We start from the raw sequence: 72,089 nt of genomic DNA on the forward strand, positions 1-72,089 counted from the left end.
CGGGGTGGGACTGTCCTAAGCAATGCAGGATATATGGTACCTGAGACACCTGCCTCTGTAATGTCATTAGAGCATCTTACCTCACAGGTGCAGTGACAACCAAAAGGTTTCTTAACCTCCCCAGGTTGAGGAACAAACCTGGAATATCCTTTCAGCAAATATGCCTGTACACCAGCTACCTGGCCCACCACCTGACCTCAGCTCTATCACTCTCTGATCCCAGTCGCTTTCTTTTTTTTGAGATTTTATTTATATATTTGTCAGAGAGAGAGCAAGAAAGGGAATACAAGCAGAGGGAGAGGGAGAAGTAGGCTCCTCACTGAGCAAGGAGCTCGATGCGGGGCTCAATCCCAGGACCCTGGGATCGTGACCTGAACCGAAGGCAGACGCTTAACCAACGGAACCGCCCAGGTGTCCCTCCCTGATCCTGGTTCTGAAATGGGGGAAGGCTGGCACAGTAAATTCTCATAGTTGAACAAGGATTTAAAGATTGCAATTCCTGACTGTCCCCTTCTTGGAGATGACCGTCTCAGAAGGGGTTGTATTAGTCACACTTGTCCAGCCGTGCGGAAGTGTCCCGACTTATTACACACCACCAGCAGAGCAGGACTGAATCAAAGACTAATGGAGCTTAAGACTCGGAGCCTCTTCCAAGGCTCATGTGTGAAAGAAACTTGATAAGACTCTCAAATTTGAAACAATCCTAAAATTTTAGATGACATTACCAGTAACGCCTCACTTGAGAAGTCTGGCTGTGGAATGATATTAAGAATAGCTACAGATTATTATGTCTGTGTGTGTCAGGCACTCTACACCAGGTGCTTTCAACAGCTCTGTGTGTTCTTTTTTTTTTTTAAATTTTTTTATTACTCCTACATCATAATTGAGGAAATTAAGGTACAGAGAGGTTAAGTGCCTTGCTTAAGATCACACAGCTAACAGGTTTAAGAATCAGGATTCAAACCCCCAACTTTCCGATTCCAGGGTCCCACATGCTCTGCATTTGACTATGCTGCCTTTCAGGCAGGGGGGATATCTAACACCAGGAGGTGTGTGTCGAGTGAAGGGGTTTGTATATGTCTGAAGAGTGGGCATCCTGGCTTTGGCTGACAGCGGAGGGTCCCTGAGGAGATGGAGTGACAGCAGGTCAGGGTGGCAGCCACTCAGAGGGAACTTGAAGAGTCTGAGCAGGTCCAGCTCCATTTGGAAGTTACCCTTTTGGACAGAATAGCGGCATTGCCCTTCTCTCACTGATCAGAGGCCTCAAGTCCTCAGATTCCATGGCCCTGGAAGCAGACCCACGGGCCAGGTTGACAGGCTGGAGAATTGGTGGTGAGCTCTGGCTGAGGGAATCAGATATTTGACGAGATCTGTTGGCAAATATTTGGTGTTTGAAGTACATGTTGGGAAAGTATGGGTATCAAGAATGTACATTTTCAGAAAAGAGTAAATAAAGTCCCATACACCAGACAGACAACTCCATGTGGGCTCACATGGGGCAGGAGAGGGGCCCGCTGAGAGAATTCCAGAGAGGCCAGAAAGACACACATTCCACCCACAGCTAGAGAAGGCATTGCTCCAATGGTTTCTTAGTGAGAAAGAACTTGCCATGTCCACGAGGAACCCCTTTCATATCATTCATTCAGTGTCTATACGGTGCTTCGTTAAGCAATGTGTGATTCTCATTGCATAACCAAGCTTCATTCTCAACAACCCCCTTTGCCATTATAAAGTAAAGAATTAAAGACTCACTCAGTAATCCAACAATTAGCAAGATGAAAAATGTGCATGCTCTGTGAGCCGCTTGTTGGAATGTATCTTACACAACTACTAACACAGGTATATAAAGATATATGGATAAAGATATTTATTATAGGATAGTTGAATAAATTATGGGTCAGCAGACAGTGGATTTCTATGCAATCATTAAAAAAGGCTTGAATAGATGTTACGTGGGAAAAAGGCAATGTGCAGAATAATCTTGTGTAATTTGCAAACATTGACTTTATTATTATTTAAAAATTGCTGTATGTGTAGGTATATACCTATGCATATTTGTGTAAACATTAAAGAGAAAAGTCTGGAAGGACAGTGGATTTCTTTGTGAGCTAAAGCTAGAGATAAGAAGGAATTTTTAGTTTTTAGTTTATGCCATTCCCCAAAAGGTAGAAGTGTTGGGATTGTGGATGATTTTTATTTCCTTTTTGGACCTTTTCAGTATCTTTTGAAATTTCCCATAATGGACCTGTGTTGCTTTCATGAGCAAGCTTCGTTTCTGCTGGGGAAGCAGCAGGCCATATGTGGTAGCTCAACCATATGTGGAAACTAAGCCTCGGGCTGTGGGGTCACAACACCTGAGTTCACAGCCTCATTCTGCTGCTGTGCAGGGGCTGGTGGCTGAGGATAGATGACGTCACCTCTCTGTGTCATAGTCTCCTCATTTGTAACATCCAGCTAGTAACAGTTTGGACATCATGAGATTGTTGGGGGGATTCAGTGAGACCCTTAGTCCTGAGGGTCTGGTCAGGATTTAGGAATTACATTATTATTGGCATTATTGAGTGTGGACCTTCTTATGGGAGAGATCCAGCTCAGGGACACAGGTAGATAGGTTGATGCTGAACAAAGGACTATGCTTAGCTGACTCCGTCTAAGATTGGAGGGGCAGGACACCCCCCCGAGCCCCCCTTCCCCCGGAGGAAGAGACATGCCAGTGAGGACATAAGAACAGTGTCCGGACCCTGCTTCTGGTGAATTTCCTGTCTTGGTGGAGCCACAGGGAAAAGGTCTAGAATAACCCTTCAACTTGAGTCCTTCCCAACTTTCTTGTGTTGCAGCAAGGTTTTTCCTCTTCCTCTAGCCCTCACTTCTGCCTGACTTCCTGTGACTGAAGTCTGAATGTTTTAGGAGACCAGCCTCACCCTCTTCTGCTGGGAGGCAGGGAGAGAGGGATCCCACCCTTTCCACCAAGATCTATAATGCTCTTAGCAAATCTGGTCAGGCCTCACCCCTGACCCCGTCTTTCTTCAACTTTCTTCACTGTGGAGCTTGAACAAATGATCAGTCCCCGGGAGCAGGGCTCTGCCCATGGTGGAATTGGTTTCTCAGAATTTACTGTTGGGCCCTAAAATCATGGACACTGAAAATAACTTATGGCCACAGCTGAGACTCCTTTTCAGATAAATCATCAGCCAGAAACATCTAGTATGTTTGAAAGTCACAGTGGCCACTGCATACAGAGGCTCTCTGACTTGACTGGTTAATAGGACAGGCCTCCAGGTAACCGCAGATGGTCCCCTGGAGGCGATATAAGGCCAATGACACACTGAAAACCCCTGAGCACCGGGAAGCTCTGTGTCTGGGAGCACCCTGTTGGTAGGTGAGACAGCTGCTACGCCAGCTTGCCTCCTGAGATCCCTAACAGCTCTGAGAATACAGGGGAAAATACAGATGGCCAAGATGCCTCACAGTCTGGCCCCAGTCGTTAGGGCCAGCCTTCCCTCCTACCAATGTCCCTTCCCCTGACTCTGCCCCCTGCCTCCTAAGCTATCTTGAGAGACCTGCTCATCTCTGACAGCTAAGACATTTATCTCTCTCCAAGCCAGCTCACGGTCTCTCATCGATGGAGTTTTTGTGTTTCTTCTCTGATTGGCTAGTTCCAGGGCATTCTGAATGATGCAATTCTACTATAATATGCTCTAAATGCCTTTCTAGAGCCTTCTATATACAATTGATTGCCTCCACCTTAGTGTTTCCTAAGAGTTTGTTCATAGTTATCCATCTTCTTTTCTTTTTTATTTTAGTAATATTTTATTTAATTATTATCTGCTTTGATTATCTATACTTACTTCTTTTATCATAGTATGCTATATACTTAATCAGTAGTCCTCAAACCTCAATGGGCAGAAGGACTTAAAAGCAGCAGCAACAATAACAATTTTTTGAACATCTATAATGTACAGGCCCAGGACTGGTAAAACAGTAGAGTACTCAATAAAGTGGTCCCAGAATGTCTTTTGTGTTATTGTGTTTCCTCTTCCACATGGGACCTCTGATTCTGTAGCTCTACTGTAGGACCTGGGAGTCTGCATGTACTAATTACAACCACAGGTAGATTCTGATTCAAGTGCCTGGAGATCCACTCTTTGGGTAAGAGTGTATAAGCCTACAGCTTCTATGAATGTAATGAACACCATTTTTTAATATTGCTGTAGAATAAATTTGACTCCAAGTGCCTTGGGCCTGGTGTGTGACAACTAGCCCCTTAGTTAGTGAGCAAAGCTAATTAACCACCTACGACCCTCATCGCAATGATAGTTTTTGGTTTTCTTCCAGTCTTTGAGTAAATGGTGGAACATTTCCTAAACAAGTATTCTGGTGAACCTAATTCGGCAATACATGGGAAAATGTGCTAGGTGCTATAATTGCAGAATAAAGAAAGTGCTATTGGGCAACAGAAGAGGGAGAAATTAATTTTGACTGGGATAATTAATTTATAGCTAGCAGTTGAAATGCCAAAAGCAAACAAACACACACAGGTGTTCAGGATTGTTTTTCTGACACCATTTGCTATTCATTTGTGTGTTGCTTGCTATGAGCAGGAACATGGGTGTAACTGGAGATCTGTGAATGCCAATCTTCAAGACAAGGAGCTGCCAAGGAGGGCTTTGATATGGCCAAAGAATTTTATTTTGCATTTCAGAAATCTCATTACAATTATGCCTTAATAGACAGTGGTGAGATATATTCAATTCCCAGCCCAAGAAAATCATAACAGAGAGAAAAGTTTCTGTGGAGGTTACACAATAACTTACCTTCATGGAATTTTGACATTTCCCAGAGAAAGCATGTAATTATGCAATTTTTATATGATTGACCAATTCCAGAATAGTCTATTTGTCCAAGTAATGGACTTTTGGCAATTTCTCTCTCCCCCTGTAGTAGTGCTTTGTTGATTGGCTGAGGATTTAGTCAGAGAACTGGGGAAAGACCCTGGAATTTAGAAATAAACACCACATTACCATCACATGTTTAGGTATTCATTAATAACATCTAGAACTATTTGTTGAGCGCTTATTACATGCCAAGCATAGTGTTTAGCACTTGGAGCAATACGCCATGACACAGGCCCTGACCTTCCTCTCATGTAAACACAGTCTAGTGGGAGTTCCAGAGAAGTGAGCAGGTATTTATAACGCAATATGACAAACTCCACCTTGGAGTGGATACAGAGTGCTGTGGACACCCAAGAGGGATGTTAGCTTACATTTGAAGTGATTGGTTAAAGGAGTTTAAGACTTTGTTTCATGGTCTAAGAAGTAGGGGTAACAAGGAGTTCTTTGAGAGGGTCCATAAGCTGACTCATGGGACAAACAAAAAGTGCAGAATCCATTAATAGGGAGAGCAGAAAGGGCAATTAGAGGAGCATATGAAGGACTTTCCCAAGAATGATACTTTAATCTGGTGTAAGGTTGGAGGTGGGTTTGCTGCGTGGCACGGGGCCTTAAGGAGGCCGCCCAGGGACTAATACTCACAGATGGGAAGCTGCCTGTGCCCGGAACAAGGTCAAGTAGACTGAACAAGTCTGCTGGTGCTCTAGCTGCTTGCAGTCACTCTGAGCTTTGTATCGGCGAATTCAGCTTCTTACAACAGAAACCACTCTAGGGAATGTAAGCAAAAATATTACCAGATACTAATGTTACCAGATACTAGCTAGGAGAGCTGGTTCTAGGATGAGCTTCTAAGAACACTTCCAGGTTCCAAAGTCCTACAAATCTCAGCCACAATCCAAGCAGTTGTGTTTCTGCGGCAGGAGGCCACATAATTAGGGGGTAGTGGACTATAAAATTATGTTGCCTCTTCCTCAGTCCATGCCGGCAAATGGTGGGTGCTTTCTGTCTTCCTCCTTTCAAGTTATGTGGTGAAACTGAAGTCTTTCTGAAATCTTCATTGCAAGGGAGCTGGGGAAGTGTAGTTTTGGCTTTCTGGAGTCTTCAGGACAGGAAGGCACATGAGAAGGAGGTAGAATAAATTTGGAGTAAGCTAATTACGGTATATGCTACAGGTATGTATCCCTCCCAGGTCTAATCAGGTACAGTTGGGAGATTAAAGCCAAAGAACATACCCAACTCCCACCATTTTATTTAACAAGATGAGGGTCTTAAGGATGGAATATTGGATCCTTCTGGCCCTGCCGGGTCAGGGATTTGGGTACCATTTGAAAGTTTGTGGGACCTGGAGAAGGACAGCCGTGGAGTTGATGAGAATGTGATGGAGGGGCCAGCCACAGCCAACAGAGAATAGTCTGAAGGGCAGTGGGAAACGAAAGAAGAGTAATGGAGGTACAGAATTCAGAGGGGTCGCTGAGCCTCAGAGGCCAGAAAAAGCAGTTGAGATTTCAAGAGCAGGAACTCAGGAATGGCTCACCTCGTTATTCTAATTATGCTAGAAGTCACGATGTTGACCTATTACTGAGTTAATTAGGAGGGTGTATGTATAACACACAGTGTCTTCCTAACTTTCTGGTCACTCAGTGGTTGATGTTAGCCTCAAGATTTCCTGAGAGATGCAGATCACTCCATCTGATTACCTCAACGAGCAGCTTTCCTCTGAGATAGGCTTTGTCTTCCCCAGTGAGATTGGATCATGAAATCCACCTGCGGGCTCATTCTGACCCAGATCCCGAGTCAACTGTGGCAGAGGCAGGAGGTGAAAGAATTCCAGCATCATCATTCGGGAGGATTCAGAGTGAAAACCAGATGCCAAGAGACCTGACGTGTGGAACACCATGGCTCCATTCCATTTATTCACTCACTTAACCGTATCTGTTAAGCCCCCGTAATGCCCCAGGCATATGCACAGTCTGCGTGGTGATATAATGACAAGCAGTCTGAAGGATGAGTCAGATTCCCTTAGGTGGAGAAGTGATGGAGAGCATATCGTGGAAGAGAGAACAGGATGTGCACAAGGCTTGCCGCTGAAGTAGAAGTAACAAAAGACAGCGTGGCTGGGGAGAGGGCCAGGACCAGGACAGGCAGGGCTTTATTTGCTCCATTAGGGACTCTTGCTTTTTCCAAAGGGTATAGAGAAGCCATTGAAAAGGGTTTTAGGTGGGAAGATGGACATGATGTGATGATGCTTTTTTATCAGTCCCATGCTTGCATTCTTGTGGCATTGATAAGATGGGGAGAGGCCAAAGTGGGCACAGGGAGATCAAGTAGAAAGCCTTGCAGTAGTAGTGAAGGGAAGAAATGATAATCCGTCAGAGGTTGGTGGTAGTTAAGAAGAGGTATTTAGATATTTAGAAGAGGAAGAAAACAATGTAAGAAAGGAACGGTTTTGTTCTTTTCTCTCTAGTCACTTCAAACGCTATTTTCATTTTTAGACTTGGTTTTCTTTATTTGTATTTATCTTTTCAACTTATATACTAGCATAAGAAAATCAAAAGGAATAGTTATGTTTAAGAAAAGTCACATCACAATATGGATATGCTTACATATAACCCACGCCAAAGACTTTGAAGTGGTATAGAGTCTGTATTATATATAGCACCATGGTTAAGAGCACGGATTTTGCAGATAGGGTATTAGCTCTGTGACTCCAGATGAGTTATTTCACCTCTCCAAGCTTCAGATTCAGTGTCTATAAAATGAGGATTAATAGTATCAAACTCGGTGGGTTGCTCTGAGAATTAAAAGAGATAATCCATATAAAGGCATTAGCATAGAGCCTGGCATAGTGAAAATGCTCGATGTTAACTAGTATTGTTATTCATAGATATAAAACAATAAAGCATCATCACATCATGTCCATCTTCCCACCTAAAACCCTTTTCAATGGCTTCTGACCATCCTCTACATTGGCTGATGGTCCTAAAGGCCTTCAGAGCCACCAGAAAGCACAGTACAAAGCAGTTATTGCAAGACAAGCTTGTGCACAGATGGCAAGGACTCTAAAAAGGTGGCTTAGGATATTCTTTGATTCTGCCTTTTTCTTCTAAGGCAGGTTCTGTCTCTGAGACTGTAGAACTTGATGGACAAGCACCGCCTGGTAAGGAGGATAGGGAGGAGTGAGGGGAAAGGATTGATGAGGGGGGAGACTATGAGGTGGGACACAGGATTTCTGCTTGTGCTGGGTACTCTTGGTCATAAAATTTCACTGTAGCTCATTTGTTGTAAACCTCTGATCTGTTTTCTTATTCCTCGTTCATTGAACATTCACAGTGTGCCAAGCACTGTTAGAGGGATTGAGGATATTGCCACAAATGAAGTCTGAACTTTTGTAGAGCTTAAATTTTGATGGGGTTATCTTTCTTGTCAGCAAATTTTATTCTCCTAGAAGTTTTATTTCGCCCCAACTTCTTCCTCCATGATAGGAATGAAAGGATCCAGTAGGACACACTTCCTGTTCTAGATCCATATTGGAAAGAGCTTTATTGTGTGGAGCGTGGTGTCTACTCCTTTTGGGGGAATTCTGTTTGTATTTTGTAGGGGAGGGCAATAATAGAGACGTTAATCACTCCAAAGAACACTCCTCTTATCAGTCTTCAAAATACCCACTTGAGTATGTATCGTCACAGGGGAAGGCAATGAGGCTGAGGACTTAAGTGATTTTCCCAAGTGGAGGAGGGACTCAAGATTCAGACTTTACATCCCATGGTTTATTTCTGTTTTTCATAAACTGGGAGTTATTTGCTCAACTGCAAACAAATAAAGATGATGGCATTGGCTTGATATCAGTGGCTGGGATTTCCAGTTAGTAGATTTTACAGTGCATACAATTTCAGATAAAGTAGTCTTCATGGCATCTGATATAGCTTAGTGATTCCCAGTTGCTAAGTCTATGGACCAATGATGGTCTATGACAAAGTTGTCACCAATCTCACCAAAATGCAAAATAAATGTAAATTAAAGGCGTTTCTTTCATAATGTCTTCTCAACTTTTGGTTATGAGATGATGGTGAAAGTAAGAGGTAGTTAGGCATTTGTCTGTTTTTAGATTATTATTTTACAAAATAAAAAGCTGGCAAACTTATGTCTGTCAATTCGTTTTTTGTTATAATTTACTATTTGGTAAATTCAAAAGTTTGGGGGGACCTCCTGCAACTAATGAAATGAGAGTTAGAAGTTCTGTTTCTGGCAATATTGAATATTAGTGTTTAAAAAAAAAAAAAAGATCTTTCTAGTGCAAAATGCCTAAAAAGAAAAGTTGGAAAATAAGATTGGAAAAAGGGGCCAAAAATTATAAGAAATCACAAATTAGAGAAAACTACATTTGGGAAAGACAAGACAAATATCAAGGTGTGAGCAATGTGGGAGGTAGGATCAAAGACTTTTGCCTAAAGCTACTGCTCCCAAAAGGTGATATTCTTGGTGAAAAGAGGAAGTAGGAAAAAAAGTTTTTCTCAGAGGGAGCCCAGTAAATACAACTGCCTGTCTTACCCTTGGGATGCTAGGAAGGATAAGTTTCTCCTGAGAAATTCATTACCATGTGTCATTCTCATTGGATTTAAGGCTAGAATTCCCATTACTAATATGAACTGGAAAATCCCAAGCTGAGAATCCAAAAAATCTGGGTTGGGTAGTGTCTCTAGATGCCTGATAGGAACAAGTAAATTTTCTCTGAAGGAGTGCAACTTGATTTCAGGCCTTAAAGAATTCCTACAGATGTAGTTCCAATGAACATTAGCTCAAAATCAAACATCACAAAATGTATGAGGAAATAAGATGCCATGGCTTGAAATCAAGAGAAACCTCAAGAATCAAAATCAGAAGTTTAAAAATTTCAGGAATTAGAAATGTTGGATACAAAATATAAAAAGGAGTATTAAAAGTGTAAGAAATGGGGCACCTGGGTGGCTCAGTCAGTTAAGCGGCTGCCTTCGGCTCAGGTCACGGTCCTGGAGTTTTGGGATCAAGCCCCGCATTGGGCTCCCTGCTCAGCGGGAAGCCTGCTTCTCCCTCTTCCTCTTCCTGTGCTGTGTTCTCTCTCGGTGTATCCCTGTCAAATAAATAAATAAAATCTTAAAAAAAAATTTTTTTTAAAAAGTGTAAGAATTACCAAGTATATATTTTTAAAAAGAATCAATTAGGATCTGTATAAGTGAAAAATATAACCACTGGCATTTAAAAGTTTCACTTACACAGGTAAAGAGAGAGTTCATGAACTGGAAGTAAGATATGAAACAATTACTCTGAAAGCATAGAAGAAGGAGGTGGAAAATATAGGAGGTAAGGTAAAAGAAGGGAAACATGGAATGAGAAGGTACAACATACATTTAAGTAGAATTATGGAAAGTAATAACAGAGAAAATGAAGGAGATGCATGCCCAAAGTTATAATAGAGGAAAAATTTCTGGAATTGATGAAATGGAGGAATCTTTAGGTTCAGAAATCCTTATGAATACCAAACAATGATAAATTGGAAATCCACACCTAGATACAGTGTATTGAAGTTATACAATGTCAACAGATCTTGAAAAAGCTACAGAGAAAAGAAAAATAAGTCATGAAGAATGCTAATAAGTTGATAGCTGTCTTCTCAGCAGCTGCTATGGAAATTAAAGGACAGATACACATTAAAAATCCTTCATTGGGGGAATCTTGGAACATTGAAAAAATAGTATTTTAAAAAATCCTTCATTGAAAAATAGGTAACTAGCCAAATGTAATATCTAACGAATTAGTTCTTCAAAAAGTTTACATTGCATTAGTTTTAGAAAACACCTTTTTACCTATAACTGGAATGAACTGGCCCACAAACTTGAAGTACACAACTTTACCACATATATTTTCACATAGCCACTTACCTTTCATATGTTCCACATGCTTCGTTATTGTGAAGCTCAATGTCTTGCTTTGAGGGTTCCCATGTCACTTAAATTGAATTGTCTAAGAACACTCCAAAGTGGATTAGTTTTCCTTCTAATGCCAGATGTAGACGGAAATGAAATTTGGTCCGTTGATACCACCCCCTGCAGTTACTTTTTCACTACCCTATTGCAGTTGAATTTGGCCTTGAAGAGTTCTGTGGACATTTGTTCATTACAAGGACACTTTAATGAGTTCAGATCATTGCATAACCACTTTTACTTATAGCTTGAGTGACAGTCATAACCTCCTGGAGAACAGTGGGTCACATTGACTCTTAGACCACCAGCACCATTCTCAGATGCAAAATACTGTTCTTATTTCTGAGAACGGTCACCATCCTTCTTAGAGTGGAGGCAGAGTTTTAAAACTATAGGAAATACCAAAGATCTTGTATTCATCTCTCCCAGGACCATGATATCTGCTTAGTCTACACTTGTGTGAGCAGAAGAAAACTACTCAATGACCCTCATGGTATCTTCTCCGGTTGATATTTCTCCTCTGGTATAGACTGAACATTTGTGTCCCCTCGAAATCCATGTTGAACTTTAACCCCCACTGTGATGGTATTTGGAAGTGAGGACTTGGGAGGTAATTAGGTTACCAGGGCAGAAGCCTCGTGAATGGGATTGGTGCCCTTGTAAAAGATACCCAAGAGGGCTCCCTTGTTCCTTCCACCATGAGGGCACATTGAGAAGACAATTGTCTGTGAATTAGGAAGTGATTCTTACCAGACACCCAGTCTGTCAGGGCTTTGATCTTGGACTTTCCAGCCATCAGAACTGTGAGAAATAAATTTCTGTTGTTTATAAGCCTCCCAGTTTATAGTCCAGCAACCTGGACTAAGGCGTTCTTCTAATTTAAAAGGTCTTTCACAGTCCACTTTCAGCAACTGACTCCAAAATGGGCAGCATCTAGTTGTATGGTGACACAGCTGCCAATGTCTCCTCCTAAAGGAGAACAAAACTCACACAATCAATTTCTTGTGGGACCACTCTATCAGGCAAACTACTATAACTGAAATGCCTGAACAGACTTGCACCTGTGGGTTACAGGTGTGCTTACGTGAAAATCCCACTCCTTGCTTATTTCTATATATGGAAAGTATGTCTGATGGTACATAATTAAAGTATGATCAGTAGATATCAAACTTGTTTTCCTTTTTGGAAAATAGGTCTGATTGCTTAGCATGAATATTATGTTGGAAAGAAGCAAGTTGTTGTTTTTTTTTAAACTTAATTTAATTTTTTTTTCAGTGATCCTAAATTCATTGTTTATGCACCACACCCAGAGAAGTAGGTTTTAATTCCAAGGACGAAAAAACCTGACACATAAAATCTAACTACTTGCAAAAGGGCATTTATAAGTTACTAGGATTTTAAAGGAAAATGAATGTCCATTGAAGAGTAGTTTACGCAGAGCTCTCATTTTTCACATGTGTTATTCTACATATATTTTGGCTCAAAGTTTTGGATCCTTGATCTCAGGGATTTTTTGTTTGTTTGTTTGTTTAAGGCATAGTAACACCAGGATTTTGAGAAATCTTGGGAAATTCATGCCGTATAAGAAATATTAGGAGTCACTTTTTTCCAAGGTGCCATTTATATTAAAATATTTGAAACACTTATTACAAAAATAATGCATGCTCTTTACTTAAAATTTGCAAATAATATTCAAGTATATAAAGTAAAAACCGAAAGTTCCCTACGCCCCTGATCCATCTCACTTCTCATTGAGAGCCACTATTAACAGTGTTATGTATCTTCCTCCAGATCTAGTTTTATTTCCTGCATCTTGCTAACACTGTATCTGGGAGTTATTTTAACCTCAGTACACACAGATATTTTATCCTTCCATGATATTTCATAGAACAGGTGTGCCATAATTTATTTCTTTACCAATAGACATTTAGGTTGTTTTCACTGTGTCATATATAAAAACACATTTTTGGCAATTATTTTTGCACACATATCTCTGCTCTGCACATTTGTCAGAATATTTCTTTTGATTAGATTTCTAGAAACTGCTTTAATATGTCAAAGAATCTCCATATTTTGCATTTTAATACATTGTATTCATCTTTAAAAAATTTAAACTTTTCCCCCAGTTTTTCATTAGTTTAAGTTAGCTCTATTTTTTGTTTGATTGGTTTAGCTCCAGTTTAATCTCTAGAAAATTGTGGACATGGTTTTGGAGAAGCCCCTCTACGGGGAACTAAAGAAGCTGTGAAATCATCAGGGGAAGAATCCAAGCTCACCTTTGAAAGCCACACAGCTCCAGGACCATCCCTGTGTCCCTGAGAAAAAGAATCAAAACAGGTAAATGGAAGTCAAGAAAAATGGAGAGTGGTTAGTGTTCAAAACCACATGAAGGAAGATTTTTTAAAAAGTAAAACCTTCAATAGTCTTTTAAAAAAGATTATTTATTTTTGTGCAGGGAGCCTGATGTAGGACTTGATCTCCGGTCCCCGGGATCATGACCTGAGATGAAAGCAGGCATTTACCTGACTGAGTCACTCAGGCACCCAAAATCTTCAATAGTCTTAAATGACGCAGTGAGATGTGCCTATTCATACATAGATCCTTGTGTCCTTAAGTAGAAAATAATCTTATGTGGTAGTATTTTTAACATTTTAACTTGTTACAAACTTCCAGTATTTCATGACTTTAGCCTTCATATTTCTCACAAAGACTTCTGATCGTCAAGACTAGAGACAACATTTTGCCACAAAGAGGGCTTTCAACAACTCTTTATAGAGCTGTTCTCCACTGCCCAGCTCTCCTGTCACTGGACGTAAGTGAATACAGAGATAAAGGACAAAGGAAAGGGCAGGGCCCTGCTAGCTTTCAGACAGCCCCAAAGAAAGAAACAGATGCATATTTTCATATGCCTGGCTTTCAGAGAAGTATGAGGGAGGCTGTGCGCTCATTTTTTTTTTTCCTTTTCTCTTCTTCGGCTCCCTCCGCCCTGTTCTTTGAAATAATCCTGAAACAGCTTAGTGACACAGCCTGTGGGCGGAGGCGTGGCTGACTTTTCTTCAGTGCGTGATAACCCAGAGGTCTCTCCCCTACAGGAATTCTCAGATGCCGAGTACCATGTTTCCTGTGACCTCCTGATTTTCTGTAGTAGTAGTAGTCAAGAGGTCTTTTCCCTACAGAAGTTCTTGGATGTTGACTGAGGTGGGCAGGTGCAAAAGGTCTTCCCATGTATCTTACACTCAAGGAGTTTCTCTCTTGCATGAATTCTTTAATGTCGAGTGAGAGATGAGCCACATCTCAAGGCTTTCCTCTACTCACTGTGTTCAGAGCGTATCTCCCCAGCACCACTCCTCAAAGGTCAAGGGAAAGAAAAGCTGTTTCAAAGGCTTTCCCACACTATTTGCACTCACCGTTTCCTTTCATGTGAATCGTCCCTTGCTGGACAAAGCAGAATGTTAGACAAAGGCCTTTCCACACTCACTGCCCTCATAGGGCTTCTCTCCAGTGTGACTCCTGCTGTGTGAAGTGAGGGAGAAGCTGTAGGGAAAACCTTCCCCACGTTCTTTACACACATGGGGCTTTTGTGCTGTGAGGGTCTCACGGGGTCAAATAAAATCAGAAGGGGAAGGTCTTTGCCTAATCCCTGCACGTGTGGGGCTTGTCTCTAGTGTGAATCCCCTTGTGCTGCGTTAAGGGAAAGTTGCAGTGAAAGGCTTTCCCACACTCTTCGCATCCGAAGGGTTTTTTGCCATAGTGGGTCATGTTAGGCTGGATGAAAACAGAGTGATAGTTGACGGTCTTTCTGCATTCACTGCACTTATAGGGCTTCTTGCCGGTGTGGATATGGGGGTGGTGCATGACGTGTGACCTCCAGTTAAAGACCTTCCCACGCTCTATGCACTTACAGGGCTTCTCCCCAGTGTGAATCCTCATGTGTCGAGCAAAATCTACTTTTTCACGAGTGACATTCCTAAGGCTTCCCTCCAGTGTGAATCTGCTGACGTCGAACAAGGAGGGGGGTAATTCTTGTTGAATGCTTTCTCACATTCTTTGTGTTTGTAAAGGGTCTGTCCAGCAGGAACCACTGTCTTTACTGGCCCTTGTGCGGCCCCGCCGTGAATAGCATCTCTGGCAGCATCTTGCTTCTGGAAAACCCTTGAGTGTAGACTCTCATCGGTCCGCAATCTGTGTGTTCAAGGCTTATCTTCTCCAGGAGGATCTCCTTGTGAGAAACGGTAATTGGTCTCCCTTCCTGAATTTTCAGCAATCTTTCCTGATCTCTGGTTTGCCCCAACCGGGAGGACCTGCTGGCTTCCTGAGTCTTCCCTGGAGCAAGGCCTCCTAACACAAAGCAGACTGGTCTCGGGCTTACCTTGTCACCTGGACAGGTCCTTCAGCAACGATCTCTCTCCGTCTCTTACCGGTGCTTCAAGCTGTTAGGTCGACTCGGGTTTGGGAATTGCATGCTCCAGTGAGACCAGAGTCCTGAAGGTCTCCAGCAGTACTTCCCAGAATAGGGTCCTCTGGGCCTGGTCCAGCTGCCCTCAGTCTTTCCAAGTGAAGGTCATGGACAGGTTTAAACACTGATGCCTGGAATGTGGAATGCCACCACAATCTAACAAGACAAAAGGTGCACACCAGCACAGAGTGTGCCTACGACTAGAGACACCAGAGAGCACTGTACCCCACAACAGCATTGGGAACACAAGTCACAGGGGGCTTCAGTTTCACTTTTTTTACTTCTGGGAATTGAACCCTCAGTTACTCTGGAAGGAAGGTCATACATGTGGTAGGAAGTGCACCCTAGTTGGGTCAGGGAAACCCTCCAAACACGCACTCAAATATGCATGTGAGCATGCACTCCAGGAATTTGGTCAAACGGGGAGTGGGGCTGCTTTATTTAGTCTATGCATGGACCCACATAAAACCGTACACAGGTGTGGAGTGGTAAAGTCAGTCCAGTCCAAACGCCCAGTGTAGGAGAAGGCATGCAAATTCCAGATCTCTTTTATGTTGCGTTTGGTTCTGTCTTTATTAATCAAACTCCTTTGAAAAATTTAACCTTGCTTCCTACCAGTCTTCCCAAAGAGAAGCTTTTCCACGTGTGGCCTGGGAGACCTGTATGAGAATGTTTACAACAAACATCTGGAGGGAGTCCAGGAAAGAGGGTGGCGAAGCGGCTTCTGCACCGAGTGGAACATTACTCACCTGTCCCAGAGTGTTCTAGCTGAGGCTGTAGCAGGGAATCGGAAGCATCACAGTTGACAATGCAGAATGTGAAGTCCCTCTGGAACTGGTGAGGAGTGGAGGCCATCGTGGGGAAGAAGGTGAGAGCAGTTTGAGCAGGACCTTGATCCACTGTACTCCCCTGCCCAGGCTGAAACTGGTTATGCCCATGAAGAGAAGAACCTGAAACTAGAGAAGGAAAGGCTGATTTGAAGGTTCTGGTCAGCCATAGAAAGAAGAGGACCGATGGCCATTGACACTCTGAGTATTGGGACTTCTGTCCGTTGTTGTAGTTCTTCTTGTAGCTATTTTGAATGGTCTCTGAGAGTATGATCACCTCAAGACAAGAGAGCGAATGACACTACCATTACAGGACCCCCATTGAAATGGCTTGACAGGGTGATTTTCAGCCAATATTTAAGCTTTGTTTTATTTTTCTGTCTCCTGTGCTGGCCAGAACCTCCATCTACAACGTCAAAGAGAGGGGGTGAAGATGCTCTTTTCATTTTCCTGATATGAAAAAAATCCAATATTTCATAACTGAGATTGTATTTAGTATGGATTTTTGTTCCCATCACCTGCTTGATTGCTTTCATAACGTATGTAAATATTAGGGTCAGAGAAATGAAGGAGTAGACAAATACATTGCCTGGGAAAAGCCAAGAGAGTGTTCTCATCCATAGGATTTCTTGAATGTCAGTGCAGTGAAGATACAAGGTAGAGAGGTCAGCTGTATTTTCTAGACAGCAGAACTCTCCCCAGAATGGGAGGCACTAGTGGATGGCCATGATGAAGGCAGCTATGCTTGAGCTGGTCTGAAGAAGTGCTGGACTGTCTTGTGCAGGACAGGTGACCCCATTAGTCTCAGGATGCACACATTTGGGACAGACTCCTCTCCTGCAGTGATTCTCCAAGTGTGGTCCTTGGTCTCAATTGTATCCACTTTGAAGAGTTCAAAAAAGGCTGACCTCTAAAGACTGACATCAGCGCCATGATAGCTCAATTACAAAATGAGTTAGCTTTGCTTCTTGAAAATGTCTATTTTTTTTCTTTAGTGAATCTACCTTTCAGACCTGGTTTCAATGATATAGAGCAGTTTCTGAAATGATTACTACTTGCAGTCATTTGAGCCATCAGCAGCAACGCTTTTACGTAGCCTGAGTATCTTTGCTGGGAGTTGGTTCGAATTAGGTCACACCGGAAGCAACGCTGTACTCGGAGTCTGCTACTAGCTCTTCTTCCCGGCTTCTCCCGTGGCTCCAGTGCCAACTGGGGCCACACTAGGTGACAACCATTGTGAGTGCAGACTGTCACCTGCACATTTGGGTTCTTGGAGACCCCGTGGGGAGAGTGTCCACCACTATTCCTCTGCCTCCTTTCAGCACTGTAGTCGATGCATGAATATAGACTTTTCCTCTGATATTAGACCAGTCTGTGAGTTTAATAAGCCTTTGCCGAAGGCTGGGGGTGGCAAGGGGCTTCCTCACAAAGAATAACATACAATCGACTACTAGCTATCGTTGTTCTTAAAGCCCTCAGTTCCTAATCTGTCCTCCTGGGGCCTCCATAGGACTGCATTTCTGTTCAGAGTAGATTCTTCCCCCTTAAGGAAGAATCCAGATTTTCCTAACACCAGAAACACCTCAAACATGCCTTAACTCCCCACAGTCTAGGCCCAAGTCCCGGTGCAGGGCAAGGAAGGAGTTTCCTTCTCGGTGCCATCTCACGCCTGTCTTCCCCATTTTCTGTTCCTGTCTTGTAAGGAGGACCGATTGGTATAGTATCTATCCTTTCATGGAGACTCACTGCCCCCATTCACTGTCTGTCTCCTTTAGGACATCCCTTGAGGACAAAATGGAACAATATTTATATAAAATATACACACTTACTATTAGGGGTTGATGGCATCTCCTGCAAAAGATGTTGAAGTTCTAACCCCCAGTACATGTGAATGTGATTTATTTGGAAATAGGATCTTGGCAAATGATTAAGTAAAGATTGAGGTCATTAGGGTAAGTCCTAGCCTCATCTGACTTGTCCTTATAAAAAACTTTCAGAAAAAAGAGGTGCTTCCATTAAAAAGAACGATTATGATGGGAAAGAATAATGTTTTCAACAAATGGTCCTGGGGCAACTGGATCCATGTGCAAAAGAAAGAACTTGGATACTTACCACACATTTTACACAAAAATTTACTCAAAATAGACCACAGATCAAAATGTAAGAGCCAAACATATAAAACTCTTAGAAGAAAACATAGGTATAAATTTCTGTAATCTTGGTTTAGGTAATGGCTTCTCAGACATGATGCTGAAAGCATGAACAAAAAAAGAAAACATAGATAAACTGAGTTTCATTCAAATTAATTATGCTTCAAAGACACCACAGATAAAGTGAAAAGATGACCCACAGAACAGGGATAAATATTTACAAATTGTGTAGGAACAATTGTATAACTCTTATAACTTAATCATCGAAAGACAAAAAGCCTAATTAAAATGGGCAAGAATTTAAAAAGCTATTTCTTCACAAAGGATATACCAAGAGCTGATACCACATGAAGAGATGCTCAATGTCATTAACCATTAGGAAAATGAAAATGAAAACCACAGTGAAATACTATTTCACACTTAGTGGGATGACTCATTTGAAAAGACAATAACAAGTATTGGCGAGGACGTGGAGAAATTGGAAGTCTCACACGCTGCTGGTGGGAATGTGAAATGGTGCAGCCATTTTGGAAAGTAGTGTGGTTGTTCCTCAAATACTGAAACATGGAGTTACCGTTTCAACTTTCTTGAAGCCCAGGTTATTTTGTTTTGAATAACAGCTGTTAGGGGCACCTGGGTGGCTCAGTGGGTTAAGCCTCTGCCTTCGGTTCAGGTCATGATCTTGGGATCCTGGGACCAAGCCGCGCATCAGGCTTTCTGCTCAGCGGCGAGTCTGCTTCTCTCTCTCTCTGCTTGCCTCTCTGCCTACTTGTGATCACTTGTCTGTCAAATAAATAAATAAAATCTTAAAAAACAAAACACCCGATATAAGACATCCACAGTGTCATCCAGGCTGCATTTCCACAAGCTCCGTGAGGATGTCCTTCCAGAAGCTGGAGTGGGTGGAGATCATCTGCCTTGCAACTCTTTGAAGAGTCTAAATCTGTCCTCAGAAAGGACCCATTTCTGCGGACTGGGCCTGCTGAGGTCCACATTTGTCTGCTATGCAGATAAAGTTCCACAGGACCACACAGAGCATTTAGCTTCTTGGAACCACAGCAGTTTTGTGACCTCTACTCCGTGGTGTCTACTTCTTCTAGAAGGTGTTTCTGTATAATGAACTTTCCACTGGTGAACGCTGTGTTTCACCTATTCTAGAAAATACGTGTCTTATGTTCCAGATCTGTTCTGTTGCCAGTTAGCAGAAATAGAAATATTCCCATCATTTCAATTTGGAATCTGATTCCCGGGTCCAGCTATAGCAGCAAAGGATGTCGTTCCTTCCCTAAGAAGACCTGGAGCGGGTTATTTTCCAGCTCATTCCCTGAATGTGGCAGGATGCCCTTCTACTTCTTTCCTTAGTACCAGGTCCTTCACAGGTTCATCTGCGCTGCTTAGCCTAGTGTCTTCTCCAAATTTATCTTATTCAAATGTTCACATCAGAGGGACCATCCCTCACCTCCTCAGATCTGTCTACCATGGCTCTGCATAAAACTCAGAGGAGGAGAAGAAGAGGAACTCACAGTGTGAAAACCTCCAGGGCCTTGCTGGGGAGCCAAACTTCTTCTCCCCTTTTTACTCTGTGCTGGTAGAGAGGAGGGGAGCAGATGGGCCAGGAATAAGCCAGGCAGATGGAGGAGAACCAGAAGCTCCAAGCCCTGCTCAGATCTTCGCTTAGCTTCTGCTAACCCCACACCCCATTGCCCGGGGGGTTCCCGCCACCTGCCCTCTGGCACACCTACAGATTCTTTTTTTTTTTTTTTTTTTTAAGATTTTATTTATTTATTTGACAGACAAGAGATCACAAGCAGGCAGAAGGGCAGGCAGAGAGAGAGAGGAGGAAGCAGGCTCCCCGCTGAGCTGAGAGCCAGATGTGATGCAGGGCTCAATTCCAGGACCCTGCGATCATGACCTGAGTGGAAGGCAGAGGCTTAACCCACTGAGCCACCCAGGCACCCCATACCCACAGATTCTTGAATGCAGCACTGTCCCACCCCTCCCACCATGCTCCAATAAGGAGATGGGGAAGAACAACTCAAAAGCTGATGGGGCGGTGGGGAGGGGGGTGCTCTCAGCAGCAAGGTCTCCTGTCCCACAGGCAGGAAAATGAAAATCAAAACAGTGACTTTTAAAGAGACTGACATGAGTGATATATTTCACTGCTGGCACATAGTCTGCCTCCAGAAGAAAAGTCCAGGGGGGAAAGAAAGGTCTTTACATGTTTTCAGAGGTGAGTTCAAACACCTTTAAGCGCTGGGCGTCTTTTGATTGCTCCCCTCCCCCCAGCCCAGACTCCTGGAGGAGGGATGCCAGGGGAGCTTAAGACTCTATTTAAAGCAAAAGGAAACAAAGAAACAACTAAATCTCCCCAGGCACTTCTGGTGGCCAGCCAGATTCTGGAAACTTGTTAACTCAATTTTCCTCTTCCTCCTGTTAGAAAGTACTCATCCTTTCCTGACTCACGTGTGATTTCTTCCTTCACCTCTTTGCCTGTGCCTTGCCCTTGCCTGGCAAGTTTTTATTCCTTCTCTAAATATGCGAAGCCCGTCTGAAATGTCCTCTAAAAACATGGATTCTCCTCATTAGGAATAAACTCTCCTTTGTATCTCTCTGTGGTCCCTAGTCCTTTACCTTTTATCCTGTATCATTTTCGCCTTCTGCTTGGTGACGGGGCTGATGTTGTGCCCAGCCTGACTCTCCCCACACATCCCCCTCCACCCCACCCACCCCTTTACCCCCGCACCCCTCACAAGAGCCAGACTCTTGTGGAATTCATCTCTCTATCTCCCAGAGTAGGAAACACCGGGCCTTGCCTGAGGTCCTTGAACGAATACATGTCTTGTCAAATCTGATTCCTTTCGTAATTCAGAAAAAGATGCCTTATACCCCCATTTTTATTGAAGGATAATTGTCATACAATATCCTATTAGTCTCAGGTGTACAACACAGTGATCTGATACTTTTCTACATTATGAAGTGTCCCCCCACAAACGTCTAATGACCATCTGTCACTGTAGAAAGCTGTTACAGTATTGCGGACGACGTTCCCATGGCCCAAAGAGGAGAACGACTGGCCTACATAGAAGTCTTCTACCATGTTTACTGCTTCAGGCAAGATTCAGTCTAAGAGACAACAAAGAAGACGATCGAAATATAAAACTCAGTGATGCAGAGCCATTGGTTATTTGTTCGGGAGGCCAGCTTCCCTTTGCATGGGACAGCTTGGTTTCAGCCTCACCAGGGAGCAGCCTACTTCCCAGGCAGAAGCCAGTCTTTACTCCTGCCACAGTGAGGACCCGCTCCTCCTCCCTCCCTGCTGTGGGAGCTGTCTCTGGGCCCCTGAGCTGCTGCAGCGAGAGCAGAACACCTGCCTCTCACGTGCCCAGCGGATTCTGCAGTCCCTCCCCATAGTGGTTGCTGTAGGGAAGGAATGAGTTTCTGTTTTCCTCAGAAAATATTCTTTCTGACTGGAGGTTTCCCATGTGCTTCTTGTCTGTTCTACTTGAACACCATTTGCTGACAGGTGGCCCAACTCCTCAATTATTCATATATATATATATATATATATATATATATAAATGAAATTTATTTATTCTTCATTGGCATGTTTCCCCATCACCGGGCCAACGGTAAATCCGTCACAGGTTGTCATGAGATGTCAAGGTCTCACTCTGTTATATCCCACAACAAGATTCAGGACTGGGAAGCCAGAGGGAAAGCTCTACCGTTTCTTGCACTAGGAGGGTTTGACAACGCAAAATGGGGAGGTCTAGGTTGGAGATTGGATTGACTTGCTGCATAACCTCAGGAAATTCACTTCACTCTTCGGTTTCTTTGTTTGGAAACTGAGGGATTAGCTCACATTATCTGGATCTATGAATTTCCCCCTTATCAGTTTTGGGCTATCTTGGTCTTCAGTGAGACTTTGGGGTATGGGACGTAATAGATCCAAGGGGGGGCGGGGCAGGAAATGCATAAACCTCATAACAGGAAGGAGATATTAAAGAGAAAATGCCATCAGAAGCAGAATTCATGAATTCATAAAACCATCATTACATTTATAACTCCAGTTTGGGATTTAAAGAGCAAATATCACATGGACCACTGTATTCTCTTTTAATTCACTTTATCTCGGGATTCCCCACCTCAAAACCCTCAAAGTCCTTTGCCAAAAAGTCTGTCCAGTCTTGGTCATCTCTAAGTGTCTGGACGGTTGATCATTCCACCCCTAGGAACTCATTAACTAACTCTTCCCATTTCTATCTTTCCTACGCCTTCACTCCCAGCCGCAGAAGGGGTTAAGATAAGAAGGGAGGGATCCAAATACCGAATACATACGGTCATTGCTAATGCCTAAATGCGGGATCTCCCAAACCACGCTTTCCCAGTCTGGGCCGTCCTAGGCTTCTTCTTTTCTTATCCATTAAAGGTTGCTCCATATGACTTCCCAAAGCTGCCAACTTAAAGTCTCTTCTATCAGTAACTGGACAAGTGTGGCCATTACTTGTTGAGACCTTCAACCGTCCTGAAGATTTATTGACCACCCTTTCACAAGGGGAGTAAATGGAACTCACCTGGGAATGTCCTAATCTGTTTTGACCTTCCGTGGAGCTATGACTGATGACTGCGGTGCTGCTCCCTGAAATTAGCCTGATACAAGATAGCCTAACTTCCAGCCCACTGTCTCTCTAGATTCTTCATAAGACAGTGCTCGGGTTTTTTGAAAAAAAAAAAAAATAAATAAATAAATAAAAAAATAAATTTCTTTATTTAATTTGTCAGAGATAGAGCAAGCACAAGCAGCGAGAACAGCAGGCAGAGGGAGAGAGAGAAGCAGGTTCCCCGCTGAGCAGAGAGCCCGATGTGGGGCTTGATTCCAGGACCCTGGGATCATGACCTGAGCCCAAGGCAGATACTTAATGACTGAGCCACCCAGTTACCCGGACAGTGCTCAGTTTTACAGGTTTTTATTGTGCTCACAGTTTGAAATCCTTTCCTAGAAGCTGATAGAGAGTAGCTCGCTCCAACATTCACAGGACATCTCAGAACTCAGAGTAGCGCTTCCCTGGGGAAAACTCTTTTCAACATTTCCCGTAAGAGAAGAGTATAATCCTTCAAAATACCCAACTGGTGTGGTCCCCAAATCTTTCTCAAGAAGCCTCTTTGATTTATTCATTAAAGCTTAATTGATGGACTCTGATTATGGCCAAGATAGGATAGCTCCATTTCTCACCAGTTCTCCATCTTATAGTAAAAATTTTCTCACATAGCACAACAAACACAAAGAGACTTTGGGAGGTAAAAGGAAAAAATGTATTATTTTGAAACTCAAGACTTGAGAAATGACACAATGGTGCTCTCCCTGGGTTTGTTTGATTTTGCCTCCAGTATCTCCCAAACTGCAGGTGCTGAAGTCTTCAACCTGAAACCGGCAACAGGCAACCAGACCAAATCAAACCACACCAAACTAGACCAAACCAAAACAGACGAAATCAAAGCAAATCAGACCAAAACAATAAACAAACACAAAACCCAAGAAAATTCTTTTTTTTTAGCCAAAACAAAACAGAACAACATGGCCTAGGAGTATAGAAAATCTTTTTGATACCACCTGGCTTACTCCAGGTAATAAATAGCCAATATGCTGGAAAAAGAACAATCAATTTGAGGTAGTAGATGTGTCAAGCACAAGAGTGAATGAAAAGAGGTAGACTGCCAACGTAAGCAGGGCCTACACATGTGGGGGACTTTGAGTGCTAGATCGAGCACCATTGCTGAAAATCTTCAGACTCTTTTGTAGATTGAGAGGCACTGCAGACATGATTTAAGGCAATAACAACTCGTGTTTTAGGTGGGTCACAACAAGGGCTAACAGTAAGCAACTGAAGTATTCCAAGTGAGAGAGGATAAAAGCTTCCATTTTGGCAGCGACTTTGGAAATGTGGAAGTGAGGGAAGATTCCAAGAATTTAAGGACTTGTTAACTGGATGTTGGGTAGGGGTATAGAAAAACCAGGTGTCAAGATTGATTTCTAGGTTTCTAACTTAGATGACTGTTTAGATGGATGCCGCCAACAACTAAGATAGAGAACACAGTTATGAGTGTGTTGGGGATGGAAACGTTGCATTCAGCTTTGAACACGGGAAATTTTAGGTGTCTGTGTGTCACCCAGGTAGAGAATTCCCCCCATATCATCAGTTCTTCATGTCAGAAGGGAGTCTTAAAGTAGAAAGGGGAATAGATCTTTGTTTTTATTTAAAGTCTTTGCTCTTACCAGGATCCAGGATCCAGGATCCAGCTTATGTCTAAGGGTTGGGGGCTAGGAGGGATCCAAGTGACACATGTCATTCAAGAACTGATAGGAGTAGAGATTCTGAGAACTGAGTCTTTGTTCCTAAATCAGACTGCCAGTGCCTTATGTTGTCTTCTCATACAGAGTCTCATCTCCTGGGCATTCCAGTCTTTTCAGTAGATTTTCCAGTCTTTCTTGGAAGGCCTGTCCCACCTGGGTCAGACATACACAAATCCCAATTTTTACCATAAAAAGAAGGGGGCTGAGATGGGAGCAGGGCAAGTGGCATGCAAGACAGAAAATTGGTAGCTCTGAGATATAGGAGTGACACATCGGAGTCCAGTAAAATAGCTTAAAAAAAGGAAACAGTGGTCATCACCAAATATCTTCCAGGCATGGTGAAGAGAGGGGGTGGGGATGGAGACTATAGGAAGTCAGTACTTCTCATGACCCAGCACAGCAGTCAAGTTAGTGAACAAGGGTCCACTACCCCAGATTTGGAGTGTTTGGACTATGAGGAAAGATTCTGAAGACTTAATGAGGTCAGATGGCAGGTCGTGCCAGTAAGGAACCATTTGGCTCTTATAACCCCAAGCCACCTTCAACAGCCCTCAAGAAGCAGAGAAGAACCCACAAGACTGAGAATAACCATGGTGTTTATTGAACTCTTTTCATTTAGGTCAAGATGACTGAGTGTTTAAATGATATGGCTGAGCTATAAAAAGCTTACAGCAATTTAAAAAATGGCCCAACGTTCTTTGAGACTCTTTCCATTGAGAATTGGAGGGGTCTATGTCCCTTCCTCTCAAATCTGGGCAGGTTTGTGACTACTTTGACCAAAAGAGGTAGTGCTCTGTAACTTTTGAAGCTAGGTCATAAAAAGTCATGCCCTGTTCTCTTGAGATACTGGCATCCATGTAAAATATCTGACCACCCCAAGACGGCCAGGATAAATATGCTGTGTGATGGCTCTCTGGTCAACGGGCACAGCTGAGCTCAGCCTTCCACCCATCCTCACCAAGCCACCAGCCCTGCAACTGAAGCCACTTTGGACTCTCCAGACCATCCCATCTGCCAACCAGGTTCCAAAGAATGACATCAGTTAAGCAAAAAAAGTACTCTTATGGCCCAAATTGTATATGCCTGCCAAATTCAGATGTTGAAATCCTAACCATCGATACTTCAGAATGTGACTCTGTTTGGAGAGAGTCTTTAAAGTGGAAATAAGGTAAAATGAGTCTGTGTGAGTGGGCCACAATCCAATATGATTGGTGTCCTTCTGAGAAAGGGAGATGATGATGCAGGTGCATACAGAGGGAAGGCTCTATGAAGGCCTGTGGAGAAGATGGCCTCTGACAAGGCAGGAAGAGAAGCCTGTTATAAGATGATTTTCAACAGCCAATTTATTGGTCTAGTAGGCTTTTATTCAATGGCTTGTGAAACAGACAGCATCCAGTATAGAAGCTGGAAAGGAGCTCCAAAAAGTGGTGCAAAGCGAGAGGGTTTTTAAAGACCAGTGTAAGCTGGAACAAGGATGTTCTATGAGGCATTTGCTGACTGATTGAAGCAGACTTGCTTTCCTTACACGGAGCAAAGGTAAGTTTTAGGGTCAGGTCAGGTAACTTGTGCTGACTGGTTGGTCTAGGCCTTCCTTTTCTGGGAGAGCCCAACACAGAAACTCAGTGAGGTTTTGGTTTGCTGATGTGGGGCTTAACATGAGTGCCACCATCTTGGACCTAATCTAGTTGCTTTAATAGGCCTCAGGAGAAATGCACCTTGCCTGACAGTACCTTAGTCTTAGACTTCCAGCCTTCAGAATGGTGAGAAAATTAGTTTCTGTTTAAACCACCTACTCTGTGGGACTTTGTTACCAGCAAACTCATATACTCACCCAGCTACAAATTTCTCACCTTATAGGAAAGGCTGCTATTTTAAGTCACTGAGTTTTCAGGTAGTGTATCCCACAACAGGGGGAATAGGAGCAAGTTTGGACTTCTGAAGTTCCTCTTCCTCTGGGGATAGCTTCCTTCTCACCACATTGTTAGTTTAGGAATGATCACAGCGGGCAGCCTTCAAGAACGGCGGCTACCAGAGAGAGAGGGTGGGGGGAAAGGTCAGAGCTCAGACTTACAGCTTCGGCAGCATGTGAGAACCAGAAACTTCTAAATGGAGGTCTGAAAATATTTTTTTCATTAGTCTGAGAAGAACGAACAAACAAAAAAAAACGTGCATAAAACGCAACTTCATATAGTTATTCTATGGCTATGTCATCTGGTCAGGTGGGATTCCCTGGGAGAGAGAATTACAGTACCAGATTGCAGGCCGAGGGCCCTGTCTGACCTAGATTCTGATTTTTTAAAAGAGTGATTATAGCTCTGGAGGCAGGGGTTAAGTCTCATGGTCTCCACCAGGAAGCACTTTTCTTAGCCGTGGGGGATATTACATTACAGCTAATTAGAGGCTGTCTACTAAGATTTTCTAATTACTTCACTTACATTAGTCTTGCTTTCGTAAGGATCCTGTGAGCTTTCGGAAAGCGTCTTGAGGACAGGGGCACACTGCTCTGGGTTTTCTACCCCATGCAGCGCCCTCCTCAGTACCAGTACCAGTACCAAAGACACCAGATAACAGGGTTAGACAGTAGAATATGAGTCACTGCAAGCATGGGCTCTGGGGTCAGCCTGGTTGGGTTCAAATCCACATTTTATTTCTTACTGGCTTTGTAGCTTCATTCACATTAATAAGTTCTCACATTATAATTATTTTTGGGGGCACCTGGGTGGCTCAGTGGGTTAAGCCTCTGCCTTTGACTCAGGTCATGATCTCGAGGTCCTGGGATCAAGCCCTGCATCAGGCTCTCTGCTTAGTGGGGAGCTTGCTTCCCCTTCTCTCTGTGCCTGCCTACTTGTGATCTCTCTCTGTGTGTGTCAAATAAATCAATAAAAATAATTTAAAAAAATAATTACTTTTTTAAGGGGCACCTGGGTGGCTCAGTTGGTTAAGCTCCTGACTCTTCATTTTGGCTCAGGTCATGATCTCAGTGTGGGAGAATAGAGCCCAGGTAGGGCTCTGAGCTGGTCGTGGAGCCTGGAAGATGCTCTCTCTCTCTCTCTCTTCCTCTGCCCCTTCTCTATGTGCACATGTGCGCACAAGGGCTCATGTGTGAACGCTCTCTAAAAATTACAAAATTTTTACTTCCATTTGGTTCCAAAAGATCAAGAGCTCCTACCTACTCATTGCTGTCAGGTTTGGGGTTTGCACACAGCGAGGGGAACAGAGAGGCAGAAGCGATTGCTGTTAAAGAGCATGGGATTTGGAGAAGTCTAACTCCGAGCTTCCATCTCTATGGGCTGGGTGAATTCGCATAAGCCCGTGTTTTGACATAGGGCCACATGGCAAGGATTTCCACGGCCTGGCTCTCACCGTTTCTCTCACCCAGTGCTCTCACCCCCAAGAGGACAAATCCCAGGTGGCCACCGGCTCCTGTAACAGGTGTGGAAGCCCCCACCAGGGCCAGAAGGACTGGAGAGCTACCCCAGCCATAGCCAGGGCTTCGAGAAATTAAAAGGGAGCATGTTAATTAGAAAATGCTTAATTAGGAAACCAGTTCCCTAGAAAAAAGGGAATTAATTGAAAAATAGGCCTTAATCAAGAAGTTTTGGGCACACAATCCAGCACGGGGAGCTGGCTTGTACTGGCTTGTTGGAGACACTTGTGCATTTTTCAGACTTCACTTTCAGTGACATAGTGTTGGCAGCTTGAAATCACCCTCGTGGGAGAATTTACACCCTTACCATCGACAAAGGCTACTAACTTGGGACTTTTTTCTAGGAGCACTGTTGTTCACTATACATAGAGTACCACACAACCACAGAAATCTAACTCCTATTCCTAGTCAGAGAGCCCACGTGTCTCTGGGTCTAGAAACCTGTGGAAGCCCGGCCCTTGCAGTATCTCAATTTCTGCAAAGCTGATGTCTGCAACATAATTGGTACAAGATGAGTCACTGGGGAACATAAAGAAGATCTCAGAGTTATTATTGAAATGTTTTTATGTAATACCTATTTTTTTCTGTTCTCAGCTTTTGTTTTATAATGTATAAAATATATTGCTGGAGCCCTATGTCTACACACTTCCTATACATTTGGGAGGTTATTAGTTTTTTTTTTTTTTTTTTTAACTGATTAAAAGCAAAAACTGTGAAGACCATTGTGACGGAGTAAAAGAAAACAGAACCGGTTCTAAGCAATTCAGACGGGATGCTGTAGGAGTACTGTGTGTAACTTGGGGTGGTGGTGGTGGCATTAGAAGGTAGAGCTGAAGATAAAAAGTGGAAAAGGTGACCTCACTGCTGTTTGGGGTGGGATATGTTAATTAGCATGCAAGAAGGAAGGGGGGCCACTGCTGGTGATCAAGGCGGTGACACGGGCTGCTCTTGGATCTGGGAGGGGCGCGGTGCGGGAGGAGTGCATAACCCAGAAAGAGGACTGCTGGCCCCACCCCCAGAGACTGGGCTTCTGTGGGGCTGGGTGGGGGGCCTGAGAATGTGCATTTCTGACAACTTTTCAGCCATATGATGCTGCGGGACTAGGCTCACACTTGGAAAACAAGTGATTTAAAGAAGAATTTTATCTTCTGAAGATAAAAGGAATCTTGCTGATATCAATCCTTGAGACTCAGAGGGCAGAACAGAAGCATTTGGAGTTGGGTGGGCAGGAAGGGTGGGAAGTTGGTTCAGACGAAAGCCTTAAAGAAAGAAAATAAGCATTGACCTAGGGGCCTTGGACTTCTGATGCTGGTTCAGATAAGCAGCCATCTAAGCCACGTTAGCCGGGGTGTGTAATCTCCTTGTCAGCAATAATCTTGACAGCAGATCGTTCTGGTGAGGTAGGAGGTGGTTTAGCTTGAAAGCCAAATTGAGCTCTGCAGGCCACACCTCAGTTGTGACCATTCTCCCCCATCCGGCAGAATTCTACAAGCTCTTGGTTATTCATTCCCCAGATCATGTGTCTCTTTTCTTTTGAATGTCTTCTGGGACATTCTGGAAAGGTCATTTTGATTCTATAAGGCCAAGGGAACGCGTGCCTGTTCTGAGCCACAGTCTGACTCTTCCGCTCACTTTCCAGCCCCAGAGTAGGCACGGTGTACCCCGCTGCTTTTAAAGGAGCATCACGCATCTGTGTTTACCACTTGACCCGCTTTTCCAAGGGAGCAGGCTCTGGACATCAACCCCTGTGAGACCAGGTGGGGCCTTAATGATTCAGTAGTTCCCATTTGTTTTGAGACTTCGATCTTATCTTCCCTCCCGCCATGACAATCACCCACGTCCACAATGTTTTGCACCTCATAGTATATGTTTGTAAACATTCAGTCTAAGCATGCCCGAGTGTCCCATCATGTTTCTGAAGTGTTGCCTAGGAGCACACGAATCTGGGTATGTGAATTAACACTGTCATCGCAACGCTGTCCAGGCATTGGCCGCATGCCAACACTTGTTACTGCTTCCGCGTGTGTCTTTGTATCATTTAGATGTATCTCCTTGCTCTGAGATTAGATAGCCTTGCTTCAACCACACGACGACCTTTTTCGTTTTTAACCTCGTAGAAACGGCTGTCCTCTAAATCTACCTTTGCTGGTCTCTGCTCACCATTCGCACGGAGAGTCTCCTTTGTATTTTATGTTATGTTTGTTTGGGTCTAAGGCTTTCTACTTAGATTGTGAACTTCTTGAATAAACTTTTTCTTTTTTGTATCCACCATAATGCCTAGCAGAGCAGTTTTGCAAAGGAAGTGCTCAATATTTGTTGATTGATTGACATGAAGAAATGTGTTAGGGCTGCTAGATTTGTTATGACAGAGAATCAGGCAGCCTTAGCTCAGACTAGGAACTGCCTATCCCATATGAGGAATTTGGCTAAATACTGAAAAGCTCCTTTAGTTATTATGACATTTTAAATTAATTATATATTTCCAACTGTATTTTTCAGTTTTATGCATAATTATTATTATGCTAAATGGTGTTTATAGTTAAATGTGTGGTAGTTAATATAAGCGACTGAGATTAGGAATGTTTTGCAGCCAAACCAAATTCATTTTTAATTGTTCTCTTTTCCCAGCCTTCCTATTGGCAATCCCTCTGATGCAGGGCGCCGCTGAATTCTAATCACCCTCTATCACGTTTAGGTAGGTTAAAAGATGGGGACCCCAGAGGTCAATCCTAAATAGGTGGGGGCCTCCTTATAAGGGTTCTGGCCTCCCTCCCTCCCCAGCACCGGCTGGTGGTCCTTGTCCTTGGCTTCCCCATCCTGTCTGTGCCTCCTGTCTGATGTCCCCGCTATCCTGTCCCAGCCGTACCTGAATGTTTCCTGTCCTTCAATTTTGACATTTTACTATGAATTTTGAATTTATACAGAAGTAGAAAAATAATACTTAATACCCATACTCTTAACACCTATATTTAACAGTCAACACTGTGTACCTTTTTAAAAATTATTTTTTAAGGATTTAAGAATCATGGACATTACATTTCACACTTAAAAACTTCAGCAAAAAACTCTAAAAAATCTTCCTATGTCACCAAATGTCATTATCACCTGTATTACTTTGTTAGGGCTCATAAAACACCCACAGATACCACGACTGGGTAACTTAAACAACAGAAATTTATTTTCTCATGGCTTTGGAGGCTAGAAGTCCAAGATCAAGGTGGGGGGAAGGTTTGGCTTTTTCTGAGACTTCTCTCCTTGGCTTGCAGGAGATGATTTAAAAGAATATAGTGGGGCGCCTGGGTGACTCAGTGGGTTAAAGCCTCTGCCTTCAGCTCAGGTCATGATCCCAGGGTCCTGGGATCAAGCCCTGCATCGGGCTCTCTGCTCAGCAGGGAGCCTGCTTCCTCCTCTCTCTCTGCCTGCTCCTCTGCCTACTGGTGATCTCTGTCTGTCAAATAAATAAATAAAATCTTGAAAAAAAAAGAATATATATATTTCAGTAAATATATGATTTAAAAGACTATATTATATATATTGACTACAGAATTCATTCATTTAAGAATATATATATTCATCTATTATGTATATACATAAATCATGTATTGATTTAAAATTAATTATATTGATAGTTCAAATTCAAATTTAATATTACAAGGCTTTATTTAATTATTTGAATTTATACTTCTATTTTCTCTATGCTGAAAACTTGGTTTCTAACAATATTAATATAGTTACTTATTTATTATGTTGTTTTTTTCAAAATAATAAGAAAACTGAATGACCAGAATATATTTATTTATCCTAGAATAGATCCTACCAAGGAGATACAAAGTACTAAGTTTTAAACTCAGTTAACTATTTTCTCTGCATGGTTCTGCTATTAATTTTTAATGCAATTAGGTTAATTTTTTTCTTTTTTTTCCCTTCTATTTTAGGGATGGCCTTTTGTTTTTATTTTTACATAATATATGTTAGGGCCAATTTAATGTTAAAACCTGTTTAACTATTAGGGCCTGCTTAGCCAGAGTAACTTCATATTGCCTAGGTAGCCATAGTGTTGTTTACATCCATGGGCTTCATTCCGGGAATAAACGTCCCCATAGTTCCTGGTATAGTTCTGGGTATCGATTCTGGGAGTAAACACCTTAACAATAGAAGCCACGTAGGTTGGGTCTGCGGTTATGCCCTATAAAACCAGCCTGTGAGATCTGGAGGGGGTCGCTGTCTTCGGAGGCAGCCCTGGCCGGTCAGTCTGACTTCTAACGCTTGGCATAGAGTAAGGCTTTGCATAACTTTCACTTTGTCTCAGTCTCGTCCCTTTGATCATGGACCCCAACAAAACACATATTTTTAGATATGTAAAACATTTACATCCTAGAAGTTAAAAGCTATACCCCAAGAAGTTTCTCTTCCATCCCAGCCCCCTCCCCCTCCACTCCCTCTTCTGCCATCTGTTAACTAATTAAAAAAACTGAATTCTGATTAATTCTTACAGGGTTTCTTATTAGAAACAGGCAAAATTGTGCTCATATTCGTATTCGCCTTTACCCTTTCCCATGAGGGTTGCGTGTTATACACACTTTTTGGACCACACCTTTTCATTTCGTAAGTCTGGAGATCACTCCATATTAATACATGGAGATTACCTTCATTCTTTCCATGGTGGCCTAGTTGTGCATCACATGAAGGTGCCAGAATTTATTCAGTAAGGGACTGGGTGTTGTAGTTTATTCAACTAGACTCTTGTGGACATTCGAGCCATTTCATGCTTCTCTGCAAGTACACATAATACCTCAGTGAATAACGCTGTGCATATGGCATTTCGTATTTGTGAAGTTATATCCTTAGAATAGATTTCCAGAAGGGGAATTCCTGGGTCAAAGGCTAAACACAGCTGTGACCTTGAGAGATACTGAGGAATTCTCCTCCAAAGGAAAGATATCATTTCATATTCCCAGCAACATTCTATGGCAGTCCTTACTTCCCCTCAGCCTCTCTGGTAAAAGGGTATTGTTACAATTTGGACTTCACCCAGTCCAGAGGGGGAAGGAGAGACATGGTATCACAGTGTAGTTTATTTTGTTTTATTTTATTTTTATTTTGAGAGACAGTGGGGGGAGGTGTGCGTGGAGCACACAAGAGGTGAGGGTCAGAGGGAGAGGGAGAGAGAATCTCAAGTTGACTCCCTGCTGAGCACAGAGCCCCATGGGGGGCTGGATCTCAGGACCTGAGCTGAAATCAAGAGTTGGGCACACTAGACTGAGCTACCCAGGCGCCCTTCACAGTGTAGTTTTAATGCACATCTTTCCCTTTACAACTGGAGTTGAGGCATTTTCCATATGCTTAAGGAACATTTGTATTTCTTTTTCTATAAACCATCGGTTCGTGTATTTTGGCATGTTCAGGGTTGTTGGTCTTTTTCTTTTTTGATTTCTGGAAACTCTTTATGTTAAGGAGATGAATCATTTGGCTGTGAAATAAGTTCCAAATATTTATTCCTACTCTGTCATTTGTCTTTTTCACCTTTATGATTTTTTTTAATGTAAAAGCCCTTTTTAAAAAAATTATGTATTCAAATTCCTCACCAAACTGTATTTATTGATTCTAGATTTTGAATCACACTTAAAAAGGTTGACTTCAGTTCCAGGTTTTAAAGGAATTCAACCATGTTTTCTTTTAGTATTTGTATGGTTTAATTTAAAAGTATGTTTGAATAGCTGACTCATTTAGGAAAGTTTTTTTTGTCTGTGGCTTTGCACATTTCTTGTTAGATTTGTTAAATTTATTCCCAAGTATCTCTTCTTTCTTTCTTTCTTTCTTTTCTTTTCTTTTCTTTCCTTCCTTCCTTCCTTCCTTCCTTCCTGCTGCTGTTGTGAATGAGGGTTCTTTTCCAAATATCTTCTTAACTGGTTGATGATTGTATATAGGAAGACTACTTGTTTATTTATATTGATTTTATATTTTACCAATTTAACAAGGACAACTATAGTCTTTTTATCTTTATTTCTAATCCTTATGTCTCTAACTGTTCCTCTTATTTATTCAAATTGGCTAATACTTTTTTTAAAAAAAAATATTTATTTTGTTTATTTGCCAGAGAGAGAAAGAGAGAGCATAAGCAGGGAGATTGGCAGTCAGATGAAGAAGCAAGTTCCCTGTGGAGTAGGAGTCTGATGCAGGACTTGGTCTCAGGCCCCGGGATCATGAGCTGAACTGAAGGCAGACACTTAACCACTTAACTGACTGATGAGCTACCCAGGCGCCCGTGGCTAATACTTCTGGTAAGTGGTTAACTAGTTGCAGAAATAGTAAGTACCTTGTCTTATTCCTGACTTGAGTGGGACTACCTCTACTGTCTTCCCATCAAAAAAGATATTGGCTTTGGGGCTGGTATGTGTGTGTGTGTGTAATCACATTAAAGAATTTACTGATTTTTATTTTGCTGACTTTTTTTTTCTTTTTAAATCAGTCACGGGATTGAATTTACTTTTCAGCATTGAAGGAAATGACCATTTGCTTTTTCTATGTAGATATAGTACTTAATGTAAATGAATTTGGGGTATGGAATCATCCTTACAGTCATGGAATAGACTGTACGTGGTCCTGTGTATTTTGCTTAACATGCAACTGGCATCTGTGGGACAACTTTTATTTAGAATTTTTCCTTCATTATTTATAAGAGATCAGGATCTGATTTTCTTTTATCTTGTGCAATCCTAATTGTATATCAAGTTGAAATTCACTTCGTAAAACTAATTTGGAAGTTTTCTTTTGTGTTGTCTATCTACATATTTTAAGTAACATTGAAATGATCTGCTTTCTAGAGGCTTATTGTCGTCCCCCTGTGAAACCTTTTCAGTGGAGGAGGGAGAGAGCTTGATGGTTGGGAACTTCTTCGAGTGCTATGATTTCTTGTACTTCTATTCCCCATCCTAGTTGTCTGGGATGCTGAGGGCTCCAGGCAGCAGGAAGTAGGAAGTAGGTCTCCAGGGGTAGAGGATACCTTTCTTAAGGCAGATGGAGCCTGGGGGTGGATTGATAGTATAATCACCTCTAGGATGGAGCAGGGACATGAGGGGAGTGATGTCAGTGGGTGGGTGGGCTGTGAATTAGATGCCGGAAAGACCCAAGCTGAGGAGAGATGAGCTGCTTCTTCCCAAAGATTTTTCTTCTGACTCCACATTCCAACCTCTCCTGGGGGGTCTCTGTCCTATTTTCACAGCTGAGAAGGCAAAGGAAATTTCCCACAGTTCATTGAACTCCTTGGCAGCCTCTGTGGGTGAGGTCCTCAGAGTCACCTCACCTGAGGGAGCTTAGACTAACAGTCAGCAATCCCGCCCTCAAACTCTCCTCATTTGCACTTGTCCTGAGCCAACAAGCCCTGTGGCTCGCAGACTTATTAAAAATCCGGAGGTCATAGACATTCCTTTCATGTTGAATCTTTGATTTTCTGAGGCAGCTCTTGCCACGAGGGCTCTGGATCAACCACTCCACCGTTCAGGTAGCTCTGCTGTGAGGTGGCTTTTCAATGGCAGATGGCGGAGGGAGGTAGGCCCTTCCAGGTGCCCTGAGTGTCCATGCCCCCATCTTTCCCCTGCTTCCTGTGTCCCTGCTTCCTCAGCCTCTGCACACCTGCAGGGGGCAGGGGTCTCTGCCCACATCCACAGTGCAGCTTACCACCAGGAGGTGCTGGTCTGTGAGGTAGAGAGTGGGAGCACTTGGCTGAAAACGTACCCCCTTCTGTAGGATGTTGTACTTGATTAGAGGCAGGGAAAGGGCGGGAGGGGAAAGCTGTGCTATCCCTGGAGCTTCCCGCTGCTTCTGAGCGGGAAGGGGAAAGGTGGAGACCTTTGGAGATGCTGAAGCTCAAAGGCACCACTGAGAGATTGTTCTGTGCCCCAGGTCCCGTTTCTGGTGAACAAGTGGCGGGCCTTGTGAAAGGGGTGACCACTGTCAGCTCCCTGCGCCCTGTGCTGTGATCCTACCAGACCTCAGGCTTCTAGTTGGAGCAGGTGTGGCTGGCAGTGGGCTCGGGCGTGCTCTACATTCTAGGCCAGCACTTCCTCCCCTTTTAGATGTGAATGGAGTTCCTTACTCAGCACCTGTACACCTGCCTCAAGGCTGATCAAGCTTGTTCAGCCCGCAACTGTCAAAGTCAGGGGAGAAAAAATGTAGTGACTGGTTTAGAACTTTCGGGTAGAGACGTGAGTTAGCACTGGAATGCCCACAGAGGTGCACACTGCGCTGCAGGGCTGTGCTGTGGGGCCCGGGGTGACCCTAGGAGCTCTTGGCCCAGACCTGTTTCTCACCCCTGGTCGGCTCCGCTCTGGCTGGGGCTGCTGCCTAGTGAGTGGCCGTACAGGCTATGCTTCCAGGTGGAGCCCCGGGAGGAGGCTCCTGGAGGGACTCTTCTGTCATTCACATTCCTCCAAGGCCTCTCAGAGTCTGGTTGGTACAGAGGCCACTTCTCTGCAGGCATATTTTATCCTCCTATTTGTAGATCGTTTGCATATGACAGAAGGAAGGGGTTAGGGAGAGCCCTGGCCTTGGGGATGAGAGACCAGGACTTTATTCCCGCCCAAAGGCATGACAGAGGTAGAAGAGGGATGGTCTCCTCCCACTTTCCTCTTACTTCTTTAATTAATATTATTACTAATACTCTTACTGATGTAGTGAACCCTTCGTATGTTCCGGGTGCTGTATTAAACAGTTTACCACACAAATTCTTTTCCTGAATCTTCATCAACCTACAACGTGGGGGGGGGGAGGGGTGGGCACGATTGTTCTTGTTCACAGAGGAGGAAACTGAGGCTTAAGGAGATTGAGCAATTTTCTAAAGGTCATCAAACCAAACTGAATTTGGACCTATGCATTTTTTTTCACTGCAGTCTTTTAATCATCGCCCTCAAATATCTCTGGAAAGCACCATTTATCAAAATGGACTTGACCATGTTTCTCTTCAGACCGATTGCTTGGGAACAAATAGAGAAATTCTTTAACTGTTTTTTATTTAACTTAGCCTACGATTCTTGGGATTTCTGTTATATAAGACAGGTCCTGCCTTGTGCCTTTCACCCACCTGACGTAACGTGGGCTACAAATTTGTTGGAGTCCAAACCCCAGTGCCCCCTTCTTTGTGCTCTATATCCACTAGCTGCTCTCAGCTCCCCCACCCCTGGACAGCCAGTTTTGGAAACACTCTGCCTGTTCAAGCTGTGCACCCTCCCTGGGACATACATATAGTATGACAGCTTCTCCAATGCGGGCCCTGTGACTACTGGAAGGAGGTAGAGGAGATTCTCTTGATGTGAGCCTTGAGAGACAGGTTGAATTAGGGTAGAGAGAGGTTGATGAGGCATATGTTGTCTAAGAGGCTGGAGGTGGCCTGGTGGGAGGTGCACGGTCATGAAGTCCATTTGGGAATGGGCAGAACCCAGGGAGGAGAGGAAACTGCTGTGAGACAGAAGCAGCCTGAAAGGGAGGAGGCCAAGAGCCTGGGTAGCAGGGAAAGCTCAGGGTGCTTGCCTGGAATGGAGGGGCAGAACAGCAGGCTTCAGATGTTCCCCTGGTAGAGCAGCAAAAGAAACATGCCCAGAGTAGCAGACACAAGCCCTAGACACAGAAGAAGAGAGACCCTCCACCTCCTTTCCCCAGAATGCAACTTCACTAGAGGGCAAGCTTTGACCATCTGAAGGCAGGGTCCATGATTATTCACCCTCGTCTCCCTAGAGCCTGGTGTTTTGCAGGCCCTCAGGACTTTCAGATAAATGCAGGAACGGACAGAGGGTGGGAAGGAAGAAAGATGGGTCAAAGATAGGACTTGATCATGAGCTGGGGACTCCAGACAAGCATCAGCAAACCCCTTTCCAGGGTCAGGCAACTGGGACTCACCCTTCTCTGCATTACTGATTTTCATGGGGGTCATCAGTCTCAAGAAAACTCACTCATCTGGTCTCCTCTGATGTTAATGGGTTAGAGTTCAACAAAGCCAGAGTTCAAGAAAGTCTCTGTCCAGATAAATAAGACCGAAGACATCCGAATCAAGAAGAGGACTTCATTCAAAGGAAAGTTGCCCTGGTGTCCAAAACTTTTTGTCCTGCCTACATCTTGGCTCTGAAGTAGGTGCCTCTGGTTCATGGTTCATTAGATTTCAAGCACAGGTCCTGGTCTGTAAGTGCAGACTTGGGTGTCTCTTAGGGGTGCACATTCCTTAGTTGGATGAAGCCAGGATTTGCTGCTTCTTCAGAATCTCGGGCATTCCCTAGATACCCAGAGCCCTTGAGCCCCTGATAAAGACAAAGACTGATACAAAACTGGCACATTAAGACAGAACTTAAGAACAGTAGCTTGACTATAACCCAAAGATAGTGGTAACCTAAAGACCAGTGGGCCTCTAACCACATTTTTGTTTATTTTTTAGTGTGTTTCCTTCATGGTCTTTCTTGTGGCTTGCCCTATGCAGTTTGTGTACTTGTTGAGGGCCTTTTTTTTTCGGTCTCTGACATTGTTTTTGCTGAACTCAGTTTTTCCGAGACCCTCTCTCCTCATAGGCTCAGTTTTGGCCTGCCATCTGCATTCTGCCAGTTTCCGTGGCAGAAGAGGCCTAGGCTGCTTCCTGTGGGTCCCCCGTTGAGCAGAAGCATGCGGTGGTACCTTCTCCTGATCTGGGCCCAGGGCCTGAGGCAGGCTCCCCTCCCAGCCTCAGGTAAGGCCTAACAATGTGGCTTGGAACTGGAGGAAGAGGAGGAGGAAAGAGAGGCTGGGAGTGGACGTGGAAGTAGGAGGGAAAGAAATGCATGGTTTTCAGAGTCCTGTGTTCCCTCGTGTGAGAAAAGGCAGCCTCTGGGAAGGAGGCGCAGTTCTGTTTTGAGTGGCAGATGAGGTACTTGGGGTTGGTGTGTCTGACTGGCCAACCCAAGAGAGGAAACAGGGGAAAGAAAAGGACATGGAGGAGGGATGATCAGTTCCCTCGGAGAAGTTCACTCCTGCCCCATTGTTCTGTCTTCTGTCCTTGAGGAAACTTCTAGAAAGGTGTTGTATGTTTTCTGGGGTTCAAAAATGTCTTCCTCACAGACTCCAGAGATTCTACCATTATAGATTGAATTTGCCTTAGATCTGTTTCCTTCTGTATTTCAAACCATAGACAAGTGTTTCTGAGTGGGCACAGATGCTGAGGAACTCTAGTAGAATTTAATTTTTATGTTGTTTTTTTTGAACCATTTGAGGGTGGAGCTGTGTCCAAGGTGCTGGGGGTGGTCAGTGCTGAGGAGGGTGGTTTTGTCTGGGAGAAACGGTTTCTCTCCCACCCTCCTTTCCTTCGGATTTTGTGGCTTTTTCTGAAGGTTTCTCCAGGCACCCCAAAGGGCCGTCAACCAAACAGCCAGGTTTCATGTCAAATGATACTGTGCCCAGCACAGAGCTGGCAGCTGGAAGAGAGAGTAAAACAGAAGTGGTGGCTGACCAGGCTTGTATTCGAGGTAGGGAGAAGAAATAAGACTGTGGAAATCCTCAACGAGCTCATCATGAAGCTAGATTACAGCAGAAGATCCTGAGTGGGGGAAGCACTCCACTGTGTAGCAATTATGGTCTATGCGGGGAGTGACAGGAAGGACAGGGGAGTCTGTCATTTCCAAAACCAATTCTAGCCTCAAAGCCCTCTGGGATTTCTGTGGGAAATGTTGACCCAGGACCCACACACACACTCTCTCTCTTCTTCCCCAGGAGCTGTGTCAGGCAGGATCACAACAACGGGGAACGTTTCTGTGGAGGAAGGTGGCTCCGTCACCTTGCAATGCCACCTCTCCTTAACCACTGCCAAAGTGACTCAGATCAACTGGGAGCAGCGGGACCAACTACTGGCCGTTTGTCATGCTCACTTGGGGTGGCACATCTACCCAGCCTTCAGGGAGCGAGTGGCCCCAGGCCCCAACCTGGGCCTCACCCTGCATTCGCTGACCCGGAATGACACAGGGGAATACTTCTGCACCTATCACACCTACCCTGATGGGATTTACAGAGGGACAGTCTTTCTGGAGGTCCTGCAAAGCTCAGGTATGCCCTCTGGAGCAGGGGGGGCTGATGAGCCTCACCCTCCAGAATAGAAAAGGTGTTCCGGCCAAACACTCTGTAAGGGCAGGGTCCCTCGACCTTGGCTCACAAGCAGATCGCCAGGGAGCTTTAATGATGCTGATGCTGGCGCCCCATTGCAGACCAGCTGAAGCAGAATCCGAAGGGGTAAAGCTGGGAGGTGATCGGTTCCGATAGGTGATTCAGATGTGCAGCCAGAACTGAGAACCCCTGTTATGGGTAAGAAGTGCACCTTATGTGTGTTTGTTGGGAAGAACAGTCGTTAAGGTCATTTGGGAAGGGTTTTCCTTTATTAGTTTAGCATCAATCACGCAAATTAGAATTAGCTTCTAGGTTGTATAGAGGATTAAAACGCAGTGTGTGCTAAGTGTAAATGTATGGTAATTTACGTTTGTGTGGTACTTCATAGTTTCCAGAAGGCTGTCACGTTCGCTATCCATCCGAACACTGAAAGCGGGTCTCTGGAACATGGAGAAAGATGACTGCCTCTGAGAGACAGTGGAGCCGAGAGCTCACGAGCTCGGGCTGAGCCAGCCAGCCTGGGTCCAAATCCTAGTGCTGCTGTTGACCTCAGACAAGATGGCTTAGCTTCTCTGTGTATCAGTTTTCTCATCTGTGACATGAAAACAGATGTAGGATTGAATTCCTTTCTATAAGAAAATGCCCTTAAACGGGGCCTGGGGCACAGTAGGCACCAACGAAGTGTTAGCTCTGAATGCCAGCCTCTCCCACGGGCCTGTCTGACGGAGGGGAAGTCTGAACTCTACTCAGGGTAGGAGGGCTGGTTTTCACACAGGTGCTCTGGTTTCACTAACCTATACCTGCTGAACTTCTACCTGCTGCTGTCAGTTGTGCTGAAGATTAAGTTTTATGACTTAGCAAAAAAAATGTGTAGACAGAGAAGATAAAAGTCTACTTGGAAGTTTCTTTTCAAATGTTACTTCTTGGATGGCTCTGACACAGGTCAAGGCAGCATGCAGGGAAGAGCCTGTATCCTTTCTGGTACTGTGGACAGCCTGCCCCAGCCCTTCTGCCCCCAAAGCTGTGTTCTCCATGACCACTTTGCTCCCCATTTGCCTTCTTCCCCCCACCTGTGGCCAAAGCAAGAGGCTGAGTCTGCAGAATGTCGTTCCTCATTCTGGGGTGCTGGGGCTCCCTCCCCCTCGTACCCTGTGGGTACTGTGAACACTGCTTGTCCTAAGTGACTGTGTTCTTTGGCCACCTTTCCCACAGTGTAAACCGTTTGTTAGAGGGAAGAGGGCCCAGCCTCTGTTGTCCCTTTCTTTCAAGGCTTCCCTGGACACCTGGGATCTGTCTGACCTCCTGGAAAGGGGAGGGGACGGGACACAGCATCCTGGAATCACTCCCACCAGCCGGCATAGCTCACACCTGCGCATCTGTCCTGTCTCTCTCACACTCTCCTTGGATCAATTATCCCACTTCTCTTCATAACTCCCTTTCTGCTTCTCCTCCTTACATTTTACATCTTAATAGAAGTTCACTTGTTCGTGCTTTAGTTCATACCGCAAATATTTACCAAGCACCTGCTGTGTGCCAGGTGCTGAGAGAAAGCAAAGGATAAAGCTCTGGAACTTTACTCCTGCCAGGGTCTCCCAGCTGGTATAACGTGATAGGCTTAGTGCGTGAAAGGTTATTTGCTTTTTGCCCTCTTTTTTGTACTTCAATATTAATTTTATTTTAATTTTTAATTAAACTTATTTCAAGTAGGATTATAAATAGGAAATTTAATAGAAGAAAATATTCTCTGTCTGGGTCTTTTTTTTTTTCCTGGATGTTATTGTTTGTTTCACTTCATGATCATTATAGAAAGCAATTTTATCGACTGGAGGGAAAGAGTGTTCACAGTGGTCTGCTCTGGTGTCAAAAGGGGTGAGGTGTACCACTGTTTGGGAGATCGGCCGTTGATTGAACGATGAGGTAGGCCGAGGCTCTGCTGTCCAAGAGCTGGGCTTAAAGACCCCAGAACTTAGAGAAAGGCCTGGCCAGCCCCCACCTCTGTGCCTTGACACAGAGTTTTTCCTGTGTAATGGTTGCCTTTTGCTTCTGCCTTTCACTGCCTCATCTTCATTTTGTCGTTCCTCCAGTGGCTAAGCGCAGCGCTGCGTTCCAGGTCCCACTGCTGGGAGCCACGGCCACCGGACTGGCAGTCATCTGCGTGGCAGTGGTCATGGTGGTCACATTAACCAAAAAGGTAATGACTCCAGCTGCACATCTCGGTCATGGGCACCCCCCACCCCCACCCCTCACCATCCTTTCATGTCCCTGTCCCATCCACAGAAAGACCAAGATGTGGTCTCCTCTGCTGTTCATGCTTTTTGATGGTCCTTGCTCTGCCTTTCAGTCAAGTTGTTTACGCTCTTCTTCTGTCCCCTTCCTGGTCTGAGAACCCCGGCCAGAAAGGCTAGACCTGTATGCTTCCCATCTTGCTGTCACCTACAGTTCCTAGCTCCTGCCTGTCCCTGAAACACTCCCTGGAGAGATAGATTTATCTGTCGTGAGTTTGATGCATCTGAGGCATCCACCCTGTGCTAGGGAGTTGCGTCCGTTAGCTTACTTAATTTTAGCAACCTTTCCTTATTGCTGGGCTACCCGGCACTTTGGGAAGATGAGAAATAAACAGTCCCCAAATTTGGGAGTAAAAGGTACACGGCAAGATCAGTAGGTATGTGAATCTTCTGTCTAGCTGAAGACGTCACGCGGCCAAAAGCGTGCTGGTTGGGGAAGTGGCTGGGGTAGTTTCTAAGGGCAGCACTGAGGGTGATTACAGGCAAGATGCTGGATCTCCCCCGCCCCCCCGTTCCTCAGTTTAAACGCGGGGATGCTGGCCATTCTGCTTGCTCCCTACCACAGAGCTGTGATGAACAGGGGGCACATTCCCTGTGAAGGTATTAATGTGCTTGTGTTGTTAACGGGTAGCCACCGATACGGGATAAGCATTTCACCACTTGTTTGGTCTGCCCTTTTGGATTTTTTAACACATCCTTAATTCCGGTCACCAAACATTTTGGGGAGGGCAAGAATGGGATTGCCTACATTATTTTCCACTTCATCCTACCCTCCTCCCTAGTTCCCGATTCACATCCCCCACCACCCCCGACAGGTTCTGCTCAATTAACAACCCAACTCTTCGTCCCTGACTTTGCTCTCTCTGAACCATGTACTTGTTGTTGTTACTACTGATTATAAGTGGGTTTATGGCCACGACCTAATTTTCTTCTTATTTGTTTTGCCTGTTTTTTCCCTATTCTTTCTTGCTGTCCTTTGAATTAAGTACTTATTATATTATTATAAAAAATTATTATTATTAAATTATATTATTATAAAAAAGATCTACCTTGTAATGAGGGCTTTTTTTTTTTTTTTGCTATTCTTTTAGCAATTACACTTGAGATTAGAAAATAGACTCCTGACTTACTGAAGTCTAGTATAAATTAGTGCCTTTATCCTTTCTTGGATTATGTAAGAATCGCAGGACACGTTAACTGTTTTTACCTTCCTTCCCAACTTATTGCTATTAACGCCATGTATTTTAGTTTTAAGTTTATTTTAAATCCTGAAAGAAATTAGTCTTGAGAGTCAATTTTTACTTAGATTTGCCCTTTCTGTTGCTCTTCATTTCTCCCTGCATTTCCTATCTTGTAACTGGAATCCCTTTCCTTCTGCCTGGAGAATACTATGTAGTATCTCCTTCTGAGCAGGTGATGAATTATCCTGGTTTTTGTTTGTCTGAAAATATCTTTATTTTTCCTGAACTTAAATGTTATGTATCTGCTTTGCTGGGTCTACACTTCCATGCTGGCAAGTGTTTTCTTTCAGCACATGGAGAACATTTTCCCATCGTCTCTGGCTTCTTATATTTCTGTGGAGAAATTATGTGAATCTTATTTTTGCTCCTTTGCAGATATGGCTTTTTCTTATGGTTCTTTTAAAATTTCCTTTCTCTCTGATTTTCAGCAACTGCACACTGATATACTTAGAAATGGCAGGGAACATATCATACTCTCAAGGTGGGTAGGTTAAGGATAGCTTAAAACAGACGTTTACAAAGGACTGGGCAGCATATAAGGAAACCAAGAGGGAAAGTGTAGCAACCATGTTGGTGTCACCCCTCATCTTTAGGGAGAGGATGATTACTAGAACCTGGAAAGAGATTTGTGGAGGGGACCACATTGAGAAGTACTGTAGCTTCAAGGGAAGGCTACAGCTAGTCCAAGGCCACTGCTGGCAGAGAGGATGCCCGGGAAATACATACAACCCTCATCTCACTCCCCTTCCCTCCGTTCCCCTACGGTTGCTCTGTATTGGCTGAAATGAGACTCAAAACAATCGGGATGGGCTTAAGTGGGTAGGAGAAGAATCCATGAAACAAGATGGGATAGGGAGGGAGACAAACCATAAGTGACTCTTAATCTCACGAAACAAACTGTGGGTTGCTGGGGGGAGGGGGGTTGGGAGAAGGGGTGTAGGCTTATGGACATTGGAGAGGGTATGTGCTTTTGGGTAAATTGGAAGGGGAGATGAACCATGAGAGACTATGGACTCTGAAAAACAATCTGAGGGGTTTGAAGTGGCGGGGGGGGTGGGAGGTTGGGGTACCAGGTGGTGGGTATTATAGAGGGCACAGCTTGCATGGAGCACTGGGTGTGGTGAAAAAATAATGAATACTGTTTTTCTGAAAATAAATAAATTGGGAAAAAAAAAAACAATCAGGATGGAAGAAAACAGAAGGCTGGATGGAGAGTGGAGCTTAGGGGTTAACAGAGATGGTATCCACACCAGTTCTGCTCACAGACCCGGAAACTGGGCAAGAGGTCTTGACTTTCCAGGGGGTACTGAACTCAGCCTTCTCTTATGTACCCTTGATCTCTTGATTACGTATGTAAGTAACATCCTGTTGACTTTCCATCTATATTTCTCTTAGGAACACTGCTTTGTTAGCCCATCTTAACATCCCTCTGGGTCAAGCTTCTCTGACTGCCACTGCCATTGCCACTGACTTCGTCAATATAAGCTTAAGCTCTGCCATCTGCCCCTGTATTATTTTGGGGTCTCCTCATCCGTGTTGCTACCAGGGATCCCGTTCTATGAGAGCCTTCAGCCCCAGCGTACAGAGCAGATACCACGAAGCCTCCTAATGATGCTGGGGCTCTCTTCACTAGCACATTCCTTTCCACCTTTGTGAAAGATTGTCCTCTTGATCTTCCCTAGAACCATAACCAGCCACTGGATTTTCAAAATTATGTAGTACAGGGATTGGCTAAGTTTCTCTTTAAAGGGTCAGGTAGTAAATCTTTCAGGCTTTGTGGGCTATGTGGTCTCTGTTGCAACAGTTCAACTGTGCCACTGTAGCATGAAAGCACCACAGACAATATGCAAATGAATGAGTATGGCTGGGTTCCAAAAAACTTTTATTTATAAACACTGAAATTTGAATTTCATATAATTTTCATGTGTCATGAAATATTATTCTTCTTTTGAATTTGTTTTCAACCACTTAAAAATAGAAAAATCCTTTTTAGCTCACGGGCAGTACAAAAATCTGTGGTGGGCCAGATTTGAGCCATGGGCCTTAGTTTGCCAGTCCCCGATTTAGTAGGTTATATTGGGGAAAACTCTGTTTTTTTCCTCTTCTCTACTCTTAACACTGCACAGAACACTTCTAAACACCAGATGGGTGGGTTTATTCCCACACTGACCAATTCTTCTACACCATCTGGGTGTCCTACAATCAATTCAGTTCTGACACTATCTACTTGGAATCAACATCAGAACCCACAAATTAAGGACTCAGTCCTACAAGACTGCCCTCCCTTCAGACACCAGCTGTAAGTCCCAGATTGTCACCTGTACTTCTGACTGACCGGCTATAAATTGAAGTTCCTACAGCCCCCCTCCTTGGGTTTGATAAGTTGCTGACAGCTCAGAGAACTCAGAGGAACCCTTACTTACATTTGCTGGTTTATTATATAACACAGAAGATGATAAAGGATACAGATGAACAGCCAGATGAAGGAGGTATGGCAGGATGAGGTCTAGAAGGGTCTGAAGCACAGGAGCTTCTGTCTCTGGAGAGTTGGGGGTGTGCTACCCTCCTGGCATGTGGATGTTTTTAGCAAGCTATTTGAACCCCATCCTTGGGAAGGATGTTTCTGGAGACATCATCACTTAAGGATGATTGATTATGAACTCATTTTTCAGCCCTTCTCCTCTCTCTGGAGAAAGGGAATGAGGTGAGGCTGAGAGCTAAGTTTCAAATCTTGGCTTGGTCTTTCTGGCCACCGGCCTCCATCCAGGAGCCCACCCAACACTGCCTCATTGGAACAAAAGACACTCCTATCACCAGGAGATTCCAAGAACTTTAGGAGCCCTGTGTAAGACATTCTTATCATTCTGGAAATTATAAGGGTTTAAGGAGCATGGTGTTAGGAATCAGGGTTAAAGACAAACATTAGTAGAAACTGAGGGAGAGACATATATATGTATATTCTTCATGGTTTCACATACGTTCATGATAGCATCCCCACTTCTCTGAGCATTTTGTGGTTTTTTTGTTTTGTTTTCATAAATTGCCAAAGCAGTGTTACCTTCCCTCTTGACAGCAGTGTATCAGCCTTCTCTTCTGGGGCCCTTGTGAGGGTGTTACATCTTAAGTCCTGAGATGGGTCCCAATATTGACAAGTTACCCTCAGTCTGATCTCATAATCTACTTGCCCCAGGCCAGGCTTTCATTCTCAGGATTCACTCCCAGTCATGTTCTCCCATCGTTGCCAGTACATTTTATCCACATCCTTTAGGCACAACCTCTCTCCTCCCTCAGCATTCTCGGCATTTCCTCAGCTAGGGCAGGCTGTGGTTTTGCCCTAAATATGGGGTCAATGGCCTATAGGGCAGATGGAGACAGGTGCTAATGGGGCCCTAACTTCCATCAAGAGAATGTGGGCCATTTTTGCAGTTCCAGATGATACAAGGGAAGCAGGTGGTTCTCCAGTGCATCTACCCAGTAGCCTCTTGGGAGTCATAGTGATCTTTCCTTTTCTAGACGCAGGAGACTTGCCCAAGCTTAGAATTCAGTCTGTTTGGAAGTTCTATCTCTTTTACAGTTAGGTCCTGTGCCTGGTCTTCAGTGCTGGAGATGGGTGTTTCTTGAAAGGCTGTCAAGTGTTGCTGCTTCCAGGTGTTGACAGATATAAGCCTTTCATGTTCTCTCCTCAGTGCATCAGGGGGAATTGAGTAAAAGCTACTCAATCCCACAGTTCTAATAATCACTCTTTTCCCATACTTCTCAAATGTCAAAGATGTGGCATCAGCTCAGAATCCCCTTCCATCGGTGTCCTGTCCCATCTCACAGCCAGTGGTGGGATTCGTATTCCCACCTAGCTGGGGAGGTGTTCCCCTCCACACTCAATTGTGTTAGACCCAGTCCCCAGAAATAGAGCCTGACATGTGAATTCTGGTAACAGTAATTTATTGGGATGGACTCTCACGTGAAGGGTAGTGAGGGAAGCAGGACAGGGCTGAGGGAAAAAAGCCCAGCTTGATATGGTCTCAGCTGGAGACTTGGTTGCAGTAAGAATTGTACTCAAAGTTGGTTGGACCTTGAGGCAGGGAGCTGACTCTTTGAACACTCACCTCAGTCATCACTGACCACTGGCTGCTCACCAGAGAGGGTCCAAGAGCCATTCTCCGGAGAAGGAGTGGCTGTGAGCCACCCACCTTCTGTAGTCCCAGGGTCTGAAGTATGGGAGCACTGGTCAGGTAGGGAGGATCTGAGCAGGTACCAACAGCATTCTCTACAAACCTGGAGAGCCTGTTGATTGCATTATTTAGGAGCATGGACTTGGGAATCAGATAAACATAGCTTCGGATCCTGGCTCTCCCGCATGAGTTGCTGTGGTAGGGTCTATAAAATGTGAATAATTATGATGCTGCCTATATAGGGTTGTGGGAAAACTCAAGTCAAATAATTCGTGTAAGGCATTTGGCATTTTTTCTGGCATGTAATAATAATTATTAGTTGTGAAGTTCTTGTAATTATTACAAATTTTGTAATAATCCTTCAGGCCCTGAGGAACCAGGCCTAGAGAGAGACCGTGGTTTCAAAACCACAGGCAGGAGTCAGGGGGTCTCTCCCCACTCACTGATTCGTTCATTCCTTTTCGCTACTATGGCGGGTTCCTACCCAGAGGTGTGAGGAATAATCGTGGTCATCATGGGTCGTGCTGCTGCTGGACTTAAAAGAGGGCCACATCCCTTGATGTGGCCCAATCCATTTAAAGAATATAAATACCCAATTCCTTCCCAAAGAACTGATTGTGACCTTTGGTGCTGGTATGCTCTCATTTCCATTCTTAGGTGGGCCACCCTTGCCCTGGGATCTTAAAACCATTTTGGCATCCAGGGTCTTCTGGGAAATGTAAACAGGCCTGAGAGGGTCTCTTAGCTCTTTGGCTTTCATTTCCTTCCACGCAGGAAACTCTGTGATTGTCAGCATAAAACACAAGCCTGGGGCTGAGGTTGTCCTAAGGGCCCAAAGGGAGTTAGGGAGATTGCAGCTGGGTCCTTGGAGGACAAACACTCCCCGCCCCCCCCACCAGGAGAATGTGAGGAGGAAGGATGCCTGGCAGTCATTGTGATGGAAGGGGACACACCAATTTCTCCTTCCCCTCACAGGAGGTCCCCTAGGAACTTTTCCCAATAGCTGCTTAGCAAAAATATGCATTTATTTCGTTGTAATCAATCCATACAGGATCAATATTTTGGAGTACCAAGTATTATGAAGTGCTTCGGTAAACAAAATTTGAGTCTGGGCTTGCTGTGACTGCCCAGGTCTGGAGCTCAGGGCAGAAGTTTGTGGGGCTGGTTTGGGTAGAGATCTGGGACTCTTCAGGGGGCAGAGGGACATATGGGTGAAGTGACTCAGAGAGTGTTGAGTACGAGGAAACAGAGGGCAGAGCTCTGGGGAACCCCTTTATTTGGGGAGCTCATGTGGGGGCAGAAAAAAAGCAGTCCTGGCTGGAGGGGAAGGTGGGGTTTCATAGGAAGAGGAGAACTGAGAGAGTGAGCCCATGGGGGCCAGCGAAGGAGAGCACTGCCAAAAGGCAGAGGTCCACAGTGTCAGCTGCAGTAAAGAGAGCGAGAGAGGTCAGGCAGAAAGGGGTTTACTGGGCTTCCTGAGTAGTACGTAGTCATGGGGTGCAGGGCTCATTGCATGGGGAGCAAGTGTAGGCTCACTGGAGTGGTTAGTCCTGAAATCCAGCTGTGTGAGGCTGAGCAATGAAGGGTTAGGGAATTGGTGTTGGTAAGAGCATAGCCTTGCGTGTGTGTGTATGTGTGTGTGTTCAAGTGTGTAAGAAGGGAAGAGAGAGATCACTGTAACCATGTATTATTTCAGGGAATAATGTCTGAATAATGTTACCACATCTTCACTTAGTAGTGTGTTTGCTTTTAGAAGAAATCTCGTCCAGTCCATTGTGCGGAAAGTGGCCTAAGGACCGTGGCACATGAGCAGGAGGAATGGAATGCCCGCATTCTGTCGTTGCCTGGAAGTGGCGGCGAGGCAGGGACGGCACCCGTGGGCTGCTACCTGGAGCAGAGGGGAGATGCCTATGCCGAGCCTCATGACTACTTCAATGTCCTGAGTTACAGGAGCCTTGAAAGCTTCAGTTTCCTGGCCGAGACTGTTTAGGGGCCAGAGGCATCATCGGGGAGATGCATTCCTGTGTCTGCGGTTCCGGGAGTGGGGGTGGTGGTGGGTCTGCGGGCTCAGTTGCTGCCCTGCATGCGTGCGAGTGGAGGTGCAGTTGAGTGAGAGAATGTCACCCTCTTCTCTGCATTCCCTCCGCCCCCTCCCTTCTCTTCCACTGTAGCAGAGCCAGAGGGAGCAGCTTGTATCTTGATTCTAAGTGCAAAAAACCAAAATGACTTGGTATGGAATCTAGCAGGTGGAGCCAACCCTGGGGCTCTGAGAAATGCCTTCCCCCTAGTAGCCCTGGGTGGGGCTTTGGTGGTCTGTGCCCTGGTAGAGTCTTATGGATGGTGATGGTGATGAAGAGGACGGTAGGACCCATCTCTTTTCTCATGGTCATTTCCATCCACATTCACACATCAAGGCATTTTAAGAACAAGGCATGGTATCGGCTTTCATGGGGAGGTTCGAGCATGATTAAACCATGCTTTTGGATCTCAGCCCTTTTCGACCTTACACTTACATGGAGGGAACAGTGAGGCTAGCATAGCAAGAGCAGGAATTTTGTCTAAGGTGAGCCGAGAAACTGAACAGAACGGCTGAAATTCCCACATGGAAGATCCCGGCACCAAGGGAGCGCACAGACCTTTTTTGGATTTTATTCCCTGGGCAGATAGTTGAAATCTCCTTCCGTTGGCTGTTCACGGAGTCCGGGGATGGCTGGCAGCAGGGGACCCGAGGCCTTCCAGATGTGGCAGCACGGCCTCCACTGTGGGAGCTGCAGCCTAGTCCTTGGCCAGGACCCACAACCTTTTTTTTTTTAAAGATTTTATTTATTTATTTGACAGAGAGAAATCACAAGTAGGCAGAGAGGCAGGCAGAGAGAGAGAGGGGGAAGCAGGCTCCCCGCTGAGCAGAGAGCCCGATGCGGGACTCGAACCCAGGACTCTGAGATCATGACCTGAGCCGAAGGCAGCGGCTTAACCCACTGAGCCACCCAGGCGCCCGACCCACAACCTTTTAATCCACTATGGAGTGGATTCTTTCCTTCAAGAATCTGTGTCCCACCAAAAGGAAAACATGGATTTTTAAAATAGGGACTCTTCCAGGGAGGGGTGGAATAAAAAGCGGGCGATCAAGTGCTTAAAGATGAACACCCTCTCCCTAGATATTCTGAACCCTTAAATCTAAACCTTAAAACCTAAACCCTTAAAACCCTTAAACCCTTTAATCCACCCCCTGAGCTCTTTGTGCTGGGGTTTGGGTGGCATCTAAGCCCTGGTTTCCCTTTAACCGGCATCCCGTTCTGCATCACGCCACCACATCTCCTCCAGGAGCGAGGACGGAGGCCGAGCTCACAGGGGACAGGTTTTCTTAACTGAGCGAGAAAGTGAAGCTAGGCTGTCATTGGCCAGGGCTGGAAGCAAGCACTGTTCTGCTCCCTAAGAATCAGGCAGGCTGAGCAAGAAGACATTTCAACTCCTACTCCTTGGATTTTGATTTTGATTTTTCTCACTTCTCTACCAAATAGGTGTGTGGTTAGGAGCCATGAGTCGAAATCTGTCCCAAGGGCTAAGTCCTTTGGAAGACAGATGGATGTGTGCAAAATGCTGTTAGGCACCACGGTGGTTCACCACACTCCTTGCAGAACTAGTGCAAACTGCTTGTGAGTAGAACACAATTCATGGACTGGAGATGAGCTAAAGTGTAAAGATAAAAAGGGAGAGGCAGTTTGATTGGGAGGAGATGTCTACTGGGTCAAGGCTAGACTGAGAGTGTTATTTAACGTGGTGACAGTAACTGGGAAATATCTACAAATACCATTTAGATGGTGATAAAAGAACAAAAGGACCCATGGATGTTATAAATGGGTCAGGTTCCTAAAATGAGATTGAATTAGACAGAAAATTAATTTTCAAGTGGAATTCATTGAACTGGATTTTCCATGGAGAGCCAGAGAAGACTGCCCCCTTAAAGCCAGGTTCCTGGAGACCCGTCCTTTGCAGCCATCCTCCACGGGTAGCCGTCTAGTGTGTGAGATGTGGTTAGTCTGCATTAAGCTGTACTGTGCTAGAAGTGTAACCTACATACCGTATTTTGAAGGCTTATTGTGAATAATAAGAATGTAAACTATGATGTTAGTAATTTAAAAATATTGATAACATGTTAAAATGATAGTATGTGGGATAGACTGGATTCAATAAAATGTTATTAAAATTAATTTCATCTATTTCTTTTTACTTTGTTCCTATGGCTACTGGAAAAATCTAAAATTGCATACGTGGCTCCTGTTACATTTTTTTTGGACCATGCTTCATTAGACCCTAAACCCAAGCCAAGCAGGCACCAGGGACAGGTGTCTATCTCTGACTGGTGGTCTCTTTTTTTCTGATCCATAATAGGGTTTGAGGAGGCTTTTCCCTCTTACTATGGAGGGAAAACACATAGGAAAGGACTTTCCTTTTGAAAACCTGTAGGAAAAACGTGTTTTGAAAACATGTTGTGAAAAACACGTAGGAAAGGATTACGGGAGAGATGGAGGTGGGAGAGTGTTAAGTGCACATAGGAAGTGATCTCAAGCTCTCTCGGAAGGGGAGAATAAAGGAATTAATGAGTGAGAGTTTGGGGAGGAATAAATATACTGATTCTCAATCTCCTATTATGTCACATTCGAAGCCTGAGCTTATAGAATCTGGTCTATAATGCAGAGAATTACCCTGAACAAATATGATACATTTTGAGTCATGGAGCTTTGAGTCAGATGATCTTCATGAGTAGACAGGGTCTTCCTGTGCAATTCTAATTTTGCTCATTCCTTCTCACCTGTGGGTTCTTGGAGATGCATCATCACATACTCAGGTTTCTACAGATCCCATCACTGCTGAGCTGGACAGACATGACATGACATGACATGACTACTAGATTAGACATCACAATTCTAGTAATTCCCTTGCATATGGAGAAAACGCAGAAGAGGTATGTTTACAAGCCATTGGATGGGTCTACAGATGCTGTGCATTTGGAAGGGCTACCACCAGGAATAAACATGGCGGTCCTCTTCTATTCTCCTGTGTCTTCCTCCCCCCCACCCCCCGCCCCTGTGTTCTTCCTATGATCAAAACAAAGCAGGAGGCCAAAAGCAGGCTGTGCATTTGTGTATTTCAGACTCTTCCCAAAAGGTATCTAAGGAACTTATATTTTAAAATTTTGTGTTTGAAGTGTGATAAATTTTTAAGCGGTCAAACATATCCTAGATAGTGATGACTTTTTAAAAACAGGGTATTGTCATTGCCTTCAGTCTCCATATTTGTGTTTACTATTAAGTTGATCTCAAGACCCACAGATGATTCATTTGCTCCAGGAGGGTGGAATGGTCGAAGATTTTGTGGTAGCTGAAACAATAGGAAAGTGGAAGGAGAGTTGTCTTTATACACTTATAGGAATGCCGTCCGCAGAAGGATGTGGGCCAAAGCAGCCAGTCCACCCCACCTTGTGAGCAGCAAAGCATCATCCAATAAATGAAATTGTTATTTTAAATCATTAAAATAAATGATCCATCAAGATGCTGTTCGGGTTCGCAAAAATACAGATACAGGCGAACCTCGCATCATGAAATGTTTGCTTTTTTAAAATTTTCTACTTCCTAGAATATTAGGAGAACTTAGGGGCTCAGTAACTGAGTTGCAAGAAGTCAATATTTAAATTTACGGAGGTCACCTTTCAGCCCGGAGTTCTCCTTAAGACTATCCCCATCTCCCAGGCCCCAGCCCAGGAATCTGTGCTCCTCACCCAGGCGGGAATGTCCCTCCACACTCGCCTCCTCCAACCCAAGGCCTGCAAGTCTTTGGGAGTCCCCAAACTCAACTGCTTATTCCTTGGACCCTTCTCTGACATACCCTACCCATGTATCTTTCTGTTAGTTTATGAACTTCCGTGGCACTGACAGTCTGAATAGAAACACTTAGCTTTTGATCTTATAGGAATCTTTATTCCTAGTTGTTAGATTTCAAGGCTTACCATCGTTAAAGTAGTTTTCTTCATTCCCTTCACAAACTGCACAATGTTGAATGAATATAGGTGCCTACTGAAGACTTGGTGAATTTACTTCAGTCGGGTTGACTGCCCTAGGGACAAATAAGATGTATGTTTTCTCTATCTCGCCAGTAATTTCTGTGAGGACCATGAGGTTAGAGAGCTCTTTTGGGTAGGGCTGCATATGAGAAAAGGACTATGGGGCAGATAAGAGCCTCTTGGGGGTTCCCCAAAGTCATCAAATGGGGACATATTTTGAGCCATGAGCTTTCCTTGGATACAAGGGTAGAAGGGTGTAGTGTCACATGAGTATTTCCACAGGAGGCAAACAGATACTGATTTGCACATGGGAAGGAGAAAAAAAGAAGTGAATCAATTTAGACGGTAGTAAATGAGCCATAGGATCACATGTGAGTTTTGGGCAGGGGAAGAAAAAGGCCCAAATTTATCTTATGCATCCTAAAGTGATTTCAATATCAGCAATTCTGGGATTCTTACATCTTGTATCAAGAGGGCTGATGTGTTGAGAATTTCTCTGGCCTTTAAAGTATAATCCTTAATTTGGATCTCTCCACCTAGACCTTGATCACAGGGTATGAGAGAATGTGAAAGACCATCTGGAACAGAAGCCTTGTCACAATGAAAAGAAGACGCAATACAAAACCCAGAGAAGATTTTTTTTTTTAATTATTCCTTCATATTCAAACTTCACAAACAGTGTGAACTTGTACAATACCTCGGAAAGTGAAACTTACAAAAAAAGTGCTGGTAACATTTAAAAAAAAACAACAAAAACCCCAAAAAACAAACATCATTCTTAGCAACATCAATTACTCTTCCACACAAAACAGAAACCTTGTAAAATTTATTTTCGTATTTTTAAGGCGTAATACTTCCGTATAAAGTATATGCAAGAGATAAAACTTCACAGTATTCCAAAATGTCACAATAATAATAATAATATAATAGTATAATGAAGCGCTACAGTTAATTTTTCTTTTTTTGAATGTTTTTTTTTCCTGTTTAAATAACAAATACAAGTCACAGGTAAATATACGTGAGAAAAATACGAGGCTAATATTAAATGGCAGGTAAGGGTACTGTCACTGTAAGAAAAACTGGCAGGATGTGTGTATTTAGTCTATATTTTAAAGCACTTGATAGAAAAGGCGTATGCAAGGTTTTTCAAAACAATTTTTTGTTTGTTTGATAACTGACAACAATTTTAAGAGTATAATGAGAAAAAAAAAAAAGGAACAAACTCCCTCTCAAAACTATTGACCTGCTCATCCCAAACCACGCATATACTGATGGATGGATGGATGTGTGTGTTTCTGTATACATGGGTTTATAGGGTACACAGATTGATACAAGCAGTGTTCCATGCCCACCTGCAAAGATTGGAGGGGACAGTCTCTGCAGTCCTCAAGCCCAAGCTCCTGTTGGGAAATTATTCTTTCAGTTTAAAGCTCGCTCTTTCCTTGCCTTTCCCTCTTTCCAAACTCTTCCCCAGTTCCCAGGTCTTCGGTCTGAAAAGATAATCTGGTTAGAAAAGTTGCCCTCCATTCAAAGTTCACTGGGAAATAGATACTGCGTGAACAGTGACACCCACACGGACATTGAAAATACCACTTGGACGAATGAATGTGTGCATGTGTGTGCGTGCGTGCGTGTTTGTGTGTACAGTAGCAATTGCAAAAAAGGGACCATATTCCTTTCCATACTAAGATACAATGTGATAAGAAACATTTCTGTGCAGGGAAGAGGGCTTCTTTGAATCTTATCACAACACTGTGACGGGGGAAATCAGGAAATGGGTTCACCTTTCAGCAGTCACCACAGTAAACTTCATTGAGAACGCACGTGCCCAGACGTCTGGACTGTGCACGTGCGTGTGTTAACAGCTAGCCATTCAGCCAACAGGTAACAGAAAGACAGCAGATAGCAAAACACGTCAATAAGGTGCTCAAAGAAAAAAGTGGCACCCACTCCTCGAATGGATGGCCACATTAAGGTGCTTCAAAAAAGTGTTTTTTTTTTTTTTTTTCAGTTTTTATTTCAAACATTAAGAGAGTACTGCTTTGCACACGGTAGTTCTGAGCCAGGCCAAGGGTTTTGAGATTTCTGACATCTTCCATTGAAAAGGGCTTTCACTGTAGTTTTATTCAGTTTGTCGTGGGTCACTTGAGTCTAAAGAATTTATTTTAATGGCCAAAAACTGAAATCAAATCAATAGGACTAAAAGAAATAACAGATGAAATGGTATAGAACATGACTGCATTCCCATCGGATCAAGATGGTTGCGCCCATTTTTCCTCTTTCGCTAACACTGTTCCTTTTTTTTTCTTTGTTACAATCCATTCCTTGTGAACATACAGAAGTAACCAAAATCACTGCAAGTGGCTGTTTTTATTTTTTGTGATCTGTTGCAAGAGTCCAACCTTGTTTCCTCTGCTGCTGTTTGTGTAGCATCTGTAATGAGCTTCTGGATTTATAATGACCATCTGATTTTGTTATGTGCACGTGTGTGTATATGCACATATACACACCTATACATGTATAATATATACACTATATATATATATATGGATATATATAGGAAATGTGTATACATTTATACATAATATAGTGTATATTGTTTCAACTGGAGATAAACTGAACTGGGTTCATACACTAGCACGTGTTTATCTTTCCCCTGCTCCCTCTGTACATTTTAAACAGTCTGGAGCTTTTATTTATTTTTTTAAAGTGCATTTTCAATGCAGAGTAACTGTAATCCACTGATTCCTTGGAAAATGTTTTTGATGAGAAAAATCTGACGGTTCTCAGCCCCAAGCAAGAGAAACCTGGGTTTCGTCATGCCGGGGGCTGACGTGGCAGTGCCAGGCTTGTGCCTGAGTGATTACTGGGCATTCTGGACTCCGGGCACCTAGCAGCAGCAGCAGCAGCACCTTTATGAGAAGGCGGAGATCAAAGAGGAAGAAGGAAGGAAAGCTCAGATGAGGAAGGATGAGTTTGCGGTGTGTTTGCAGGTCGGAATTGTTCACTTTGTATGGGTTTGTGCAGTTCCCGCTTGGCTTCGGCTAAGAGATGCCATGTAGTCCCCTCCCCGCCACCTGACACCAACCTCCCGACGCCCCCGCGCCCGCACGCTCGAGCATTGCTCCAGCGTCCCCACTCCCCAGGCTGACTTCCGTGTCCGTTCCCTGTGGGTATGTGAGTGCCAGCATCAAGTAGGAATAAGGCACCAGAGAAATCAAAATGTTACAAAAAGATGCAAAACCCCGTTTCAAAGAGCCTCTCCCATTGCTCCATTAAAATATTGCATGTGATACCGTTCTTTTGTGTGTACTTCAAGTGTGTCAAATGCAGTCTCTGGAAGGAACTCGAGGCCCTTCAGCACCAGAGATCTATAGGAATGCACCTTTTATCGAAACACACCCACTCTCCCACCCCGGGCCCACCCCACGCCACACTCAAAAGCACCAAATCCGGAGAACAAGGCCGCTTGCCCTTGCTCACCTCATTTGTGGTAAAAATGAGAGACGTGTATGAAAGAGAATTTGTCAGGAATCACTCTAAAGTCAAATGGGTTCAGGCTGTCATGTACCTGGTTATGTAATGCTCTAAATGTCCAAAGAGCATCACAAAGGGGTTGACATGTCTGTGTTAATATTTAGGGGGAATGTGTTAAACGAAAATTACTTCGCAAATGATGCCCAAGTCCTCCACTAACACTTCAACCTCCCCTATTTTTTTTTTTTAAGCACTATAAAAAGGAAGAGGTTTGTCTAACTATAAAAGGAAAAAAATGAAGGCACATGATTTTATTCGGTCCCACAATCCTTACGAAAAATGGTATTTTGCAAGTGTGTGTGTGTGTGTGTGTGTGTGTGCACGCACATGAAATGGGAGTCTGAGGGCCACTGGGGCAGTCGTCCAAGGGAAGTTGGAAAAGGAGAAAAAGAGAATTTTGAGACAGAGAGAAGAAAGGAGAAAGGAGGAAATGGAGGCCTCTCTTCAGCTTTCTGTCATTGACAGTCTCAAGATTTGGCTGCTTTAGGGTCCAGAACGGAATTCGTTTGTCTTGGTCTAGAAAGTGCCCCCAGTTAAATATCTCCAGTTAATCATGTTACAGCTTTTGGTGTTTCCCTTTTCCCTTCCCTCCAGCCAAATGATTTAAAAAAAAAATCACAGTTTTTAAAAATTATTTTTTCAATGTTGAAAAAATATGGAAAGCTATTGAACAGCCTTAGGGCACTCTGCCTCTCCGTCTTCACAGTGAGCAGATGGATGGACAATCCACAGAATCAAAGATGAGGCAGACAAGATCCCTTGTGCTAGATGGTCCCTTGCCCTACCTTCCCCATTTCTTTCAACTGGATCCTTCCTCCCCTGAGCCCGTCCATGGAATGTGGGCTGCTGAGAAAGGCAAAGCCATTCTGGAAAGCGATGGTAACAGAAGGGTCTTAGAAGCAGAGGGTGGAGGCTGGGCGGGCTCATTCCTCCTCCAAGAGAGCGAGCGGTGTGCCCTCTGAGCAGCCTGGCCACACACTGGGAAAGCCTGGCTGCCCGCTGAGAGACCAAAGTCCCGCTCACATCACCTTCATGAGACCTCAGCCCTCAGGCTCACCACCTTGCCACTTCTCCTTGCGTCACAGCTGGCCCCCAGTCCTGAAGAAGGCAATGATCCAAGACGGAGAGGCAGAGCCGACTGGCTGTGTCCTACAAGAAAGGGCTACGGACAGTGGGATTTCAAAAACAAATTGAACTTTGGTTTTCTGACTTTTTTGAACCGTAAAAATTAAAGCAGGGCTTCAGTGGCATGCATCATCTGACAGCTGTTCTAGTTTTTTCTCATTTGGCAAGGCTAAGGCGGGGGGGAAGAGAAAAGGGGTTTCCCATAATTGGTCGAAGACACAGGGTGGTAAAATGCTTCCACACTTAAACTCACAGTCCAGTGTTTTTGACATTTCATAAATAGCTTTTTTTTTTCTCTAAAAAAAGAATAAAACAAGAACAATCCCTTTACTTACTCATCTGAAACAAAATAAACAGCAGTGGGTACAAACTTCTTCTTGTAACAATTACAAAAAACAACAATATAATCCCAACTTTTAACACGCATCTTGAATCAGTTATTTTTTTTTTTTTTAACCTCAAAACTGCAGCATATCCTTAAGGGCAAACTTTTCGATTAGTTTTTTTCTTTTTTTTTTTTTAAATAATGTCTTCACCAAAAAAACAGTCTTGTACCAATAAAATGCATTCAAAAATAGAAAATATTACACAACAAAAATATGTATCCTTCCTTTCCAAAAAAGATTCTTCACAAAAAAATGTAGAAAAAATTCCAACAATTTTTTTCCACTCCTAAACATTAACTTTCAGTCTAGGGCACAATTAGTTATTGATTTAAATGTCTGTTTTTGCATAAAACATGGAAGATGCAAAACAATTACTGTATTAGGATTGTGTAGTTACATCCACTCCCTCCCCGACTCCAAAACAAAACAAAACCAGAAAAACCCAGCAAATGTTAAACAAACGATACAGTCACTTGGCTAGGCAAATTATCTCTGTCTTTCCTCTCACTGTGCATTTGTATAGGTTAACTGGCTCTGTTGGGTTTGGAAAATGCTGAAGAAGGGGGTGGGCTTGGAGTTTAGAGGTTCTTCAGCACTGGCTGATGTTGAGTCACGGATGGTCTCCCATGCTGCGGGCCTACCCGCTGAAACCCTCACGGAGAAGAGAAACACGTGAGGTACTCCATGGACAGAGGACCAACTGCATGCAGCTGTGGACTGTACCCATACTGCTATACGAGCCAGTTTTTCAACCATAGCACATCTCCCCCCAGCCCCCCAATGGAGCCCAAGCATAGGATTAACAGGTGATAGAGAATTCCAGAAGTGCTGGGTTTATTTCCTCCATAGACGCCTCTCCCACATTTAACCCCTTTGGCTTTCACTGGAACCATGGGAAGATCTGACCTCAAAGGAACGCCCCATGATCTCCATCCCCACTGAGCCCAGGCGTCTTCTTTATTTTCAGCATTGCAACTTCTAGGACTTATCTTTCTTATCTGATGGAATTTCTCCTTTGTGTGAGACAGATTTTGTATGTGTATTCAGTAGGAATAGGTGGTTTTCCTCATAGCTTTTTTTTTTCCTGTTGCTTGTTTGGTTGCTGGTTTTTTCTTTGTGGTTTTTGTTCTGTTTTGCTTTTGAATTTTTGAATAGTGAAATGTGTCCAATTTTATTTCCAGTGCATTAAACAAATTTTAAATTAAAGAAATAAAACTTTTCCCCCATCCTTCTAAGGAAATGACTGATAAAAGTACAATATAATAAAATCAGGCATCGCCAAAAATAGCATGATGTGCAACCTCAATTACATCAAAGAAAAACAAACAGACAAACAAAAATTAGAGAACGTAAGAAGGAGCCAAGACTATATAATCCCAACTATGGTATGATTGGCAAGCATGGTTAAAAAATAGGTAAGGCTACTCTTAGATTTCTAACTCAACATAGTTAACCACTGCTCTTCTGTCTTTTCCTTCAACTCTTAATCTTTTACTCACTAGCTCTTTATATCTTTAAAATGAGCAAATTTGTTTTTATATTTTTGGTCTACAGTAGAATTACATATTAATAATATAATAAAAAGGTATTTCATTAACGGGTTGGTACTGCATCCATGTGGGGAAAATAGAAAAAAAGTACTCAAAGAGACATAGCAAATGGACTCTATTCTTATAAAAAATAACCACAAATATAATAGAAATTATAATCAGGGCACAGACTCAACAGAAAAACAGGCGTAGAAAGCTATATTTTGGGTAAGACAAACTCTTGACAAGCTATGCTGTAGAATTGCAGCCTCTAAACCTTCTCTGTGACTTTCACCTTCCCAATGGATCACTCAGAATTCAAATGGAAATGAAAACAAAATGAAAATAAAGTGACAGGTGGTTGAGCCAGCCAAAGCTTCTGAGTTCTCCTAGCTGACTGGGTCAAGACCAGGTGGACAGCATTTGAGAAACTGGTAGGCTGCAGGGGACCTGCTGATGGTATCTGTTTTTTTGATTTTGGAAGAGTTCCCAGCCCACTGATCAAGAGAAAAACCAAGGAACCAAATAATTCTTCTGGTAACAAAAATACATGAGATGAAATAAAATAAAATTCTGATAGAGGAAAAAGGAGGGTGAGGTGGAAAAGAAGAGAGGAGAGGGGAGACAGGCAACCTGTGGGCACCACCTTCCTTGTTTTTCTTCAATACGTGGGTTTCCTTCTCTTTCTAAGCATTCATTGGGATTGACTAGAGGCTCCAATGTCCTCTGGGCAAATAGGTGTCTGCTTAGCTCTCTAGAGGAGATCTTTGCTTTTCAGTCTTCCTAAGGGCTAGGTGGTCCCAGAGGAAGCCTCCCCCCTCCCACCCCATCACTGCCTCATACCCTTGATGATGCAGAGGAGGGGTGCCAAGTTGTAACGACAGATGTCCTTTACATGAACTACTCTAACTGATGGTTAATTCACACTGATGGTTCAGCGTGTGGAACAAAATATGAAGGAAAAGAACTGGCAAGAGTTGAGCTCGGTAATCAGCAAGTATGAAGTTTGCCTCCAGGAAAAAGAAGGAGGAGGAGAAGGAGGAGAACAAGAATAAGGAGAAGAAAAAGAAGAGGCATCAGTAAGAAAACACTGCTTTTGGTTTCTTTTAAGATTGAACCATCCTTGGTTTTTCTCTCATTCAGTTGCTCCAGTTTAAAGTAGAGTTCAGAATCTAGTGCAAATATCATCAAATCACATCATCCCAGGAGCAATATCCTGTCCCTTCATTCTAAGTGAATACTATCCCTTCAGACCTCCTCAGAAGACTGGGGGTAACGATCCAGAAAAGCCTAACTGAACAAATTATTAAGAAAGGCACTATCACAATAGGTCAGCCTTAGCACTGTCCTCGCCATGGGCGTGGGCGTTTTAACCACTCCAGCAACCACAGTGAAACCCAGATCATGGCTTTTTCAATACTGGAATTCGCTTGCCAGTTGTCTGACTCTCCCCGGGGCCATTGCTATGGGCTCTGGCCATGAAGAACAGCAATCTGCTCTGTTATCTACACTGTCCCCCATTGCACCAACGATCCTTGTTTGGTTCTATGTGATTTAGCTCACTCTCTTCCGTGGAAGTTTCGTTCTCTCCATCAGTCTTCAGGTCATGACTCTATTCAGGACCAGTTTACAGTGTCAAGGTATTACTGTTTATTTTCTTCCCTAATTTTTTAAACCTCTGGCCAAACCCTAAGTCATGAAGACAGTTCAGTAGCTCATCTTAATAACAAGACTCTTGTAAATACCACTGTGAACAGAATGAAAACCAAAGTGTCATCTCTTGACCACCAAAGCATACCCCCTGAGCCTGTCATATTATTTTTGTCTGGGAGAGAGGAGATTAGGCTCTGGTGATTAAAATCTTTGGTGACAAAACCGGAATGGGTATGCAAGTTTCATAAAAGAAGTTGTTTCCCCAAAGCCTCAAGAGAAGTATTCTAGAACAGTTCATGTGAATGTATCTTAAAAGGTCAATTATTTCTTTCTATACCTTTGGTTTGGTGCAGTCAATACCGTCTTAGTGCTTATGCAATACATATCTCTAAGTACCTGTTAAGAGCTCTGAATTGAGAGTTTCCTATTTAAAACTGAGATAATGCTGAAGGGACTGCTTATGTTAGTTCTGAAAACCCTAAGTAGTGTTTTTTCTGACTCGCAAGGCTGACAGTTCCCTTACAAATTTTTTACCTTGTAAGAGTAGACTTGGATGGATGCTAAGGAGGGGAGAGAGAGAGAGAGAGAGAGAGAGAGACACGTATCAACGTTGTAATCTTAGGAAAGAGACCTCAAATGACAGTTTTCCAAATTGATGTCCCCACATGTGATAGTATTCACAGAAATTCAACATTAGCCATTTATACGTTGGAATCTTCCAAGCTGTCACCTTGGATTCTGGAAGAGCTCTACAGCATCTTCACTCTTGTCTTACTGTGCCCTACACAATTGATTGCTTTTCCTGTGGTGCATGATTCTTTCATTAATAGTCACTGAAAAGCTGTCAAGCGCTAATTACTTCTCAAGATTAAAAAGGCAATAAAAAGAAATCCAATAAAAAATTGAAAAAATTCAGCAACTTCAAAACTAAATTTTTAGGCACTGTTAAGGTCTTCTGCTTAATAAAGGATAGTCTATGAAGGAGCAGCTAGTAAGTAGGTTCTGATCAATTCTCCAACCCTTCCTTCAGTTTCAAAGTTGGCCTAGCTTGTTTCAAAATAAACCTTTCATCTCACTGGTTGTCCGCGTTTATTGCACTGTTCCCTTACCGCCATCTTAAAGGATTTTACCACGTGCATGGCCTTCCTCTTTGGTTAGCCTGATCTAGGTCTCACCCAGGGATGGAAAAGCATACTCAGGCTGAAAGGATATCTCTAATACAGACAAGACTGTGGGGGTTTTTTTGCTTTGTTTGTTTGTTTTTTTGAAAGCAGGACATGCCACCGGTCACCCCCTGCCACACTGTAGTGTGCGTCAACAAGGGGTTTTGTGGTGGAGGCCAAGGTGAAGGCTTTGACCTCACCGCGGCTGGCTCCCTCGCCATTGCAACTCCTACGGAAGCTTAGCTGGAGACAATACTGGGCAAACTTTTTCTTAAACAATCTTCAACTAACTGTACCAGCCCAGCTTCTTTATAATAAGATAACAGATCCTATCAGCATGGCAGTTTCTGGGCCTGATCAAGAGTTAGCAGATTCCACAGACTCTCACCAACCCTGCTCAGACCAAGCACGATGCAAATCATTCTCTGTTTTTGTGACGTTTCCTGTTTCATAACTGCCTCTTTCTCCCCCATACCTCACACACTCTCTCCCAGTACAAGTAAATACATTTCAGTAGTGCAATGCAGTGCAGTCATATTTAGTGCAAAAAAAAAAAAAAGAAAAAGAAAAAAGAACCCCAAATCAAAACACCAAAAAAAAAAAAAAAAAAAAAAGGAAACAACAACAAAAAGCCCTATTACAGACCCAAGCTCAACTCTAAACAGTTCTTACGAAAGGTTACCAGTGCCACACAAGTGGGGAATTCAGTCTTTACCTCACTCTTCTGTGAGTCATCTCTTGTTGCCTATTTGTGTCAGCTCAAAAAAGAGAAACAACTAGCATGCGCCTATGTATCCTGCTGGAAAATGTTAAATCGATAAGCAGAAAATAAAGGGAAGTAGATGAGTTGAAACCAGGGGTAGTATTTAGAAGAGGAAAACAGCTATTTAACGCAAAGGTCAGTAGTGGTTTTTACTGAATGGTTTTCATCATGTCAAATGGCTCTGATGCTAAAGAGAATGGGCACAGAAAAAGATAAAACTCTCCCGTTTCCCAAAACACGGTTCTAAATTTAACAGTGCCGGGCTCCTACTTTAGACTAGTGCAATCAGCTCTTCCTGGAGGGCCTCTGGCAGCAGCCACTTGACCTAACAGAAATAGGGACACTAGGAGCACTCACGTCTTCACACTGACCACCTTCTCCCTCCCCACACCCCTCCCCTACTCACTTTGTTTTCTGACAACACATAAACACAGATCTGTATACACAGAAGCAGACATTCTCAAGGCCCCTCTCAGGATGATAGATTGAAAATTGGTACAAATAGCTCAGTGACACACTCACACAAAAAAAGCACAACTATTAAATATAAAAGTGAATTATAATTACACCCAAATTAAGAATCTGCATTGTACCTCTTCTTGTATTATTCTGAAGAAAAAAAACATTCATAGTAGGGTATCTTATAGAGCTTACTTCTCACTTAAGATTAGTCTGGAATTGGTTTGGGATATGGCAGAACTAAGTGACTCTGCAGACATGCTTTGTATTTGGTACTCCTAAGAGTTGATCTCTTTTGGCCTGTCTGCGTCTCCATTCTCCAAACATAAATCTGTGTGTCTGCTCAAACCCACATGTGCATACGGGAAGTCTCAGGAGAATCCATCCGTAGTTGAGAATAGATTGTAGGAACAAGGGCGTCTGGCATAGTGGGGTCAGCATAAATTACCTTAAAACATAAAGTTACCAAAGGTCTTTCTCTATCCTATCAACTTCTTGCCTTTGTTTGCCACGAGGAGGATTAATAAGAAATCTGCTTTCATTTTTTCTGAAAACCACAATCCTTTCAACAACAGGGCAAAAAATCAATTTTCATTCTATACGTGAAAGTCACCCTTAATTTCTATCTCAGTAGGTCCCCTCGGGGAAACTGAGGTTCAAATCAATGGGACTAAGGAAGGAATTTAACTGCTGACAGTGCTTTTGAGAATGTTCTCTTACAAATCTATATACAGATGGTTCCAAATCAAAGTTTGTCCCAAGGAGAGCAAGAGCAGAGAAACTGGCCTTATTTTTCAACGAACCCCTTGGCAGTGACCATATACAAAGCACATTGGACTGGGTTTAAATCTTGTATCGAATTTGAAACCTCACTTTATTTTCTGCTCTCTCTCTACGTGGGTCCTAGAGAGCAGATTAGATACAGGAGTAGTCAAGGGTGCGTATAATTTCTTTGAATGGATTTGATAGTAATAAGGGAAGTCTTAAATAGTAAAGAAGTGAGGTTTCCTGACCAATTCTTAAGACCATAATGGTAAGGATGGTAAAGAATAGTAAAGGGTGAGTGGTGTTAGCTTTCCCTGGTAACCCTGAGAACTGGCTTTATGAATCCAGAAGTGTATCAGATTTAGCCCCTCACATTGCCCTGTCTCCCCTCTGCTTTTCCTCTGTTCACTTAATTGAAATTGAAACTATTTTAAAGATTGAGCTAAAAAGGCAAATTATAGCACAAAAGACAGGTTCTAAAAAGGTTGTCAGGCTATCTGTAAATTGAGTTAAAAACAGTATGCTTTCAAATGAAGCACTACAGTTTCGTTTTTTTCAAAAAAACTTTCTAATTTGGTTTTTTCTTATTTTGTGGTGGTGGTGGGGTACAGATGGGTGGAGGACTGGCGATGTGGCACCAGTCTCCTTCTGTGACTGTCACTGCCAGCACCAGTAGAGGAGATGAGAAGCAATGGAGAAGCGGATGTTTCTCTGTTTAAGACCTCATGACATGTACTTTTGAAATGAGTAGAACAGAAATCGGAATACTTATAAAAATCTATAGATTGATTGACTTTGCATTTCAGTTAGCATCTTTTCTTTGTCTTTTCTGGGTATTCTGCATTAGATACTAGGAAGAAACATCCAAAGCAGATTTTCATTAAATTAATTTATTCCTAGCCTTATTCCAAAAATTGGAGGAGGCAGTAAAGATTTGTAGTGTAAAATATATGACCTTCATCTGCAATCAATTCCCACTCTTTGGCCTCAGATCTGTTAGTTTGGGTAAATGGGGTTTCTCTCAAGAAATAATTTTTATTTTAACGATTCTACCCTCAAAGTGCAGAGAGGATCTCTCTCCTCAAAGCTCTCTCATGCTATCTGTAAAGGAAGATAAGATTTTCAAGGAGAAAAGACTCTTTAATGGCATGAAGGAAGGCTCTCATTCTAAAAGGAAAAGAGTATATGGTAAGGGCAGGCATTACTTAACTGATACCTATGGCCAGGAACAGTATCAAATTAAAGAATCAAAATCTTTCACTATCCCGAGAAGAAAGAGATAAAGGGCAACGAACAAACTGACAACAAACTTTACTAAAATACACATTCCTCCAGTTTCAGGTTTCTAAAAATAATAATTATGCTTAAGTCAAGGTTTACAGATAGCAAACAACTGTTTTAATGTGTAAAAGTATTATCCCTTTGCTTTACTATATTAGTTTCACTTTCTTTGAAGGAATTGTATCTGTGCACACTTCTCCTAAAGTCCAGTGCAGAAAATAAACCGGTTTGCCACCAGCTTCAATCTCAGAACATTTCCTAAGCTATATTTGCAAATCCTAAAACTACATATCTGAAAAATGAGATGCAGACTTTCTGAAATGCACGGTGGTCATGGTGGGGTGGGGAAGCAAGCTTTTTATGGGGAAGAAGAAGAACGAAAGCTCTTCCTATCCTCCCTGTTACGTTCTATAATATTTCTGACCATCACTTTGCTGCATTAGTTACTGGTAGGGCTCTTGGTGTTCCTGACAGCTGTCAGTTGAGAAAAGCAGGAGGCTCATAAGCAATAAGAAATTCACATCCTGGAGTCTCTAGATACTAGCAGGATTTACACAGTAATCTAGACAGATGCAGAGGTTGTGGTGAGAAATCCTGGTCTCAGGGTTAAAGCTCCTCTTGGGGAACCAGAAGAACAATGTCAAGAAAGGCATCCTGGAGAAACCCTTGCGATTAACTGGACCAAACAGGACCTGTCAAACCTGGATCCTCTCCTCTTCCACGTTACACTTTACACAATAGTCATCAGGATTTGAAAGAGAGTTGCCTACTGCTTCAGAAGCCAAAGCCTGAGGACAAGAGTACTTTAGACGAAGGGTACTTTTACAAATGAGATAGAGGGAGAGCGGACAAAGGAAGAGAAGAAGATGGGATTGACGGGGAAAACATGCCAAGTGAAGATCACCACCCTAGCCAACAAAAATACTGGCTTTAAGAAATATTAGTTTCCTACTAGATGTATAACTCAGGAAGGTTTTGAACTATCTCTTTACTTCACTGCTTTCTGTGGTGTGAGTTCAGGTTCTAAAAACTGGTTTAATTAAGGTGGGAGATGGGTCAAGCCTCCTAGTCACATTAAGAATACACTTCTGCTACCAAATGTTGATTCTGTTTGTCAGTGGGTAAAGCAAGAAATAAAAGAGCACACGTCTGCACACTCAGAACCAGATACTACTCAAAATGCCACAGATTTTGTCTTCATTAGAGTCAAGAGGCAGTGTTGCGGCATGGCAAGAGTCATGGGCTGGAAGTGAGGAAAGAAGGTATGACATTATGAACATCCTATAAAGGGACAGATCCAGAACGGTATCACTCTTTTGGGTAACATTTTGGCAACATTATATATATATATATATATATATATATACACACACACACACATATATAGTTTATATATATATATATTTTATATATATATAGTTTATATATATATATATATATATATAGTTTCCATTTTTAAAAAAAACCTGTTTGCAAAAAAGACACTTTATGGACCTTTTCATCCCTCAGTAAATTACTCTTAAAAGTTCTAAATCAATCAACAATTATTTGTTTTTCAGAAAGACAACAAATGAAAAAATTCTCGTACTTGTTTCCTCCTACTTTAGTGGAAGTTGCTTTACTTGTTTTAAGAGAGTTCACTAAGGCTCCGGCAATTATCAAAATTATCTTAAAATTTACCTCTTTTGGTAAGATTTCTGTAAATCTAGTATGGGATAAATATGTCATTTGGCTAAATATCAGCAGGATTTGAAAGAGTAAACATTGATGATTTTTTTTTTTTCCTTCTCAGAAATGGTCTACTCATGTCAGGAATTCAAACACTGTAAAAAACAAAAACAAGGGACGCCTGGGTGGCTCAGTTGGTTGGACGACTGCCTTCGGCTCAGGTCGTGATCCTGGAGTCCCGGGATCGAGTCCCGCATCGGGCTCCCAGCTCCATGGGGAGTCTGCTTCGCTCTCTGGCCTTCTCCTCGCTCATGCTCTCTCTCACTGTCTCTCTCTCAAATAAATAAATGAAATCTTAAAAAAAAAAAAAATTAAAAAAAAAACAAAAACAAAAACACAGTAATTTTTTTTTTCTTTACCTTTGGCCAAATGTGAAGGTGAAAGGCATTAATGACCTCACCAGTACAGCTGACATTTAAAACTGTGACTCAGGTCCTCCCACTCTCCAAAGAATACTGATAAGTTTTAGAATCTGAAGGTACAGTGAAGACATGCTTCTTCACTCCACCTACGAGTCTCAGGTTGGTGAGCTGATGCCAGCCAGTGCTCTTGAACCACACAAAACTTAAGAGAAGGATTTTCAGGACTGGGTGGGGAAGGGAGGCATTGAGCACTCAGGGGTCACCATTATTTGAATTCCTTAGGTGGTGGTGAGAAGAAAAAGTAATTTAAAGTAATCCTAAAGAGAAACAAGAAATAAAGGAAGACTGTTAGGAAAAGGAAAGAGGAAAATAATGAAACCGATACGATCTGGGTATTTCGTGATCACTGGAAAAGCCAAAGCCTCACTGACTTCACGGACTCCCAGTTCACAATTGTGTCTGTCCTAGAGAAATAGATTTAGTAGAAAACTAGGGTGAAACGGATTCATAAATTCGCTACTAGACTCAATGTTAGCCCCTTCGAAGGAGGCTGGAATAGGTCCACCAGGCTTCACGAGTGCCCTCCCACTTATTGCAAGCCTCAATAAGGGAAGGTCAGGAAAGATTTGAGGGCTGGAGTTGGGGGAGCGCAGCAGAATGGGATGGGGTTTGGAAATAAAAATCTATTAGGAGAGAAGAAAGGAAAGAATTGGTGCCATTCATACTGACAGGCCTTAATATCGGTCCAGTGTGGGAAGGAATTTCACACTGAGAATCATAAACAACTGTTGTCATTTTGTCCTGAATGGAGAACTGAGAGAATGACTCTGGCGTTGGGTCTCTAGGACAGATGTAAAGTTTATTCAGCTAGGGAGTTTTCCAGGCTGAGTAGCTAAGGAAAGCTGGAGAAGCTCTTTATCTGAAAATACTACTTGAAAATATTTCTTGCTAGGAAGACAGGATGCCTGATTTCTGAGGTTTCCATGATGGCCTGGCTAAAGAAGAAAGGCACTAAATCCCTACTTTCACAGACAAATGGAGATATGGAGGGCCAGAGACCCAAGAGCCACCATTTTATGGATTCTGCAGGCTCAAAAATGAGCTATTTCTCAGTTCTATTTCTATCAGCCTCTGTCATGAAAAAGTTCCTCAAATTCCGGTTTTATTTAAGAAAGAAAATCTCCTAGGAAAATGAACGCTATATTGCCAAGCTGCCTCCAGGGGAGCATTGAAGACTAGTTAAAATAATCATAGAGCACACTGAAAACAGAAAGTAGTCCGTAAAGAAGCAGTATGAAAATCAGTGTTTGAAAATCCTGTTGGGACAGCTAGGCATTTCATTCCCTTAGCTTCTCGGACGAGCAGCCCTTTGACAGCCTGTAAATGTTGGTCAGATCATATGCAGGTTAAGCAGCCCCTAGGTCGTATTTTCCAAAGCAAATATAGACAGTGACAGTCCTAAAAGGGAAAATCACAGATACATTCATATGCACTTCTTTTGTTCTTCAGATATTGAGAGGGTTGACTAAACAAGATCACTTTGAATATGAACCTCTTTGTATCGGCCACACCGGGAAAAAAAAAAAAAGTTTTCTTAACAAACGTTTTTACTTTCCTACATTTGCTAAGTCTGAACTTAAAAAAATTCTAAAATCCTGTAAAGACAATACTGAAGCTGATAATATAAAAAGCAAACTAGAGCAGTAATGATTAGTATTCAATGCACCAGATTGACTGCAGCGGGTTGGTGATGGGTGATAAATGCAAAGAAATAATATTTCAATCAACTCATGATCATAGGAAGATTCAAAAGTTAAAATGAATATAATGTAATATATATTTCAATATAGAGTTGTTATATATAATGTGTATGTTCTAGCTTTCAGAAATACTGCAATGTAGTGTACTGTACTTAAGTAAGCATACCTAAATGTAACTCATGTTCTTTCACAAAGTTACTAGTACTGTTAATTAAAAAAAAAAAAAACAAACAAAAAAACCCAACTCATTTTTTTTTTCCAGTAAAAAGAAATACCTATGGTTACAGTCACAGACTTCTTCTGGATATAGAAAGACAATATACAGTTTTTAAAAATAATAACAATGAAAAGATTCTAACTATATGTAGCCTTGCTTAAGGGGGCAGGGGGAAGTCACTAAAATAGAAGAGGAAAGAAAATGTCCTCTGAACTCTGTAAATTAGCAGAAATCATCATCTACATGTCACAAGAAATAATAAACCACCTAGTAAAAGAAGGGCATGGGAATGAGCAACCTGAATTCCACTGTTTCTAGGCCATTCTCTAAGGTCAACTGCGAGAGCCAGGTTCATTTGTTCCGAATAGTGCGCAAGAGTGGCATTCTACTTTAAGGTGTGAGATGGGCCAGAGCCATCAATTCCTAGAGATTACCAAAAATGATTCCCCCGAGAGTCTATTGGCTTGCTAGACCTGGTAAACAACCCACCCCTGGAAAGACTTGGGCAAAGGCCACGTTGGTTTCAGGAGACACAGTTCGGAATGATGATGATGTCCTGCAGTTCCAGGCAGGTCAGGAAGCTTTAGTTTGGGAGTGAAACGGGCAGCTGAGCAGGTGTTTGTGGGCCCACACTGGGCTGCATAGAGGAGAGCAATGGGGACCTTCCAGCCATGGACTGGCGCAGATCAAAGTTGCCTCCCTGGCCTTGGTGCTCCCTCTCCCCAGAAGACCCCGAGAGGTGCCCCAGACTGCTGCTCCCTCTGTCTGCTCTCCACTTCTTCTGTTCTACCTTCTTCTGGAGGAAAACAGCCTGTCACTGTAGGATTGCTGTGGCTCCAACAAGCTGCCTTTGTTTCTCCCAACTCTGAAACGCTACGAAAAGCAACAGAGTGGGCAGGTGACTGCTTCCTGGGAAGGGAGCCACAAGTCTTGAGCACAACAGTAGGAAGAGGCAACTCCATCTATGCAGGGACACACGCCTGTGTGTGCTTCCTTTGAGGGGTACACACACTTCCGGACTACAAGTCCACATGCAAACACACACATACACACACATGCCAGTCAATCCAGTGGAAGTGCAGAGTTCGTCACATGCACTCTCCTGCACATAGCATATTCAAGTTTCTCATGAAGCACGAACACAGAAATGACTGATGGTTGAGCTCCTTCAGAATGCCCTAGAACTTCCTCACAGCAGACGGCACTGATGCACCCAACTAAGGCAACAGAGCAGCAGCAGATAGGACATACATGAGACCTTGGACTAGCTAGAAAGAAGTTCCAGAAGCTATCTTGTCTCTGGGGAATATGAACGTGGAACAGCTCTGTACTGAGAGTGTCTCACACTGCGTGTGTACATGCAGAATGTGTACTCGTTTATGGACATTTTGGACAGCAGCTGTGACATATTAGCTGGGTTAAGTCCTCTTCATTAC

General features: G+C 43.3%; 2 protein-coding genes across 2 annotated transcripts; one reads left to right on the forward strand and one right to left on the reverse strand.

Moving 5' to 3' along the window:
- Window positions 1–14,301: 14,301 nt before the first annotated feature.
- On the reverse strand, window positions 14,302–20,990 carry ZNF80 (zinc finger protein 80). The gene is given in 5 exon segments (XM_044254805.1): window positions 14,302–14,467; window positions 14,469–14,807; window positions 14,809–14,864; window positions 14,866–15,031; window positions 20,914–20,990. Coding segments are annotated over 5 exon segments (804 nt in total).
- A 17,704-nt stretch (window positions 20,991–38,694) lies between these two features.
- On the forward strand, window positions 38,695–49,862 carry TIGIT (T cell immunoreceptor with Ig and ITIM domains). Its single transcript, XM_044255059.1, has 4 exons — window positions 38,695–38,766; window positions 39,783–40,112; window positions 42,254–42,360; window positions 49,618–49,862. Exons 1-4 carry the CDS (start codon window positions 38,703–38,705, stop codon window positions 49,852–49,854), a joined length of 738 nt encoding a protein of 245 aa, XP_044110994.1. The 5' UTR covers window positions 38,695–38,702; the 3' UTR covers window positions 49,855–49,862.
- The last annotated feature ends 22,227 nt before the right edge of the window (window positions 49,863–72,089 follow it).

This window comes from Neovison vison, chromosome 6 (genome assembly GCF_020171115.1).
Source record: "Neovison vison isolate M4711 chromosome 6, ASM_NN_V1, whole genome shotgun sequence".
Classification (NCBI taxonomy): Eukaryota; Metazoa; Chordata; class Mammalia; order Carnivora; family Mustelidae; genus Neogale; species Neogale vison.

What these genes read in the sequence shown, in the direction of transcription:
- TIGIT (XM_044255059.1), top strand. Translation starts at nt 38,703, where the DNA reads ATGCGGTGGTACCTTCTCCTGATCTGGGCCCAGGGCCTGAGGCAGGCT. An exon ending in GGCTCCCCTCCCAGCCTCAG is followed by an intron (nt 38,767 to 39,782) that starts GTAAGGCCTAAC and finishes CTTCTTCCCCAG; the next exon opens with GAGCTGTGTCAGGCAGGATC. An exon ending in GGAGGTCCTGCAAAGCTCAG is followed by an intron (nt 40,113 to 42,253) that starts GTATGCCCTCTG and finishes TCGTTCCTCCAG; the next exon opens with TGGCTAAGCGCAGCGCTGCG.